Here is a 69,334-nt window from a genome sequence, read left to right as displayed (position 1 = left end):
TGGTGGTGGTGGCTATAGTGGTGGTGGTGGCTATAGTGGTGGTGGTGGCTATAGTGGTGGTGGTGGTGGCTATAGTGGTGGTGGTGGTGGCTGTAGTGGTGGTGGTGGCTGTAGTGGTGGTGGTGGCTATAGTGGTGGTGGTGGCTATAGTGGTGGTGGTGGTTGAGCGCGTGGGTGTACAGAGAGAGCAGCTAGCCCCGATCACATTTCTTGCCATTTTTCCACAAGAGGAAGTTGTATGTGTGTGTGTCTCGGGTGGGGGGTCAGCAGCAGCATTTTGAACAGGTTCCATGGATTGTTTTTCTTCTCTCTCCTTTAAAAAAAATTGGTTTGTTTAAAAAAAAGTACATTTACGGAGGAGTTGGTGGCTGGAGGGTAAAAATAAAAAAAGCTCCCCCTCCCAAACCGCTGCCGACATGATTCACTGCGAAGGAAGGCATTTTTTTTTGTTTGTTACAGAAAGTCCTTGTCGGGCATGCCGACAGATTGCGAAGTACAATCCACTGCTGGATGAGGGGTTTCCCCGCTCCGTGCGGGTCATGGAGGTGTCATGTGACCGTTATTTCAAGATGCCCATCGGTTATCGTGGGTTGCGAAACACATTGTTTTTTTTTATCAACAACAAAAATATTCCGCCGCAATATACAGTGATGTGTATGCCCATCAGGCTGCTGGTCTTATGGGCTAATGTTTTAAAGTAGTTTAAGTGGGAAAACCCGGGATGGTTTTCACTTTGTGAGTCTCATCATCTGGGTGCGGCAAAGTGAGAGTTGCCACTTGGACAGACTCAAAAAGTCCAGAGGCTGTTCTGTCACAACAGGAGAACGTGTTTGTTTTAAATAATCATACTGGAAGTGGTATGTGTCACCCTTTAATGTATGCTGTGAATATGACTGCATTCAAGGTAGAATAAAATAATAAAATTGCGGCCCTGCAATGTCTTGCTCATCCTCATCCATATATACTGCTGGGTGGACTGCCACGTGTATCATGTAAAAAAATAAAACTGAAAGTGAATTCCATTTCTTAAACGAAAAAGAGTTGAAAAATGACACAAATTGGCAAACACTGGTGCTGTTATACTTTCTCTATTGTTTTTACACATTTACACTGCTTTCATAAATCGTTGTGTGTGTGTGTGTGCACTGTATAAACAACAGGACAACCATTTTCACTTCGCTCACATCAGTTTATTTGCTTTTGGCGACAATGTGCGGCGGCAAGTTACATAACGACACGTGACTGCTGCTGCTGGTCGTGGTCATGGCACTGCCACAATGCTGCTTTTCCCTATACTGGGGAAAGGATCAGCAACCTTCAGACTACCCCCTCCCTGCATGTGCACGCGGAGGCTGGCGAGTGAGCCAACATGAGTAGCTCGGTGAATCCCTGAAATGATGCCAGCGAATGATCGAAGTGGCCAGTGGCGTTATTACTATGCGCTCGCATGGTTTCGAGTTATTATCGCACGTGGAGATTCGTAGCTTTGCACAGCGATTGACACGGTCGGCGACGTATGGTGCGAAAGAAGTTCAACATGCATACATCATAGAGAGTCGTCGACTCGCATAGAGACCCATTTTTGTTGTGGAAACTTTACTTTCTCTCTTTCATGTAAAGACAAATCAGACCAATACGCTCAATTGCCGTCACAGTAAAGTGTGTCCCGTCCCCGTATTGCAGTGGTTCTTAACATTTACTGCACAGCCTTGGTTCTCAAACGTAGAAAATGTACAATATTCATAAACACACAGGTTTGATGAAACAAAGTAGTTGTACTTACGTGACCGTGCTTAATTTGTGTTTCGATTATTTACCCGCTAACAAAAATCTGGCATTTCTCACACCCCCGCAAAAAGGGCATCTCGCAGGGGGTACATGCACCGCAGGCTAAGAACCACTGGCCTATTGTTTCGCGGTGAGGGTTACTCGAGATACGCATACTTTAAAAGACGCGCCACTGGTTTGGAAGGGAGTTCATCGGCCACGTTTATGTGTTCATTGTTTTAAGGTCGGCGAGGCTTTAGAAGTAGTCTGCCCTTAATCAGCAGCGGTTTTAAGGAACGTGCAACTCCGTGGCCTAAATAGGATTCTTCTTCGGTCTCCCCCAAGTGAAGGCTACCCCGCTTCCCACCCCGCAACCGGCCTCCCCCCCCCACTCCCTGCTCCTTTTCTGCCTCTCTCTCTCTCCCTACCTCCCTCTCTCTCTCTCCCTGCCTCCCTCCCACGCAGTGACTTTGCTAAAGATGAAAATTCAACAGGATGCACGTGTGGGTATTTCTGCAAGAAGCCAGCTGCAACCACATGGATGCCAAAAAAAATCCCCCGGCAAAAGTTGGGTGCAACATCGTGAGCCGCCCCGTGTGTCACGGCGCGGGCTCAGAGGCACCGGGAGGACCTGGAACGGCTGTGGCCTTTTTGTCCGATACCCGATTTCCCAAAAACTCCGTTTTATCTGCGGGAGCTTTAGTCGGCGTGGAAACTCCTATTGTACGCACCCCTTATTTTTCCTATGGGGTCGTCCATAAATGACGTCACGCACCTAGGATGATGGGGGGGGGTCAGACATTTGTGACGATGTGTGACGAGGGGGGGGGGGTGAGAAATGTGACGTCACATCAAAATGCGCAACTTTAAATAAATATAGACAACACGTTCTACTTAATTAAATAGACTTTTTAATAAATGTTTTTTCCTACAACATCAGAGTGCAGCGCCACATTAAATACGCACTACAATGACAATAGCTTAAAGCGATTTGAAGCATGTTTTATTTTTTTAGGGGGAGGGGCAGAGCTTTGTGACGTCATATTTGAGGGAGGGGGGTCTGACTTTTTGTGACGCCGTGTGACGAGGGGGGGGGGGCAAAAATCGTAAAAAATCGTCCAAAATCGCGTGACGTCATTTATGGACGGCCCCTATCGTCCACAGGCTTTCCCATCCCGCATCGTCGAATGGCTTCCTATTATCCGCATGTTTTTTTTCTCAAACAGATACGTCACGTGGCAAATTCATTCTATTATCTGCGATTATCCATGATAATCCCCCCCCCCCATTCCGACGTTTAAGTGGAGTAAATTTTGCAAAATATCTATTCAATATTAGGATCCGTGATGTTCGTATCCCAAGTAACCACAGATCGTGTAAGTTAAAGCAACACAAGTTATGCATCAGAAGAAAAGCACGTGATTCGATAGTAATCCTGCACACCTGGTCAGGGATCGGTGGTGAAAGTGTTTCTGAAAGGGTAACTAACACGTGATTTACAGCCGATCTGTCAATACACTGCTGGATGAGGGCCTAAGAGTTGTTCTGGGCATACGTCATCATACTCGTAAGTGAGAGTATGATGACGCACCGCTCATGTTCACCATCGTAAAAGAATTGAACTCGGGTCGCCATAATCATGGTATAGTGTGCTAAGCACTGTGCCACTGCTCCACTCCTCGTTAAAGTGCAGTGGCTACACTGTTGTGGGTTTAACGTGTCCTGCGAAAGACAAAGTGGGTATTCATGACCATATGTGTTGCTCAAAGTTGGTTGCTACATCGATTCACCCACAAATCATAATATTACACGGACCTCTGTACACATTAAAAAATAATTCTGCCACTTAACGCTTGGCCCATGGCAAGTCAAATGCCGCAGCTCCGGGAAATTCACTCGTGCCCAATCTGACCCCTCAAACCCATCCCCCATACCCTGGAGCCCCTGGTGCAGGCAAAGGGGATCCGTGTCCAATCCCCCCCCACCCCCTCTTTGTATCCCGATGTCTGGGCTCCCGGTGCAGTTGCACTCCCGGTACACTCGATAACTAAGGGCCGATTGTGCCACATGGTGACTTTGTACCGCCGTGCCGATTGAATGTCCACACGTGCCAATCAGTTGGCTCACTTCAGAAAATCCAACTGGACCGACTCTCTGAACGAGTCATCGATGATGAGACACGTTCACCGCTCCAACAACCACAATTTAATAACGCGTGGCACGGGCCCCTAAATCTCAGGAGTTTGTCGATGCTCCCTCTGGTGGTCTAGTGTCCACGTTGCACGCGTTTCATCAGGGTTCAGCTTCAATGGTCACAGTATTCTCCGGACTTTAAGAGGCACTACCCCCCCCCGCCACCCCCCTTTATTTTAAAGCAACATTTGGGAGTGCGTCTTATAACCCGGTAGATGTGTGTGCATAACCACATTTGTGTAACTTTATTCACACCGGCCCAGAGGTCTTACTTTACTTTTGAGCTTCTCGATTTATAGCCCTGTGTCATTAATGGAAATTCCAAATTGATTTTGGTTGCGGATGAGTCTCTCCATACGACAACCACTGTTGACTCCCCCCCAAAGTGGTAGATATTTTATCGACCCCCGAGGGATTATAGGCTGAGTCAATGCCCCCAACATGAATTTTAATTCGGAAACTTCAGATTGCGAGCCGCTCAGTCCACCGTTGAGCCACCTGGCCGAGGAACTGCATTGGCTGCAATAAATGAATTGACTGGTGTCAGGGCGTGTGTGTGTGTGTATGTATGTCGGTGAGTAAAGGCACCAAGCGTTCTTGCAAGCACGCAGGGTACTGCCAAGTCCTGGGCCATGGAGAGCGCAGGCAGTCTCCCAAGCCAGAGGCGATACGGGATGGGTGGAGAGATATGCTCTGCATCGTGTCGACTTTAATTTCGACTAATTGTGTTTGTTTACCCAGAAAAGCCTCGCAAGAGTCTCATGACTATTTTTCAGGAGGGCCTTGCCAAGTGTTGCAGTAGCGGATGATGTTGCTCGGTTTCATTCCAATGAAGCAATTTTCCGGGAATATGATTTTTTTGCAAATTTCGACTATGACGCCAGCACACAACGGTCTACTCTTGCCAATGACATCCCGGAATATTTAACGTCCACTGTAGAACAAACGTAGATTGAGTCAATGCACCCGCAGTATTAATCAGGGTGACCGTTGCATTCTTATCGCGAGCCTCTGCAATAAGTGGCAAATACGTTACCGCTATGCCATGCCTTTTGGAAAAAAAATAACAGCTCGTCCATTAATATCACAGTCCAGTGTGGCACATGCATCAATTCATTATGATACATGCAAAGCTCTTTGCCAATCCACTGCTGGATGGAGGCCTCCTCAAGCCATGTTAAGCACGTTTTTTTTTTTGGGACATTACTTCGTCACGCTGGTCAAACCGAGTTGGTGAAGGCAGGATCTAGGACCGGCTCAGATAGCACTCGCCCCTGATGTTTAGCCGTGGCAGGGCTCAGAGCACCACAGCGTGCTAACCAGTGCGACACTGCTCCACTCATGCTTCTGATATGCCTGTGGCGTATTTATTGTAATGATACTACTGTATACTCATCTGGATGGTTTTGACGAATAAACAATTAAATGTCATTTTTAAAAACCGATAGCTTGTATGAGCGTTGTACCACCGTGAAGTGGTGAAATGTGGGTCTAGTGGCTCGATCACCCTGAATGGGTTCGATCTCATCGAATCTCGCAAGCTAGGCGGGGTTGAGCCGGGTCAAACCTCTATATGTCATCTAGCAGTGGATCGAAAAAAGGGGCTCAAGTAATTAGTATTTATAATCATTGTCGTGGATGTCAGACACGACTGAGTTCAGGTTAAAGGTAATGTCTCACAGTTGCATGCCAGTCGTATGCGTGAGTGACAGATACGACAGGAACTGTGTCAACCACTGGAGCACTTCCTTTGCCAATGATTGCGGAAATTATCCCTGAAACAATTTTCCAATCCAGGAAAACAAAACCCGTTAAACAACAGCCAGGCAAAGGCAGGGCTTAGTTTGAATATCTTTCAGGAGGCTACTCGGCTTGCTTAGAGTGGGCATTATCAGCCACGCACTTCCACTTGAATAGAAAAGTGCTCCTTTCCATACTCATATATTGTGCCAGATATTCCTATGAACAATAACATTGAAGTCAAGGTGATTTACCCCCTCTCAAATGAGCATTAAGGTGATGCTCAGCCCCTTTTAACAGTCCATAGCCAGTGCCAGAAATTGCACATTACTCTGGCGGGGGTGAGTCTCTCCATCCCACAACTACTATTTACTTCCCTATCAAGTGGTACCTCTTTGATCGACCCGATATTTGAGTCAATCCGCAGACAAGATCTGAACCCCAGGTTCAATTCCCGTATCCTTAGAAGCTTCTCCCTGTTCCTGCCCAAAGCCCCCCTCCCACTCACCCAATGTGAGAACCAAACTCGGTTTCAATTCCTTCCGTGTGGTGGTGGTGGCCCTTCATTTTTGGAATAACTGAGCGAAAATGTTCGGGGATCTAAAAACTCACCATCATTGTCCCATTTTTAATCACTGTTGTATGTGTTTGCAATTGATCTCCCTGCTTTGTACATTTTAAATGTTTGTTGTGTATATGATGCGGTTCTGCTAGTCTTGTATTCGTAGTGCTGGTTGTATCACGTCGAAACACGACTTTGCCATTCCGAACTTGACTTTGGAACAAATGTTCGTGGATTGTTTTGTTCACTTTTTTTACTGTAACCAGGTTAATGTCACTAGGTTCCCATAAAAAATGAGCATGTATTGCCCAATGGACTATACCTGTGCCAGAATAAGCGTAAATGCGCAGGCTGTGCTAGTTTACAGTAAATAAAAACAATTATACAGACGAAATAAGACTTGGACGGATGTGGCGTGCCAAAAATAATTTCTGGAACAGCGTTCCGGACTGCTGAATTTAAGCACCGATTAGGAGGCTGCGATTTAAAAGGTTGCTCAAAACTAATGAGTTTTTTTCTTTTCTTCCCGTTTCGTTAATAAGCATTTGGCATCTTCTGACGCTCAACCTCCACCCTTCCGCCCACACCACACATTGACATTTTGACACCGCTCGTTAGGGTTATTAAGCGAGAGGGTCAATGCTCTGTCGATAGTCATGCTCTAATGAGGGGTATTGCACCTTATCTGGCCCTGCAATCAATAACCTCCCCCTTGTGGCTCCCCACGCGCGCCGTTTCCCAATCATGCTGCGCAGCGATCTCCATCAAACGGCACCTTAATTACACGCAACCCACAGCCCCTTACCCACAGCGCGCTCCCCCCCCCCCCTGGAATTGTCAATTGAACGGAGGAAAGGTCAGTCCTCTGCGACATCACCACGATGCTCCTTTCCGACGTGCCAAGCGTGCATTGTGCGCGTGGAGTCGTTTGGTTGTAAATCCACTGCAGGATGATGGCCACTTCACGCTCGGTGGGGTTGCCGGCCGGATCCGAATGAGAATGATTATCCACCAGATACCGACTCAGAAACGTTAGAACACAAAAAGAAATATTCGATAAAGTGTCGTACAAAACACCGATATACACAGAGGGGTTTACCAGGCAGGTAAGATGAGAGATCTGGTTTGGTGGAGAAGCAGGCGGAATAGCTGACCACTTTGCTCTTCAGCGCTCATTTTCTCTGAAGATGGCAACAAAAAATGACAATGGCTCCAAGCGTATCGCTGCTGCCCGTCAGTCCATCACGTGCCCAAGAATATTTTGATGATGACTTAAGACAACAGGACCACAATGCATTTATTCATAAAATGCTCGTGGGTTTTGCATCATGCACAGACCCGGTGCTTTTTTACACGTTTCTGTGTTGCCTGGAACTTTGTGGTTTTCCAGCCTGCACTGTTTTTTTTCTGTAATGATGATGGCGTTGTCTCGCCATTTACAGATATGACAATCGACGAATTGAAGTGAAAATATATAGGAGCTTTGGAAAGCACGTATTTTAAATAGCAAAACACGCCCGTGCATGTGGGTCCGGTTTTTTTTAGATTGTTGCCATCTTCTCCTGGTTTTCCGAGGGATGTCTTCTTTCTGAAGTAACTGCCCTGGGAAATCTGTAAGTCTTCACAGGACGTTAAAAGTCAAGGGTTTTGTCAGCTGCGCAATAAAACACCACTCAAAATCAATACATTCACGTGGCGTTCTACGCTCTTCTGATATTGTGAGATATTCGTCTTCTCGTGATATGTCTCGCTTTTTTTTGCACCTCAATGTTGGGAAACCCTTCCCCCACGCCATGCAATGTCTTTGTGGTTCACGTGGCCGTACATTAACGACGCTAGTTGTGGGTGAGCGAAGGCGGTGAGCGTCGATGTGGAAGCATCAAAGTCGAGTTACAACAGTCGATTGTTTCTTTCTGCACTGCCCTCTAATGGCCACCAGGAAGCCTCGCGGCAGCCTGGCTGATGTCGTTGCAGATCGTACAGAAATAATTGTCGTTTTACAATTGCGGTGGTTGCGCCAGATAATTGCGTGAGGAGTAGTGGAGCGTGTCGCTGTGATGCCTCCTTCGCATTCGTGAATCGGGCATTGAGTCGTCATATGTTCCACTCAGTGCCGGATGAAGCTAGTGCGAGGCCTGTAGCATATATTATAAAGTGGTCCTAAATTTTAATGAAAGTAAATATTTAAACATACATTTTAACTTGCATAGTGAAGTAATTGTATTTTTTCATTTGCTATACAGCCAGATAATACGACAAATCGCTAACCTTAAACACCCAGTCGTTCATAAAAAGTTGAAGGCAATATAGTACTATAGTAATAGAGCAAGTGCAGAATTACAGAACCGGAATTGATAGCTTGAAAGCGTTTAGCGCGGGGCCCTTGAAATTGCGGGGCCCGTAGCTACATACATATGTAGCTACGTTTGCTCCGAGGATAATCCGGCACAGGTTCTACGACCTGTGCTGGGTGACCACAGTCACAAATCTTTTTGTTTGCATTTTGACTGCTTGTGTTGTGGTTATTGCAAACATGTAGCTTGGATAAAGGTGTCAGTTTTTGTACCAGTTGAAAGGGTAAAAACCTATGACTATATTTTGCCACTGGTAAAGGAGATGTCTCATAGTGTAAATGCTTACCCCGAGCTCTCAATACTATGATAGTGCGCTGTCTTTGAGTTGTACGCCTTTTGGCGTAATCTGGTCCAACACCAATGGAGACTAGGCTCTAAGAAAAGCTGTCTCGGGTGTGGACCAATCAACTTCAAGGACAGTGCATATCATTATCATCATCAGAGTTGTTTCTTTTTGTTTGCATTTTGACTGCTTGTGTTGTGGTTATTGCAAACATGATGCCTTGTATAAAGGTGTCAGTGTTTTGTACCAGTTGAAAGGGTAAACCCCTATTACTAAACCGGGAGAGCTTTACCGGTAATTTGCCGCAGCGGCCCTTTGAAAACGTCTCCGTTGCGCGGTGGTCACCCATCAAAGCGCACTCCAGGCTCAACGCCTTGCTCAGCTTCCGAGCTTTTTTGTAAGACGCAATCGCTTGCAGTTGCCCTCTCTATACCGATTTTATCTTACGATAAACCAAACGTGTAATTTCCCCGGCGATGTATAACGGCACACAGAGCAGGGCGATGAGAAGATCGACAATGTTGTATTCAGCAAAGCAAAGATTGAAGTGGAGTACCACGTCCTATAGAGGGCATTGTCCACAAACAAGTCGTCGAGTCCGCCAGACGACTGCTGCTGGAATTGGGTGGTGGAGTACATCACTCGCGTTGTGAGAACATCACAAGAGCATGGCAGTATCAGATGTGCATACCTGATGATTATGCTACAATATAAATAAAACAAAAGCTCTGGCTATGTGCGACTCAGAGCCATCCAGAAGAGAACGCGACGTCAGATTCACGAATACACAAAGGTTCAACAACCATCTCAAGTCAGTTTAACACGTAGGCTTCCGCGACCAATGTTATTCATAATCAACGTTTTTGGGTTTAGATCTCGTTATTTATAAATGTGTCGTAACCCTCCACCACCCGACACGGCCAATCAGTAAAAAAGTGTCACGTTGACAAAAGACAATTAGTTCACTGCTTTAGCCCACCGGTGTGTTGAAGCGTGAAACCACAACATTTACAATTTGAGTACGACGTTTCGCTGGTAATTGCATCCAGCATCATCGGGCAATTCGCCAGAATGGTCTTTTGTCAACGTGACACTTTTTTACTGATTGGCCGTGACGGGTGGTGGAGGGTTACGACCATCTCAAGTGCTCGACATCAACATCATCCAGACGAAGATCACAAAACAGCAGAAGGGTTTTCATTTGTTTCAGCACTGGTAACGAGTGCAGTAGAGTTAGCTGCACTGGAGGTTAGCAATGATAAGATGTTCTTAATTTCAACGTCAACGCCGCCGGCTAAGTGTGCGCTGTCCCAGTGGCCAACAGCTTACACCAAGCTCAGCTCCACACAAGTGAGATATTTATAAAAGACCAGCTATTTTTGCCCGTCCAAGACGGGTGTATATTGCGGTAAATCTGAAAAATTCAAGAGAAAAATTGTTCAGCTCATGATTATTAATGAGGGGGGTGGGGGTTGCCCCATGTGGAGTGACGTCACCCGCTAATGGTTATTGGGGAGAGGTGCGGCATGTGGAGTGACGTCACCCGTTCATGATTATTAATGAGGGGAGGGGTGCGGCATGTGGAGTGACGTCACCCGCTCATGATTATTAATGAGGGGAGGGGTGCGGCATGTGGAGTGACGTCACCCGCTCATGAATATTAATGAGGGGAGGGGTGCGGCATGTGGAGTGACGTCACCCGTTCATGATTATTAATGAGGGGAGGGGTGTGGCATGTGGAGTGACGTCACCCGCTCATGATTATTAATGAGGGGAGGGGTGCGGCATGTGGAGTGACGTCACCCGTTCATGATTATTAATGAGGGGGGGGGTTGCCTTATGTAAAGTGACGTCACCCGCTAATAGTTATTGGGGAGGGGTGCGGCATGTGGAGTGCATTAGTGTAAATTTCCACGCGGGCATGAATATTAATGAAGGGGGAGGGGCCTCTTTTGCAGTGACGTCACGTACGGATGTAGCAGTGTGCTGCGTATAATTATTTTTAACCGTCACTTTTTGTAAAGAAACGTCATATTTGAAGGGACTTTGCGGAATAAATTATTTAATTCAGCTCGACCTTCCTCTGCGTTAGTGTAAAAATCCACTCACTCATGAATATTAATGAGGGGGGTGGGCCTCATGTGGAGTGACGTCACGCGGGGGTGGGGGCTCACGTGGATTGACGTCACACGCGGGACGGACAGACATTTCTGGGTGATTATAGTTATAGTAGGTAATAAATGTTGCGGCCCGACAGTAATGCCATGCCCACGCAATTGGAAAGGCCTCCACTACAGGGAATCGCTTCGGGAGCTTCTCTATCGAGAGGGTATTATTGGAGCCTACAACATCGTCATCATCACGATCCATGGGCAAATAGCTCGTTAGATGTCCACTGCACATTTCGTCAAATCCACCTGCCGCGCGTCTAACATTAGGACGACCACTGCGGTCCAAACAGCCACGCCAGCATTGCACGGCGGAGTGGCTGGCTGTTGGGAACGTGGGGAAAAATTAGCACCAAAACCAGTTCCTTATCACGGATCTTACAGTCTTTCCACCTGGCTCCAAGCTGCCACGCATTCAGTGGGCCTTACTGAACAGCTTCCCGACACAGGACAAGGTTGCATCTTCTTGGTTCTTTCGGTAAAGTCACGTAGAAGGGAAGTAACAAAATAATAAAAATAAAAAAACCAAGAAGATGAATCCCTGCAGTCACGAAAGCTTTAAATCGAAACAGGACAAGGTGTTTGCGCAGCCGGCCTTCACCGTCGGGGTCTACATGATGTCAAACACTGCAGCTCTTCTGTGCTATGTGGCCACCGAGGACGCTATCCCCGTAAGCTCGGCGATTACGCACTCAATGCATGACCAGACGTCTTGGATGAGGTGAGAATAGCCACGATTTACCCCATCACACGCGGTGGAGAGATGTTAACTACCTCGCTTGGTATACAGGAGGTTCGTGGGTTATATCCCGACCCTGATGCTTGTGTATTTGGAGTTTGCATGTTCTCCCCGTGGTCTCCGGTTCCTCCGGGTTTCCCCTCCACGTTTCGAAACATGCGCTTTGAGTATTTGGCTGCTATAAATATCCACATGATGATAAGCCACTTCGTTGAGCTATCATTTGTGGCCATGTCACTTCTGAAAGAGAGCTACATAATTCAGTGGGCCTTGCCTGTAAAAAAAAGTTTCATTTAGTAGACAAGAATGCTGCTGGGTGGACATAGTCGGGGTTGGGATTTAAGACAGAAGTGCTGGTGGCGGGGTGTAATAGAGGACATCTTTTCACTTGTCTCAACTGCTTCAGGCGAGCAATCTGAGCCATCACAATTAAAGGATGCAGCAGTGAATCAAACAGCACTGGCGGTGGGTGAGTCCACAGCAGTGGCATCACTAAGGTTGGTGTCACCCAGCGCGCTAACTCATGGTGTCACCCCTCATGGACCTCTGCCCGTACCAGACCATAGATAATTCTTAGTATTGTTTTTTTGCACTAATGTTACTCGTAAATCGTAATTTCCGTATATCACTGAATGTAATGGCAATAGTAGTGACGTAAACAACTAGCAAAATTAAAATGACACCTTTAAATTACAATATTTTCTTTAATTACTACTTCATTCTCAAAAAAGTTATTGATATAGGTTCACACATACTAATGAGTAATGACCACAATATTGTAGCTAAAACACCAGAAAATGTGACAAAATCAGCGACTATAAAAACACAAGCAGCGACGAACACAACAGCGCGTGCTTGTAGCGCGTGCAGGCGAGACCACGTGACTCGAAGCGTCTCTGTAGTTGGGTAACAATGACGGCTCTGACCGGAGCGCATTAGAAGGTTCAAAAAGTAAATTAGCATCGAGTTTTAGCCTTGTAGCCCGCAGAGGTGGGACAAAGTCATTGTTATGCAAGTCCAAGTCGAGTCTGAAGTCATCAAATTCATGACTCGAGTCTGACTCGAGTCCAAGTCACATGACTCGAGTCCACACCTCAGAGGTGGGACAAAGTCATTGTTATGCAAGTCCAAGTCGAGTCTGAAGTCATCAAATTCATGACTCGAGTCTGACTCGAGTCCAAGTCACATGACTCGAGTCCACACCTCAGCTTGTAGGTATATTGATACAGTACATGTAAGCTGGGCTTAGTTAGTTATAACAACAAAAAAGGTGTTATAATTAACTACAGGGATTTTTAAAATAAAAAAATGTATGCTGAAACACTGCACAAAAATTGTACAGACAGTCATTTTGGTGTCACCCTCTCTGATGGGGGGTCCGCACCCCCTAGTGACGCCACTAGTCCACAAATGCCGCCGTTCTTTGACAGAGACATGCACACTTAATGCAACTTTGGCTGTTCCTTCGACAACGGCAGTGCGATACGGGTTGACGATGGGACCCACTGGAAACTGAGCCTTCCTCCAAAAAAAAAAACTGAGCCCGGTGTCAACAAAGTTTCTAAATCCGGTTCCACACATCTCTCCGATGTTAAGGTGCATCTCTAATACATGGGGGGGGGGGGGGGGGGTGCGTCTTAATTTGGAGAACACGGCAATAATGATTTAAGGCCCTTTGGAAGTCAAGTGCTGATTTGAAGGCCTCCCCATACCGTGTTAGTCATGGGGTGTTGATTTCACCAAACTGGTCACGCAAACATTGCGGTGCATCCTGGTAACTTCTGGAGGGTTATTCCCCAGAAGGCTAAATCTATTAACCACTCCTAAACTAGCCATGCAACTCTCTCATGAAATCATGGGGCGGGGGGGGGGGGGTTCTATACAACCGACCAATGAGCTTGTCAGGAGAAGCAAACCATAGATCATCTCCTGAGATGCCCTGCAGCACCACAATGCACTCCTCAAGATTTGGAAATGCCAACGCCAGCAGCTATGGGCTGTGCGGAATATTGGGGAAAGACAATAAGCTTTAAGTCAAGATTTGAAGACCATAGAGGTGAGACAGGAGACACGACGAAGAGGATCATCATCTGTCCCTTCTGTCAGCTCATTAGTGACGTCGGGCCCAACGATTTCCACCGTAGTCCTCTCTCTTACAGCGGTCTGGTTCGACCGCTGCTCCTTGGCAAACTGGGTGATCGGTGTCCATCTCTATAGACAGTACAGCCAGAGGCTTACCACCAGCCTCGCCTGTTCACACCAGATTTGTCAATGTGTCACTTTGGCAGCGGCTATGGATGTATGTTGAACATTTTTCACACCTTATGTGGCCGCTGTCAGGTATTCGCGTAAGTAGGGCAAGATGTGCTCTCCCAACGGTTTAAGCCGTTGGTTCTGCTCGCTCGGTTTAGCCCACTCGTTGAGGGGCTTTACTCGGTTGGATATGAATTGATTCGCGACTGTAAATCGATGTCCAGGTTGTGAATCCACTTGTGCCATCAGAGAACGCTCGCAGTGGACACGAGTTCACATGCAAGAGACCCTTAGACTCAAGATGTGTTCTGCTGTTGTGGTTGCACCACTGTCCCATTTGGGTGACTTATTTTTTTTTTCCATTTGTGGACAAGGTGATTGCACCTGCCTGTGGCCAGTTCGGATACGATGTAACGTAGCCCACTGCATGCGGGATAGTGATGGGATGATGGTGAACACCATCACGTAAGTAGTCTGGCCACCTGTTCATCTAATGTAGCAAATTCAGTCTACTCCTGACGCTCCTGGCAGGAAATATAGCCGAATAAGGGACATCGATACGTTGATTTTCGTTACTAAGATCAGTTTTCATCTGCTCTTATCCGCCTCATTTCATCATTTTGATCTCGATTCAGACCCCGAAAACTGTCCTAGGTACTCATACTCGGATGTGCTTGGGGATGCCTTCATCCAGTAGTTGGTTTATCATTGCTACTGATGATGACCAGTTATAAATAAGTTATATAGTATGCTACGTGCATCCAAAAAACAGTAATTTGCAAAACATAACATTTATAATTTTCCATGCTTTGCCAATTCACTGCTGGACGATGGCCAACCCACGCCATGGCGGTTATGAGGATTGAAAAAAAACACAATTTAGTTTTAATTAGTTTGCCACATTTGCACAAAAACATGAACTAAAATGTCGACCCTGAAATCCACTTGACATAAAAAAAAATCAACTTCATGTAAAAATCCTCGTTTTTCTTGCCTCGCATTAGAACGCTAGTTGTGTCGTAAGCGCGCAATACCTAGAATTCAGGGCGGATCATTATTGGGCAGCCTCCCAGGTGATAATGCCATAACAGCCTAAACGAGTAAACACTGAAAGTCGGCAGATCAGCAAAGTGTGCTGATGGGTTCAGGAAACAAGAGTGGTAAGGTAAGGAAAAAAAAGGCCCTGAGCCTTAATCGCTTCCCACTTTTGACGGAAAGGCCACGTGGTATTTTGGCACCTTGAATAACCGGTGTGAATTAGCGCGATCGATAACAATAAATAATGCCGCCTCCTGCCTGTGCAAGCCATCTGCCTGCGGGGCACGGCCTCCGCAGGCCAGAGCTCCCTCTAATCCCCCACGTGCACACGCCACCGAACAATTTGAACGCTCTTCTGTGGGGAGGGGGGGACGGCGGAGTGCATTACAGCCCGGCTTGAGTGACAGCATCCCATGAAATGCCCTTCCCAGCGTGGACACAGCCGTGAAGTCAGGAAATGTGCCTTTGTTTTGTAAATGCAACCTCATCAGCGATAAATAACCTGAATTATTTACTCCCCCATTATTTAAGTCATTAGTCTTAAAAAGGCTGCGGGACTCAAGTTCGCTGTATCAGCAGGGCGAGGGTTAATGTAGGGCGCAAAGACCCTGCACGGCACACGATCTACGCCGAGTTCATTCCATTATTGAACTGCTGCGGGCAGTTTTGACAGCGTTATCACTGGGGCCCTGCACAAATACACAGAGTGATGAATTCACATGTTGGTATAATGTAATGTATATCAAAAATCGAATTCTTCCTGTAAGATATGTCTTAATACAGATGGGAAACTGAAGTTCTGGTGTAATAAATATCCTTAATTGCTAGGAAAATAAATATCACCACGAGAAATGTGTTGTGATGTTTGTGGCACAATGATTACAGACGGCACATGTTTAAGTACCGTGATGTCTACTGTAGTTATTGACACGTATTATTATTTGGTGCAATAAAAACACTTTTCTTACAAGACTGTCCAAAAGTGTAAAAGTAACATTAGTATGATATTCATTCATGGAAATATACTCAACTGCAAAAGTTGTAGGAAACATTTTTTTGAGACTGCGTTGGCATCGGTACATAAGCACCAAAAGACTTACACTCTCAGACAATATTCGTAAAAAACTGGCCTTAGATGCGAAAAAATGTGAACTATACATGTATATAATAGGTGAAGTTTTGTGAATGTGTCTTTTTTTATATAGCAGAGAAAACAAAGTTTCAAATTCATGGCAATTGTTTCTGAATATTTCATGAACATGTTCCGAAATTCAGCCTGGAGCAAGTTACCCCTAGAGATGTTATTATATTTATAAACACAACAGCGACACTGGTGACTCTGACGCAGGGTTCAGGCAACGTGAGCATTGGGCTCACTTCATCAGTGCCAAGAAGCTGCTCATGAGGACAATTTCACAGGGAGAGAATTGTGTTGCATGGGCTCACATGGAGATGGCTTAAGTGTGAGTGTCAAGATCCAGAAATGTCCTTTCTCTGTCTCTCTGGGTTCCACGCTATGTGAACTGTAGTGGATTGTTTAATATTATTTCTGCAATGTAATCAGCACCCAGGTCCTCAGTATAATTCCAGCGATTTGCATTATGCGTTGCTAATTATTTACCTGGGAAAGCATCAATCATTCTCGAGATTCGTTTGCAGGAGGGTCCTGCGACATCGGAAAGTTTGGCAAGGACCACTATTGGTTGTTTGCCTTCATTTTCGGAGGAAAGCGGAGTAAAGACAATCCCGGAAAGGTTAAGTTTCCCGAGAACGATTCGTAACCCAAATTTCCCCCCCGAATCAAAGATAAATTCCATTTGGTTTAACACGTAAGCTTTCGCGACCAATATCATCCATAATATAGGTAAAACATTTTTATTACATTTATTTTTATTTCTCAATTTCGATAGATTATCTAATTAGTCTTAGCCAGTAGTAACTAGTTTTGCACAGACCTTCAACATTATCCGTTCGAATAGCTACAGGCTAAGTGCTGCTTGCAAGCGAATAATCAAATAATACATTATTTAAATGCATGCCTATACAGCTCACCATACATCTAATAACAGGTACAGCTATTATATTGTACGGAAACGACAGGAGGTACAAAAACAATGTGCATAGATAATGTGAATGCAAAATGTACGTCGATTACCATATAAATAACCCAACTTGCAATGGATATCCATTTTAGTTTATGTGCATTCATTAATCCCCCCCCACCCTTCACACGCGAAGGGCTCACAAGTGACGTCATCACATCTATCCCTCTATTTAAGGAGCGTAACAGGAGGCTTTCTCCACAAATCTGGCTGCCGCCTGATGATGCCGGTTGTGATTACTGGCGAAACGTCATACTCAAATTGTAAATGTTGTGGATTTGCTCTCCAACACACCGGTATGCTGTACTAGTTACGAATTCGCATGTTCTGTTTACGTGACAAACCTTACTCACTAGCATTTTACCCGTCCAAGGACGGGTGTATTGCAGTAAATCTGAAACTTGCAAGTGAAAAGCAGAGCGCGACATGATATCCATTGCATCCATTCGTGTGCAATTTGTAAGGCGGCGGTGACACAGACTTATTTCATTGTAAGGTTATAATCCCTTGTTCATCGTGACGTCCTTTTTACTTCGATGTCTCAACAGCGTTACGGAGATCGCGTGAATTGAGTGCTCTGCCTTTGTAGTGAGGGTTGTAAGTTGACGCCGAGGAGGGGGAGGAGGCACCTGTTCATGATTATTAATGAGGGGGAGGGGCATGTGGAGGACGTAACTTGTTCATGATTATGAATGAGGGGGGCTGGTCGACGTGGAGTGACTTCACGCGCGTTACACACTGACATTCTAGGCTCATTTTAGTAGGTATGCTGGCTAACTGCTAGGTGTAACAGGCAAGGACCCTTTCTTTAAGACATGGGTCCCAGTTTTATGCCAAATTTATTATTATTATTATACATAAAAAAAACACCGGGTCCAAAGTTTGCTTGTATGAAGTCAATGCTGCTGAAATGTTGCGCTCCGTGCAAGGCTTGGTTGTGTAAATAATATTTATATGTTTTTAATATGGAGAGACAGATACGTCAAGATTTACAGTGTTGTCTTCTTTTTCAACGTATATGCTCCACAACAATGCTCGTGATTATTTCGTGTTTTTGTAATGCATTTTTTTCTCATTACAAAGCTATAAACTGAAGAGATGTACAGCACAGGTGCGTACGCGCAAGATACACTAGCCTTCTGGTTCGTGTTTAATAATCAAACAGCTGGTCATGTTTTATGGGCAGGCTGACCAATTTTGCAGCAATGCACAAGTCTCCCCTGACAAGACCGTCTTGGGGATATTATCAAATGAGTATACAGACCTCTCCTTCGGCGGAGACGTCACATCTGTTTGTAGTGATCGTAAGGCGCAAGGAAAGCTCTTTCGAGGTGTAAGTTATTATTACTTATGAGCGCTGTGGCTGAATTTGCTCCCCTTTGTTTACTTGCAGCGCTTCAAATTGCGCCTCAAAATTTGATTCTAAAAACGGCTACCGTTTTCTCGAAGATTATAAGATGTTTTTTTCCTCCCCTGTATAATAACGCAGAAGTTGCGTTTGATAATCCGCGAGGTGTGTGCGCGCGTGTGACCAGATTATCTGAAGAGAAGTCCTTCATACAGCAGCGGATTCACAAAACGCTCGACTCAATCATCTCATTATATATTTCGATGTTAAGCTTTCGTGACTGCGGGGATTCATCTTCTTGGTGCTTTCGGTAAAGTCACGTAGAAGGGAAATAATAAAATAATAAAATTAAAACAGCTTAAATATACGCTGCCAAGCTTGGTGGTGCTCATTCAGACGCTGTCTCCCCGACAGACCTGTTCTTCACCTGAGGACGGCTGCTTGCGTTGTGGCCGAAATGTCGTGAGAATTAATTTATAATGTTTTATTTGTATTATTTTATTATTTCCCTTCTACGTGACTTTACCGAAAGAACCAAGAAGATCATTATATATTGTCACGGTTGGTTACCGAAAGAACCAAGAATATGCATAGCGATGTTTAACGGTGTGGTGTAATTTAACAATATTATGGCGCTTGTGATACATTAGCAGAATCTCGCGTATTATTGATTATTTACAAAATGTGCACCTTGTACGTATGCCGAACTGATTTCGCACCTCATATGTTATGGACTCACATGGCCCCTACAGCAGCTACATTCATCACAACATTTGGAAAAATATTATTCACGTAAGTTCATTGTTTATTTGTTACACGGGAAATCCGGTTTATGTTGAACTTCTTTCGCACCGTACTTAGCCAACCGTGTTAATCGGAGGTGGTAGACAGTTACCCAACTACATGCACGTGCATTTTTACTTGCTATACAGCATAATAATTATCATAATCAGCCACGATCAATGCACTATTGGACGAAGTCCTCCCCAAGCTCTCACCATCTCTTACACCCCTGTGATGCAACAATCCATCTGTCACCTGTACATAAGCTATATATATTTCATATTTCAAGTCACTAGTAGTATTTATTGCGTGGGACAAAATAGACAGCATACATCTGTCCCTGCACCTAAAGAAGACGTATTTCTGACACCACCCATCGGCCATACGGCCTTCTGGAAGTGCTTAATATCAGCAGCATTGATGCAATACAAGCAAAATCTGGACGCGTTTCAACATACGGTGTCTCATTAACAATCAGGCTTGAATCAATGGTGCTGGTGAACTGCCAGATGTTATAGGAAAGGACCCTGTTTGTTTAGAAATGGGTGCTAGTTATTATTGCATGAGTTTGGCAGCTCCGATGGTCTTTCTCAATGAACTTATCTACCTCTTCTCTAGCTACAGCCTCGTATCCTTCCATCTCACCCTCGGTCTCTCACTGCCATCACCGGCATCTTCATAGTCATTATGTCACCTGCTCATGAGCTGTATATAGATATATATATCTATAAAGTGTCAGTGCGGTTGTGGTGTAATCTTGTAATAGCTTTATGACAGCACATTTTTTGCGGCATAATTGGACGCGGCACAAATGTGCCTGATGGTGCCTCACTCCCTGGGGAATCCCTGTGGAGGCCGTGACCTCATCACGACCCCCTGCCCACTCTCTCCGCTGGTCGTCGCCCACTCACCCACGACCCCCCCCCGCCACACACCTCGCCTTAAGCCCTCGCCCAATTCTGTTCAACCTCCATGGCCACCCCCTCCCCGCCACCTACCACCCATACCCGGTCCCTTGGCACCTCCCAGCAATTTACAGCAAAATGTTTTATCGATTCGCTTTGACACCCAGCCGAACGCACCTGTCACTCTGACATTCTCACTGATGACTGCGTTGGGAGGGTGTGGGCTGGATGGGCTGGCTGGGTGGGTGGTAGGGTGGGTTGGTGGGTGGCTGGGTGGGTTGGTGGGTTGGTGGTGTGGTTGCGAGGGGGCTGATGAGAGAAGCAGGGTTTGTGTAGCAGGATTGGTGGGGGGGGGTACAACATGAGCCGTGCCACCGAAAAACACTGGCTCTTATAACAGGTCTACTCTCACTCTCTCTCAATTTTCATCGATTTATTTTTGTTTACACTATTTAGATTAGTTTAATGGCATAAATGTCCAAATGATAAGCCACTTTGTTGAGATATAACTCAAAAAATAAGTTAATACCTCCGTGGGCTTTGTCTGGTAGGATGGGGATGCTAAAATTGTATTTGTATGTGATGGGCCGATTTGTTTACCTTTCTTGTACTTTGTACTCAGTGTTTTTGTACTGTTTGTTCTTGTAATGTTCTGACCCGCCCCGGCTGGATATCTGTGCAAAATAACTTTAGAGCTCATCGAATTCCTCCAGTGTAAATACATATTTTAATTCTGTAATAAGGACGTGTTCACAATTTTGAGACTACAGTACTCCTTAACAATCCCAAATTCAGGCCTACACACTCAATTGTGGATGATCCCCAAGTGGAGGTTCCGAATTGGATTCGAACGTTTGACGTCACTGGGAAGTCTTCCACTTGTTACGTCACTTCCGGGCGTTTCTCGGCAAAATGTGGTGTCGCACGTGGCATCGGGCTATTTGTCCTCATTATCACGACACGTAAGACTATCACATAACTGTCAACCCCGTATCAGTGCCAACCTTATTAGAAACCAATTCACACCTTATTGGCCCTTATTCATCTCTAAGTTCATCTTATAAAGTTCTATCACAAGGGGGAAACGCAAACAAATAGACAGATACAGTGGCGGCTCCTGCAAAATCTCTCAGGGGGGTCAAATGTCTAGATGATTGATAAGGATAAGGTCCACCCATGCAATGGATAAATTAACAGCTTAAGCATGTAAAGGCAACTTCATTTCTTTAATATTAATGAAAAATAAAGTGACTCTTACAATACATCTTGTTTGTTTCTATACTCACTATTAAAACAAACCACTCAAGTTTATTTTATTAAAGATTCCACTAGGTGGCAACAAGTTATATTGTTGGATGAAACGTGCTTACGTATGATGACGTAAGCACGTATGATGACGTAAGCACGTATGATGACGTAAGCACGTTAGGGCGAGCCCTCCCGGAAGCCATAGAGAATGCATTGCAGCGCCCCCGTTCGAAAAAAAACATCTTTGAATGTAAGTCTATGGGGCCACTCGGGGCGATTCTCAGCTGGAGGGAAATCACCCAAAAAGAGGCGGTACTCCACAGAACGTAGCATGACGCTGATTGGACTATATCCAGAGGCTGACAGTGACGGCTAGCGTGACTCTGTGGTTGAATGACATTGGTGGTGCGTCGCCCAATCGCCCTAATGAAGAAATTGCCCCTGGACAGATAATTTTAACCCGTATTGAAACGCCTGTACGCCGCATGGACCTGAAAACGAAATTTCTCTGTACAAAAATACGGGTAAACCGTACGGGTTGACAGGTGTGTTATCACGTCTTGTTAATGATCGCAACATCCAGACAAAATAACCAACATTGTCATAAAAACGTTTAAAGTACGAAATCCGATTTTTGTTTCATTCTTAACGCATCCCTCATGTATCCCTGCCTTTGATAAAATGGCCCATATGCCCCAGATCTCGTAAGCTGAGCAAATTCTATCCGGGAAAGTGCTTGGATGGGTGACCACACTGTTTAACAGGACTTATTGGTGGTGGGGGTGTGGCTACAATGTGGCAGTAAAAGGGGGCAGTGCGGCAAAATGTCGTGTTGTATTGTACTTCTAGGCCCCATGTGTGTGCTCCCCACCTTCAACATGCACCAGCTGTGTGGCGACACGCAGTGCAGAGCCACTCATTTGACCTGCGCGGCGTGGGGAGGCCCTCATCCAGCAGTGGATTGACAAAGGGCTGCATACATTGTAGAGTTTAAATTTCGATTTAAAGCTTTCGTGACTGCAGGGATTCATCTTCTTGGTTCTGTCGGTAAAGTCACGTAGAAGGGAAGTAATAAAATAATAAAAATAAAACAATAAAATAATTCTCACGACGTTTCGGCCACAACGCAAGACCTGAGGACGGCTGCTTGCGTTGTGGCCGAAACGTCGTGAGAATTATTTTATTATGTTTTAATTTTATTATTTTATTACTTCCCTTCTACGTGACTTTACCGAAAGAACCAAGAAGATTGTGGAGTTTCTCTACAAAGATTTTAGATGGCTCCTTTGAGTTTCTACATAATTGCTGCCAAAAGTGTCACCTGTCGCGCGGCAGCACCCTTTGTTGTTAAATAGTTTCGATTTAGTGGGGTTGGTATATATGCATATATTTTGAAACCCCGAGCATATATAGCTTCCTAAACGAGCTCTATCATCAGAGTCACGTTGGTTATTTTTTTAGCGCGGTGCTGATGACACGAAAACGAGCCGCCCACCTTATTAGGTCCGGCACGCGGGACACCACCCACCGCTGTCATTTCATTTTTTATGGTTTTAATAGAGAGCGGCGTAATGGCGCGATAATTTACTGCATTCGGACGAGTGTAATTACGTTGCTCCGAGGTTCGGGAAGGGACGTTGGTGTACGTTAACGTCTGAATTGGTTCATCCACGCCATCATTCTTAGCTGAATCACTAATTGCACTCTGTGCGGCCCCGTGTTAATCGCGGGTCACATTCCAAGCAGGCCAGTAAATGTCTGCGCAATCCGGCTCTTTAATTAACACAGAAATCACGGATGGACAGGTCGGTTAAGCAGATCTGGGCACCCCCCCCCACCTCCCCCCCGTAAGCTCCAATTCTGTAGTGGATTTGAGGAACTTAACGGCAGCTGTAAGCACATATCGGCGGGGATGAAGGGGTGGAAAAAAGGATGTTGTAGGATTTGACATCTTGCTCCCGAGTGATTATGCAGCTCTGACGCCATACATTTAAGACTCCTTGATGTGACCCCGTATCCGGAGATTTTTGCCCAGAATGTTTTGGCAAAGGTAACGAACGGCCTTTGACAAGGCAGCAGCTGCGGACTTAAAATAGTTTAAAGCAGGGGCGGTTTCTTCATTAGGGCGATTGGGCGACGCACCACCAATGTCATTCAACCACAGAGTCACGCTCGCCGTCACTGCAGCCTCTGGATATAGTCCAATCAGCGTCATGTCACGTTCTGTGGAGTACCGCCTCTTTTTGGGCGATTTCACTCCGGCTGAGAATCGCCCCGAGTGGCCCCATAGACTTACATTCAAAGATGTTTTTTTTTGAACGGCGGGCGCTCCAATGCATTCTCTATGGCTTCCGGGAGGGCATGCACTAACGTGCTTACGTCATCATACGTGCTAACGTCATCATACGTAAGCACGTTTCATCCAACAATATAATTTATCGCCACCTAGTGGAATCTTTAATAAAATAAATTTGAGTGGTTTGTTTTAATAGTGAGTATAGAAACAAACAAGATGTATTGTAAGAGTCACTTTATTTTTCATTAATATTATAGAAGTGAAGTTGCCTTTACATGCTTAAGCTGTTAATTTATCCATTGCATGGGTGGACCTTATCCTTATCAATCATCCAGACATTTGCCCCCCCTGAGAGATTTTGCAGGAGCCGCCACTGGTTTACACACGTGCTGGAAATGCCCGTTAGCGGCAGTGTCCGACAGTCTTAGCGTGCCTGGCGACAAGGAGGCTGAAAATAGCTATTTGGCTTACAAGGCCACTGCTGACATGGCGTAGACAAATAAAACAAAGCACTTGTCAAGAGCCGCTGTATAAAGATACTGTATTCATATATTTTTTACACGATTCAGGCTCTTAGTGCGTGTGTAATATAAAGTTTTCCTTTTTAATAGCACAGTGGCTAATGCACTGCGCTTAGAAACCAGCTACCTGAGTTCAATTCCCGCTCATGTTTAACATCGGTAAAGGACCTCCCCTAGGTCGACTCAGTCTTACGTGATTTCTTGGTGGGGTGTGTAAATGGGGAGGCAAAGGCGGCCAGGCGTGGTGCTGGCTACATCGACTCCTGTGCTGTAGGAAAAGGCTCCATCACTTCATTTGACGAAGACTCATCGCGTGTGCTCACAGGGGCCTCTTTGTTTGATGGACACAACTGATAAGGCAGATGCCCATCATGCTGTGTAATTAATTCACATGCTTTCGTCTGTGAAGTGGAAGGCAACGTTACACATTGTGATGAAAGGATGAACCGCATGGACGTTTAACTGGCGCGTAGAAATAATAGAAAACATGATCTCCACGCCTCCACCCCCCTCCAATGACAACCTCGTATAACGAAAAATATTTAGGAGCGGTGGTGCAGTGTTTAGCGGACTGCACTTAAACATTTAATCCGTGAAGCCCGATTTTATGGTAAATGCTGTTTCACCTAATAGAATTGAGGCCTCATTTTGTAAAACCTCGAAGCTCATCTGCTTTCACCATTAATAGACTTTCCTCTAAATTATCCAATGAATGTATCATTGCCTTCCTTTTTTGTTATTATTGTCGAAGTCGCTGTAGTTGTGTTTTTTTTGCTTCTGGGGGTTTGTGCGGGTTTATTTATTTTCACTTTAATTCAAATGTGCAAAAGAGGGCCAGCAGAGCAGGGTTCAGCCGTTCGCTGCTTGCAAATAAAAAAATAAAACATGTAAATGATGAGGAAAAACCCATCACGGCAGGAAAATAGTGCAGGCCGTAACGTTTCAAACAGCACGCAGAAATGTGTACAACAAGCACAGAGCCTTTGTACATTATGCAAAACCCATTACCAATTCCTGAAGAACTGTATTGTGGTCCTTCTGTCATCGGTCACATTTGATAAAAGTTTTTTTTTTTATGGTGGCCTTAGACAAGATAATCACTATGCAGTTATTCAAGAACTGTTGATGCTGTTTGCACAATGTACATGCAGGCCGAGTGCTTTTTATACACATTTCTGTGCGTGTTATTATAACATGTATGTTCATTGGCACCGTACGTAGCCAACCGTACTATCGGAGGTGCGGGGGAAGAACAACAAACTAAACGCAAAAAACATCAGTTCTAAAGAAATTAGTCTTCAATTTAGATTTAAAAGTGCATAGTTCAAGCGGCTTCCTAATATGTAAGGAAGAGCGTTCCAGACGGCCACAGAGGTGCATCTGAGAGCGTGCGAAACAGTGACTGTTTTTTGTTCGACGGTTAGCCAAAAGCTGCTGCGCGGATGACTGGAGGTTGCTTGATGGTTTATCCTCCTCGACGAGATCAAAAAGGTATTGTGGTTCATTTGTGGCAAGCACTTTGTCTGTAATGAGCACGACCTCATAAAAACGAGTGTTTATAGAGAGTACACATCGAACTATTGGCGAGACTTCCACATTGCGGTGAGCGATTGAGGCAATGGTGCTCATCTCCTGTTTACAGCCCTGAGCCAGTGCTGTAAATTCCACATTCCTATCGTGAGCGTGAGTCTCTCCACAGGACATCCACTGCCGACTTCCCCACAAAGTGGTTACTAAGTTACTAAAGTTTATCAACCATTATGATTTATGCCGAGCACAACTAGTGAGAGGTAATTATATATTCTTTGGTTCTTTCGTTAAATTCATGTAGATAAAAACTAAAAATAAGAATAATTAAAATTATAACATTAATCAAAACAAAAACTAACAAAGTTTCGATCGCAACACAAGCGGTCGTCATCAGGCGACCGCTTGTGTTGCAATTGAAACGTCGTGAGTGTTTATTTATTAATTTGATTTTAAAGTTATTTTATGTTATTATTTTCTATCTACGTGACTTTACCGAAAGAACCTATGAATATGAATTCCTGCAGTCACGAAAGTTTTAAGTCAAAGGTATATGTGTGCTGCTTTTCGTCTGGCTAACAATCCAACACGATTCGAGCTCAAACCCACGAAATACTGTGCATAAAATATTCGTCAGTTGTGCTGCTCCACCACACGCGGATAGACTTCACAGCGGTGGATCCATTTGCACCGCGGGGTAGATCGAGGCGACAGGGAGGATTTGGGAAACTTGCACCATCGTTCCAGCTGCCGCGGCAAGACGTAGAATCGAACCGGCGACCTCTGGGTTGCAAGTCGAGTGTGCTGACCATTGCAGCACGGCTGCACGTGCTGTCGATATAGTTGTGGTGCCGGCTTTCTAATTCGTAAGTAAAAGATTGAGTCCTAGAAAACCGTAGCATATACTAACGTGCGTGTGGAGCTATTGCGCGATGGTTAATGCACGACGCTATTAACACGTTGACCTGAGTTTTATTCCGGGTCAAGGCTAGCACGAGTGATATTCACAACTGGTTCTGGGTGCCCCCCTTCACCAACACGTACTGATCGTCGTGGTGAACTATGGTCAAACAACTCCCACGGCCGACACTGTGTGGAGAGGCTTTCATGCACCAGCATATTGACAGGGGGCTCTAAATGTTCAATCTTGAATGATACCAACTTATATCAAAGTCGCACAATAAAGGGAAAAGACTAGGTTGGTGAAAGCAAATGTATTTTATTTAAGTCACTGGAGTATGCAAGATGGGCTGGGATTCGGAGAAGGAGGTGGGAGGAGATTGAGGACGAAGTGGCGTGGAATGGGGGGGGGGGGGTCAGGGGGGATAGGCAGCGCAAATGTCCCTTATGTAGTTTCGCTCGCTGGCAGGGCACTGGCCTCAGCCGCCATCAGTGAGCAATTGAATAAATAAATAAACAGTTGGTAAGGGGGAGTAAATATCTCCACCCTGTTCACTACCCTAGGCGCAGCCTCCCGGGATGCTGATGAATTAATAATGCGCTGCCAGCGAGTGGCGGTAAAGGTTCTTTTAGCCCTGTAGGAAAGATCCAGATTCAGTGCCGGCGTATTGATCACAGCCGCTGACCGGGGCACGGGAGATTCGCGGAGCGACAGGCGGTTGGGGCGCAAGCGTCCACGGGGTTTGGCGGTCTGCGATCCTCCGATGGGGACGCGGTGCCGTTTCGTATCGCACCGGCCAGTTTGCGTGTTCCTTGAGAGTTGAGAGAAGTACAGCGTATATCGATACCACCACCGGGTAAGATAAAATAAGTGATCTCTGTATGCCTATTAAGCATCACAACGCTAATGTGACGAGAGCTCAATCGTGCACACTATTATTAACCTCAATGGAAATCTGTTTACGCAGCATTTCGTGGCCATGATAGCTTGCATGGGAAGTGCCTAAGGCATTAATGTTTTATGCATCTGGAACACAGGCCCCATGGTACACATTTGACATTTTATTGCACTTAACGTTTAACGTTTTTTAATGTAGTTTAAGCAGGAACCGTGGAGGAATTCCCCGCACGAGAGACAGCTGCGCGGGACAGGCTCGTGATGACACTTACACTTTGCCGGTGATACAGAGTGCACCCTGCACTCCTAATACGATGTGCGACAACAGCGGCAAACAACAATCATAAAAAGTAAAGACCCTCCGAATGGGCGTTAAGCTCTTGATGGCTTTCTAAGAAGATAATCCCTTTGGCGTTTTATTATCCAGTGGCATGTATGACACTATCCACCACCGCCCGATTGTTATTTTGCGCACTCTAATCCACGACCCGCTGTGGCCCAACCAACTGCTGCAGATGTGCGCGCGGCACGCGTGGGCCCACCACTTGTCTGCGACATGCATGACCCCACCGCAAATCCATGCACCAGATTATACTCGCCCTCTCCCGATATGAAAATGGCAGGTGCACGTGCCAGTTTGCCTTTAATCGAAGATGGCACACGCGGCCATTCGTTATGCGAGGCTGCCTCTACATTTGCATAGTCATCGTCGTCATCGTAAATCATCAACAGGGACAGCCGTGATTTATCCACTGTTGGATGAAAGCCTTGTCGAACTATCGCAACCTCTCAAGCTTGCGATGTAACGAACCATCGAGCACTTACGCACGAGCTGATTTCATCCGTGATGAAAGTCCACTCGGGTGTTTTCCCTCCTTTGACCGCCACCCATCGTTAGTCTCAAACACCGGCCACATTGCTCTTCTCGTGATGATCACTCTTCTCGGGATGTGCCCGATCGAAGCCCACTTTTTTTGAAAAGGCATTGTGATGGCTGTAACGTGTTTTTTTTCTCTAAACCATCTGTTCTTCATTTTGTCTCTCAGTTTAATGCCAAGCATTGTTTGTCAAGGTCTCTGTCTCCGATCCACGTGGCATAGCGCTGATTAAACAACTCTCTTCTTCAAGCACACTGGTAGTGTTGCTTTTAATTTTTAAGTTTTAAAAAAGCTGTAGAAACCTATTCTTCTTCTTACCGAAAGAACCAAGAAGATGAATCCCTGCAGTCAAGTAAGCTTTAAATCGAAATTTAAACCTATTCTTGTCCACCTCTTGGGTTTATCTTTTTGATTTCGGTCCACTCTCAGCAACTGTCCTGGGTCACGTGTCGCTGGAGCGAAATTGTTTTCCCAGATGAAGGTGGAGGGGGGGGGGAGTTTCAGATGTCATACTTTTAAAACGTACTCTTTGATCCTCACAGTCTGAATAAAAGGAAATGTTAATAATATGTACTTATTTACGCAGAAAATCCGAGGATTCGTTATTCCCGAGGGTCTTGCATTGTATTTTGTTTGAATGTTAAGATGTTTTCAGGCAATTTCTGAGTGTTCCTGAGCCAAATGGTGTAACTAGGGACACCATCAAAGTTGGGCTAGTTGTTGGAACAACATTAACGGATCTACATGTTAACTGTCTACACAATGTCATACCTAAATAGTAGAATGATGCCCGAGTTTGTGCTTTATTCAAACGGCTGATAGAACTGACTTGAACAATGACAACAGCAAAAAACTCAACACATTCATCAATAACCCTGCCTTCAAAGGATTTTTGTTAATATCATCGACGATATTTTGAGCATTGGCCCTTTGTGGGATATGGCAATTAATTTGCTGATTATATTACGTTCATTATAAGGCCACACAGTTATTGACGAATGTGCTGTTGTTGTTTGGTGCTTGTGGACCACTGCCAATGCAGCATCACCAAATAATTTGTTCGAATTTCACAAAATGACATATCCCCCTCCGTGTCTTATCCCGTGTCACTCGTTTCTAAAGATCATCGGAGCGATGGATGGATTGGAGAAACACGGGAATAAATATAAGCGGAGGAAATATCAACCATCTCGGATGTGCCGATGACCTCGCCGTCGTAACAACGAGATGGGAATGAACGACAGGAAGTGACGGAAGAGCGAAATAAAGAAGTCTACAGAGTGGGACTCAGGATCAATGTGAACCACACAAACATCACGTGCAATAAGTTTACTCAACAATTCATGTTTACATTCTAAACTCATAATTTTCACAATAAAGGAATGTGTTGGAAATATATTTCTTCTCTATGGGGACCTCATTTGCCAGTAAAAATATGATAATTGGTTCTTTACCCTTCTATCTGGCAACAAAACTGACACCTTTTTGCAAGGAGTCATGTTTGCATAGACCGCAATACCTGCAGTCATAAATACAAACAAAAGACATAACTCTGATAATGTGCACTGTCCTTGAAGTTGATTGGTCCACACCCGAGACAGCTTTCCTTCGAGCCTAGTCTCATATGGGTTGGACCAGATGACGCCAAAAGGCGCCTTTTGGCGTCATCTGGTCCAACCCATATGAGACTAGGCTCGAAGGAAAGCTGTCTCGGGTGTGGACCAATCAACTTCAAGGACAGTGCACATTATCAGAGTTATGTCTTTTGTTTGTATTTATGACTGCAGGTATTGCGGTCTATGCAAACATGACTCCTTGCAAAAAGGTGTCAGTTTTGTTGCCAGATAGAAGGGTAAAGAACCAATTACAATATATTTCTTATCAAATGCGTATTGCGCTGCACAAAAAAAACCTTTGATGCGAGGCAGGTGACGGCCTACCTGTAAATTCCGTGTTTCAACACAGGCGTGCAAAGGTTATGATAACTTGACAAAAGCGTTAAACGTATCCACACCGCTACTTCTCCCACGTCCACACTTTATTTTCCTGCCTAAATTATTCGAGTAATCAAGTCCATTTTTAATTCCCCTCCTTGTATATTACGAGGTCGTATATATAGCGCGCGGTGGGGAGGGGGGGGGGGCATCAACAGCACAGATGTCGAGACGCACATTTATACAGACAATATAACTAGGTATCGACAGATATCTTGTCGACGCAGCGTCGTCTTATCGTCGGTCCCAGCTGCGCGATCATGTTTAATGAAGCATCGCGGCAAATGAAACGCTTAACACGCGCGGTCGTGTTGTGCACGTTCACACGCTCGCACGCGGTCACAGTGGCTTTAAACCAGGGGTGGGGAACGTCCGGCCCGCGGGCCGTGTGAGGTCCGCGAAATCATTTGGTGTGGCCCTGCCAAGGCAACCGCAGGCGTGACTCGAAATTCAATCAATCTAGGGGCAAACCTGGAAAAGCAGTTGGGAGTAGCAACATCATCAATACCAGCTAACATCCAGCCATCGCATTAGGGGTGAGTTAATTAAATATTTGACCAAATATAACGGGCTAATTTTAAGTTGATAATTTTGTATGGCCCGCGAATGATGTTATATAAATATTCAAATGGCCCTTGGCAGAAAAAAGGTTCCCCACCCCTGCAAGTTTAAACGGTTTGCATCGAGGCACAATCCGTCGTTTTCGAGACTCCGGGACAATCTCTCATCATTCTTCACGCGCGTGCGGCGTGCGGCGCTAAACATCATCATAAACTGATGGGGATGCGGGGGGAGGGAGGGAATGTATACAAATATAGAAAATATATAAACAATAATAGTGAACTACGCAGCCCCCGTCGTATATGCGCGATCGTAAGCAGGGGAAAGGCCGCGTGTGAAGGGGCGCACGCTGAACGCCGGCTCCACGATACATCTGCTCTGCTTCACAGATGAACATTAAACGGGAGCAATTAGCCTCTGCGTATTTTCATTAGGTAAATGGTTCTAATTACGGCGAGCAAGCAGGCAGCTGTACGCCCCTTCGTGATTAGGCATCGACTCTGAAATGAGGGCTTAGGAAGGCACGAATGCTGCGCGGTATTATAGCCAGGAAAGAGCCACCCCACCCCCTCCCCGCCGCCGCCGCCCTGTATAAACACACACAAATTAAATTCATTATTATGATAAAGAAAAACATAATGGGTGCAATAAACAAACCGCGAGAACGCATCTGCATCGCGCGCGTAACGTTATCGGGAAGAGAGCGCCGTTTCTGCGCGGTTAACGATAAATTGCTCAGCTGTTTGGCACGCGCCGCCGCCAACGCAGATGGCACTTGCCAGGTTATGAATGTTTTTGATAACTTGTGCGAACCTGCCTTACCTTCCGCGAGTATGCTGACAGTTTTACACTTGCATTGCCTTTAATGCCCACGCGTGCTTATTGATGCCAGCTAGTTCTGACGGTCGTCATTTTTTCGTAAAGTTTTCTCGTATCCAAGACGGACCTCTTGTTATTAAATATAATGTGTGTATCGTTCAAAACACTACAGGGTAGTTGTCAAAAAGTTTTCATATCGGTATCTTACAAGTGACAACAGATAGTTGCTGTCGAACTGAATTTGGTTGGATAATGATAATTTCTTTAAAGTGGCGTGAAATGTAACTGTGGTTTAAAGAATGGCTTTTGCCCAAAACATCGCCAATTACATAAACACGCGTATTTGTTTTTCCTTTTAAGGCAGTGTTGTTAACGAGTGTGAGTTTGATAATTGGTTTTTTACCCTTCTATCTGGCAACAAAACTGATACCTTTTTTTACAAGGAGTCGTGTTTACATAGACCACAATACCTGCAGTCATAATACAAAAAAAACATCAACTTCAAGGACAGTGCACATTATCAGAGTTGTGTTTTTTGTTTGCATTATGGCTGCAGGTATTGTGGTCTATGTAAACATGACTCCTTGTAAAAAAGGTGTCAGTTTTGTTGCCAGATAGAAGGGTAAAAAAATAATTATCATATATTTTACTGGCAAATGAGGTTCCAATGGAGTGTGAGTTTATTATTATTATTTATAATTGTGGTTGTGCACGACTGCCAACTCAGCATCATCAAATCGTTTGTTTAATTTTGTTAATTTGTTTGTTTAAGAGTTAGCAGGAGCAACAGGGTTTTCATGTACGCAAGTGGATACGCGATGCCGCAGTGGTGAGTAACCGGCCCTAAAAAGCCGGCGACCTGAGTTCGATTTCCAGCCACAGCCAAGGTCAGTGGCAATTTGTACCTGTACCGGTCTCGAGCCGCCCCCCCCCCCAAACACTCTAACCCCCTTCACCGACCACACTGGACCGGCCGTGGTGAAATCTGGTCAAGCAACCTCCCTTGACCAACGCCTTCGTCCAGCAGCGGATTGACAAAGACACCGTGAGTAAATGTTTCCACGCTACGCGAAAGTGCTGTCAATATTTGAAAGCCGATTACAATTAACTTTCTTGGCTTCGTAAGCCTCTGCTTCACTTAAATCCACTTCTTGATCCAAACAAGACACAGCGTAATGAAATCATCCTCTGGCCACGTTAAGCTGCTCCGTGAACATGAGTGTTCTATTGCTCATCGCTGAACGTGCTCCATCTCTCAGGCTCGCTCTCCGCACGAATGTGCACGCTGGCCTTTAAGCGCTGTAACTAGCAAACACGCATATTGCCCGTTGCCTATGGCGAAAATGAAGTAATAAAACAAAGTGCATTCGATTAGCGGCTGGCATATGGCTTAGTAGTAAAGGGAAACGATCTTTGCAGATGGTGAAAGTAATACAGATCTATCTTCTTAAAGAGCATCACTCCCCTCGTAATGAAATATGTTTGCTCGCGAGCGGCGGGGGCATTGGCCCGAACATTTCGGCACATAGCGACCTCGTCTGCACAATCAAAAACGACTACGTTCAGGTGGATCTCATATCAAATAATCACCTTGTTGTTGTTTCCCCCCCCCCCCGCCCCGTATTACAGTTGGCCGAATGAGGGCATCCAGCTGTGATTTGAAATCACCTCTCTCTGCCGGCATATGGCAAGAAGAAGCCGCATCCTGGCTGGCAGCTTGCCAGCCGCCCCCCCCCCCCCCGAGGCTCATTCTCACAACTGCTCTGGGACACGCCAATCATTTGTGCAGATAAAATGTTAATTGGCTTTAATCACGCAAATGGGCGAGAGAAAAAGACTGCACGCCTTTTTTGTTTTGCTTCTGTCTGCTGAATTGTTGTTTGTCTGTTTGTTTGCGGACCGCCAGATGGGACCCCCAAATCAAGATTTGGTGTCTCTGCTATAGCACCTTGCAACGTGCTCGTGCAAGCCCAGCAAGCACCGCATGGAAAAGTGGAGCGGTGCTCCGACTATCACGCACCGTAAACGATCACTCTCCCGGTCATCGGTTCGAAGGGTCGGCGAATTGGATATCGCGAGAATAGTTGGGAGAGAAAGTACCTTCGTGTTGTCACTTGTCCCGTTTTAACAAGTGCCGCTGAACGGGAGGAGATTGTTAGGGGAGATTGGGGGGGGGGGGGGCGTTAATCAGCTCAATCGAATCATCGGCCCAGCTCTACACACGCAGTAAGTTGGGGGTTTTGTTCTTGAACCAGGTCGTGCCATGGTCTCATGATGCAGGCAGTGCACCCCAGCTCCAGTTGCTGTGGAGTAAGTACTTGGCTACCCTCCCCCCCATTCACTCACCGAACTGACCAGCGTGGTGAAGTATGGTTAAACTTTTTGTTTACCGAAACAAGAGTGGAATGGCATTCATTCAGCAGTGGAGTGACAAAGGGCTGTAAATGAATTGTCTGGCATTATGTTCGAAACTAAACGGTACCAGATTGGCTTAGGCTTTCACAGTGTCCACGTGTGATATCCAATTTAGCGGAACGTGTAACACTGGCACTTGATTGTGTTGTATACCCACGAGCGTCTCCAATACAGACACTTTCGGCGGAGAGGCGGGGTTCCGCACGTCTTAAATAGCTCTGTAACGACAGCGGGCTCTCTTCGCGTGCGAATTCAATACGGATAGGTTACCGTGATTTAGTATTTAGGCTCAAGTGCTCAAGGGAAATTTCTGTGAGGACAAGATCACCGATTCTAACGCTCCTGCCACGGCGCTGAGGATTAAGCAAAGCATGTCCGTGTCCCGCCCTTGCTCTCCAGGTCCGCATTCCTGGCCTCAGAGCTCGGTGCCACTTTCGTGAAAGTTTTGTTTCGATTGGCCTGCAGACTGTTGATGCGTACAGTAGTTTTGGTGTTTAAAGTATTGCGCTCAAGTTCTCTGCATGCTCCAGGGCAGTTAAATGGCAACCAGCTCCCTTCATATCTGTCTCTGTTCCACCCGATCCCACTCCGCCTAGTCACCTAGCAACACCACCTTCTTCACTGAGACTCTTGAGCTATGGCCAGGGAGGGGCGGTTGTGGTGGCTTTCCCGATGGTTTGCTCAACATTGTTTGGTTTAAGCGTCACCATCACCGGATGAATTGTAATGGCACAATCGGGACAAATGGGCGCGTTGTACGTTTATTTTTAAGCAATCTCCACTGATGCTCAATGTGTCATTAGAAAAATAAATTACTTGACCTGTAGCCATCTCGCTTCGATAAGCTTACGCAACAAAAAAAAACCTTCCAAATGAACACATTAGTGTGGACCAAGTGCGACTCCATTGAGGTCAAAATGGGCCACGCGTGTGTGGATCTAGTGGCCCGGAAAAAAGAGTGGACAAGGCAACAATTAATAGCCCTTAATGCACAGCGCCAACTAGAGAGAGCATTAATTATAGAGACTGGCATTGAGAGCGAAATAATAAATAAATAACGGCAATTACACAAAATGTAATTTTGAAGGTTCGCGAGCTCTGTGCCGAGATGGAATCCATTTCTCAGCGCGCGCATTTCTGCCGCGGCAGACTGGCCTGTTCGAACGTAACCTGATTGAAAAGGTCCATCAATTGATTTCCCTATACCACAACGTTCCCAAGTGAAAGCCATTTATTAAAAAATAAAAAGAGCAGTGCAATTGTTCCTTCTGATCTTCTCTGTCAGTGCTGACAAGGATTTATAGACACGACGTCGGGTTTCTTTATTGGTTCATCACCCACTGCACGGTCTTATATTAAGAGCGATCACAGCTACATCCTTTAAGTAACACAATACATCACAACTCGATATTGGAAATCTCCAGGACCCGCCCGGTGTTATTACAAGCGGTCCAAACTAATAGCTGTGGAAGGGGGATTTTATTTAAAGTCATGAATCTTATTTACACCCAGGGTCGGGGAGGAAAAAAAATCATCTCGCCAACACGTATAAATATTCCCCGGAGCACCGACGCGTCCGGATCCCGTGGAATAAATCGTGCGTAACGAAGGTGCGCGCGATGCGGGTCGCTGCGGAGCTGCGCGAGGCCCTTCTGGGTTTACCAACCTCCTTCGCGCTCGCTTCAATCAGGCTGCGATGAAGCATTCGCTGTGCTCAACTGCCCCCAAATTGATTGGTTCACTTGAAAGAGATTTAAATGTGGCTCGGTTTAACGTGTCGGCCGACGTTGCGCAGAGTTACGGCCGCTGCACGAGGCTGAGCGCTTTGTAAATGCCTCCCCTCTGTGTGCGTGTGACTGCCTAACAATTGCCTGTCAGGTGAATGGGAGACGTCTTTAAAATGTTTACATGAATTTTGGTGGTTATTGTCGTGTTGTTGTGGCTCGCCTTGTGAATTGCCCCTGAAGGCCATTTTTTTTATTTTGCGCAGCTCAATCACTTGCCAATGGACTGATCTCTTGACAACGCAACCACGAAGGAAAACAACAACAAAACAAACATTTATAAAAGTCCCGCAAGCAGGGTGTTTGTGTTGCGCGGAGTAACTGTGTTGAGTGCGGGAGGATAATACCTTATTATAGGGCCAGTCAATAGATTCGTGGAAAGTGGCAGGCCTCCGTTTATGCCGTGGCTTGAGACGCAGTGGCCAAACTCTCATTGAACCTGACACTAATGTCTCGTATTCATTCCGCGCCGTGCCAAATGGGCGCGTCTTCGCTGCAGCTCGGTCGATCGCGCGCGCACGGCTGTAGACTTTAGTGCACTGCCCGTCCAGCGCATCCCGAAGTGCTCTCCTTGTAAATAATGCACGGCCCGGGCAATACGGCCAACACGGCGATACGCGAGGGTTTCCGAAAAGAGCCCGGGCCGCGCCGGTCCGGGCCGTGTTTGTTGTTTAATCACACCCCGTTCGGTCGGAGGGAAAAGAAATCACCATTAGCGAAAGCCATTAACACGTCGCCGTGCCGACCGGGGGACTTGATGGGCACTAATTGCAGATAAGTGTCGTATCGATTGGCGTGTTCTCAGTCGTCAGCGGGTATATTAAGCACAATCCCCTTGGTGTTTTAAATAAGTCCCCTTAATGCGCAGTGGCAGGCTCGCGGGAGCGGCGATGGCGGTGCGAGGAAGCGGCGGGGATGAGGAAGAGGGGGAGTAGGGGGGGGGGTGGCCGTGGCCGCCTGAGCTTTCGTGGTGCCGGGGTGCACGGTCAAAAAGCGGCGCCTGCACGCGCGGAGGAAGGAACGTCGACCGCCGCCGATTGCGAAAAGAATCGCCGCGGACCAAGCTCGCACGTGCAGACGCGCGCGCAGATGATAATGGCGCGTATTTGGAAATCGACGGGAAGATACAAATTCTATAGCGCTGTCTTGCAAACGACGAGCAACTCATCAGGCACCTCCGACTAGCGCGGTTGGCTGCGTACGGTGCGAAAGAGGTTCGGCATACGTACGTTCGCACCAGACGTGTGTTTGTCGCAGTGTAAAATTTGCATGAAATCATTATCAGAAAAATGACCGATTGTACACCGTGTGGATAAATTAATAATGTACAATCTTGATCTGAAGCTTTCGTGACTGCGGGAATCCATACTCTTTGGTTATTTCGGTAAAGTCACGTGGGTTAAATAATAATGTACAGACATTTTTTTCACTGCTGGATGAAGGCAATTCTCTCACCACCCAACACCGTGTCGGGCATGGGAGTTGTGTGACCATACTTCACCAAGCTGGTCAGCGTGTGTTAGCGGTTTAGATATCACTCCCTAATGATGCCAGCCAGGGCCAGGTTTCAAACTCAGACTTACAGTGCTGTGCACCATCCACTGCACCGCATCTTCACGTATGTCATGGACGCATATCACATGCGTGCGCGTTTTATTTTGTCGTAGAGTCACGTCGCATTGTATTGTATGCACGTTGAACTTCTTTCGCACCGCACGTAGCCAACCGTGCTAATCGTTGCATACGTTCGCTCATTCGCACGCTCGTGGCTCGTGACTAAACGTTATGAAATGCGATGGCTTCACACTGGTGCAAAAAAAGGAGGGCGGATTGGAGTAGGCAGGGGTTCGTCATTTTGGTCTCCGATCGATAATCAAGCACTAGAACATCTCCCGCAGGTTAATGTGTTGACTGTCGGGTCAATTGAAAACAACCTTTTAAATGTTACTTGCATCGCCGTGATATTTTCTGGGCGAAGGGCGGTGGGGTACGTAATAGCGTAAGACCAGAGCACTTATTGATTGATACCAAAGAGAAATCAATCGCCATACAACTTTCTATTTATTGGGGTCGCCAGTTGGAATTACTCCGTGCAGTCCCCAAACTGCAAACGGGAGAGGCGCCCGCGTGCACGAGGAGAGCCCCCAGCCCCTCGCCCCTCCGCCGGCCTCCGCCACGATGGGGCCGAGTGAAGTCCCTACAAAACCTGCGTCTGTCCTACACGAGTTCTCTTGCGCTGTTCATGTCCAAAAGCTTTGTGCGCCACGCTTGGCGTCCGCTACGCAGCTCGAGAGCGTTGCGCGCGTCAACCGGCGGTGTGCAACGTCTGTATATGCGCATTTGGCTGCGGTGAGATGCTCATGCGTGCTGCTTTGACTCTCCTGTTCGTGGACCCCGTATGGATGAATTTGACATCCTTATAAAGCCTACTGTATAAGTTGTAGTTTTTGTAAGTGTTTGTATGTGGTGTGCCATTTACATGTTCGCTGTGTGCGTGTCATTGAACACCCTGGACAAACTTGTAAATAAGAGGTTTCATTTCCAAGGAACTTTCCAGGTATATATTTTTTAATCGGGCCCCACTTCCTTCTCCAGTGTGTGTCAGACACGCAGCACTTTTCCTTCATCTACCTCTCGTTCCTTCATCTCTGCTATGAATTGACCCGTCTGTGTCCAGTCTTGATACGCACCCAAACCATCGCAAAAGTCTTTCATGACATTTTCTCCACCATTGTTGTTTATTGCCCCAGTTACCTTCTAAACGACGCACCCCCTATTTTCTACAGCCTAGATCAGTGGCGGAGCCAATTTGGGGGAGGCGATGGGGTTGACCGGCCCACCCCCCCTATCCCTCCGCCCACCTCTTGAGACCACGGAAATATGTATTTTTTTGTTATTTACCAGATATAATACGTAGAATGTTTGTATTAATGTAGGGCCCTATGTGAAAAGTTTTACATTAAAAATTCTGGGAAGTTCCTAGATCCGCCTTTGTTCGAGACTCTCCCGGCATGCCTCCCTTCGCGAGCTCATCCCGTGCAACAGCCGAGACAGATTTGTGTCGTGCGTGCTGCCGCTTCGTGCTCGTGGTGAACCTGCCAGGGCAGTGTAACGATGGCTCTCTTTGGAAGCCCACAACTGCGTTCACGAGTTTGTTGACTCCTGTGGCACATCGGCATGATGCGACGGAGCGCTTTGGGTATGAAAGCGCTCACAATGCAAATTATAATACGATTCGGATTTACACGGCGATGTCTAAATGCGGGCCTCATCTCAAGACACTGCACATGAAGCGTGTTTGTTTCGAAGAAAGAAAGAAAGAGGAGGTCGATTCTAGGCAGAGGACACATTGGAAGGTTCTAAGTCTGGATTTTAACTGGGAAGTGAATTGTTAACTTATCTTAACCATATCTCATTAAAATAATGTAACGCTGAGAAACATTTTCATAAATGTGTGTGTGCATATCGTGAGAAGCGAAGGGTGGGTTGCAAGTCTACGTGTTGAGTGCCATCGATTTGAAGTTGTTACTTATTTGGTTGACTGCACATTCATTGTCAAACGCATACACGGAACACGGTATGACAAATTATACGCTAAACCTTAAGTTAGTCCTGTATTGATAAACATCATAATGACCTAATCCGTTTTTAAGTACGCTGCCAATATTGCCGAATGAAAAGATGAGCGTTATTGTATTAATGTATTGTATTTGATCCATATAATGTGTACTGTATTTATCACGATAATTAATGATCTTGCATTTTAAAGAATGCTCTACAGTTGTGGATTTACTTGACATTTACACATTTGACTTTTAAGAAACTATCATCCCATGGTTCATTTGGACAATCACCCTCAAAGGACCTGCCTTGGTCAAGGATACCCAAAAAAAGACAAAGATCCCCCGTGTAACTTGTTGTAGACAGTTGGGGCAAGGGCTGTTAGCGAGCACCTATGAAGGCGATCGTGACGCACAAAGGGAATGGTGTGGCTAGATCCACGCCCGGTCACTTTTGGCTTACCAGTGCTGACGTTTACACACCACAGCAGGCACTCATTTAAGGCTGAGTCGACCTAAGGGAGGTCTCAGACCGTTCCAGATATGCGTCACTGAATGTTGGTCGTGAGCGGGACTGGTTTTCGGGTCGCCGAGTTCGCAGCGCAGCGCGCAAACCACTGCGCCACCGGTCCCGCCAGGGATACCCATCCCACACGCACACAATCATTAACGTTGTGCAGTTGTTGTTTTTTTCGCTTTATTTTGTATACCCTAAAAAAGACCACCGTCGCATGGTGTGTAGGCTGCGCAAGAAAGACAGAGCCGCCTCATTGAAGCCTGTAGTTTCATACATCACAGGTGATCGCATGCACGCCTCTGGGCGGGTGGGGAGCGCAAGTGTAATTCGTCGCCGTGAGTCACACACTCTGCTTGTGCAAATCTACGTATATGAGCATCCCCGTGCAAGAGTGCCGAACGTATACAAAGGTCTCCCCCCACCCCCCGTATAGCCTGAACAGAACTTTTGTGGCAAGTGGTGATAGCGAGCAGCGCCTATGAGGGCCGGCACGGCACACGAACGGCGTAGGTGGCCAGCTCCACGCCCGGCCGCCTTTGTCTCCCAAGCAGCTATGTATACGCAACGCACCAGCTACTCATTTGAGACTGAGTCGATCTAAGGGAGGCCCATGACCGATTCCGGTGTTGGCCGTATTGGCCGTGATTGGGAATTAAACTCGGATTCGTACGGCGGAGCTACACACACACACAACTACTGGGATCCAGTGGCCAGCTGCTTGGGCGCCTTTGACTGACGTCTTGCTCGTCAGAGACTCGGAGCCAATGGACCTGGCTGTGGTCGGGAGACGTTGATCCTATTGCTGCAGTCATTTGGGTTCCCCCGTGACAGATTGCGTGGTGCGCGCGTGCGCACGTGTGTGTGTGTGCGCGCGTGTGTGTGCGCGCGCGTGTGTGTGTGCGTGCGCGCGCACGTGTTTGCGTGCGCGCGTGTGTGTGTGCGTGTGTGTGTGTGCGCGTGTGTGTGTGTATATATATGTGTGTGCTTGCGTTGACCACACGCTTGCCTTTTTGCAGCAGCGAGTGGTGGAGGAGGGTGACCGCTTGGGCTGGAGGGCGTGCAGGCCAATTAACCCGGAGCGCTCCGCGTGGCCACATGGAGTCCTCCTCGCTTGCGGTTGGCTCGCCGGCTCCGAATTCGGCTTCTCGTTTCATCCCAGGCTGATCATCGCCGCCACCACTGCTGTCCTCCCAGCTATCGTCTCTCAGTCTGGTTTCGTCCCATCACACGAAAGGTATGGGTTCATTTGCGTACGCGTGCGGCATGATTTCTTTGACGTTTTTTTTATTTATACGAAAGCACTCGTTTGTTAATTGATAATTGGCAAATGAGGTTCCAATGGTGCACTCGTTTGTTGTTTATCCAGTTTGCAGTAAGTTACGGAGTATGGACTGTAAGTTAAAATTCTTCGTCGCCGTACGTAGCCAACAGCGCTACTCGGAGGTGCGTGTGTTAGGGGTAAATGTTAGTTTTAGTTTTTTTTCCTCCTCGTTAGTTTGCACATTCCCACCGTGCAGTGCCCTGTAACTGCTGCCACCACTGCCGGCGAGTCTTGGGCTCTGGAAGAGCTACTGAGCTCAATGGGCTTTACCAACTGAGTTCAAGTCTCGAGTCTGAGTCCCGTTTCCCGCAAGGGAAGGATCTCCAGTTTGTCATGGTCACTCGATGGCGAGCATTGTACCTGTTACTAAGCTAGGGGTGTGTGTGTATGTGTGTGTGCTCGCGCGCGTTGACGTTTGTAATTAATTGGAGCTAAAATAATTCATAATTTAAGTTTACATGAAACAGGAGCGTGCATGCTTTGTCAGTCGACGCAAAGCTAAAATGATATTTGTCCTAATGCTTACTATGAGTGTCAATGACTGGGGAACTTGGGGAACAAATATCACGTAGCTTTGGAGATGTAGTCTGCAATGTTCTTTATAGGCTACAATACCTAGCAGACAGTTAGCTGTCACTGAGAATGGTGGTCCACATAACCCCCAAAAATACCTCTATTATAGATGATATTAGCATTTTAATGGTGCTCCACTGCGGTTGTTGCACAACAACAACAACCAACATTCGCCACTAAGTGGCGGTGACGTAATCACGGCGCTTGTGCCAGGCTATGTGCATACACATAGTAAAAACAAAGATTACCCGTATAGCCAGTAACAGACTGTTGGGGCAAGTGCTTTTACCGTCCACTTATGAAGGCCGGCACTGCTGCACACGAGGGGGTGGGTGGGCAACACCACCGCCTTTGTCTCCCGAGTGGTAATGTTTACACACCGCGCTAAGTACTCATTTGAGGCTGAGTCGATCTAGGGGAGGCCCATGACCGGTTCAGCCAATCGTCCCTGGTGTTGACCGTGAGCGGGAATCGAACTCGGGTGGCCGGGTTCGTAGCGCAGCGGGATAAATGCTACACTGCTGCTCCCCATACACATACACACATACATACAAGCACATACAAAGACAAAGATACACACATGCACACTCATAGTCGCCGGCAAATTCACTTGCTGTGACTTAAATTAATCAGGCAAAGGTAAAGTGAAAATAAATGAATACAAAAAATAGTGATTTTATTGATAAAGTCAAACTTTGGCGCTCGAGAAACAGAGGAACCCTATAAGAAAAGGGTGTAAAAAAATGTATCATAAATAAAAGATGAAAAAAAACCTTTATAAATCTGCGTATCCAAATATCAAACAGCGCGACAACTTCGTGCCTCTGTTCAAACGTGACATTTCCATTCGAGCCATCGTTTACGCAGAATGCTTTAAAGAAAGTGAGTGAGTGAAATAAGTATCGTTGTAAAATGCACTTGCACACAGCACTTCCCGAAGCTGAAATGATGCAGCGTTTGATTGGCCCGAGCACGGAAGGAACGCACGGGGTATAATTTGTCAAAGTGCAATATCGGGTAAAGCGAGTGAACTACTGTACCTTGAAACCGTGTTTGACGAATGTACTACTCATTAGTCCGCATATGCAGGTGTAGAATTTTTTTTTACTAAATGTGCGATCTAAATTGAGCTCTAAATTCCCGCTGCAGTCTTAGTCAAGCGATTAGCAAGGAATTACGGGAACACCTTATAGCAGTAACTGGTGCGTTATTAATGCGATTGTACCTCTTATGTTATTGTCTTTGTATATATTTTTTTTATCATATGTAAAGAAATGTCGCGTTTTATTCACACGAGCTGTTGTGTGTGTACGTTCATTAGGAAGCCACTCAACATGCACATTAAACAAACAAGTGAAGTCTTAGTTCGCTGGGATAACATCCTGTTCTCAATTCGTTACTTTTGGTGTCAAAGTCAACGGCTGAGAATCCGTTCACATTTACAGGTATCTCAGAATACCCTCCTCCAGGTGCCGGATGAGGCTAGTGCGGGGCCTGTAGCATTTGTTATAAAGGGGCCCAAAATAAATAAATAAATAAACACAAATATTCAAACACAAATTTTTAACTTGCATAGCAAAGTAATTGTATTTTTGCATTTTCTATACAGCCAGATAATAAGACAAATCGCTAACCTTAAACACCCAGTCGTTCATACAAGTTGAAGGTGGTATAGTACTATAGTAATAGAGCAAGTGCAGAATCACTGAACCTGAATTGATAGCTTGAAAGCATTTAGCGCGGGTGCCCTTGAAAGTGCGGGGCCCGTAGCTACTACATGTGTAGCTACTACATGTGTAGCTACTACATGTGTAGCTACTACATGTGTAGCTACTACATGTGTAGCTACTACATGTGTAGCTACTACATGTGTAGCTACTACATGTGTAGCTACTACATGTGTAGCTACTACATGTGTAGCTACTACATGTGTAGCTACTACATGTGTAGCTACTACATGTGTAGCTACTACATGTGTAGCTACTACATGTGTAGCTACTACATGTGTAGCTACTACATGTGTAGCTACTACATGTGTAGCTACTTGTGCTGCTCGGATAATCCGGCACTACTCTCCTCTCCTTTTCAGCATCTATGCCTCCACCTTGACTCTGCGTGTATCGACTGCCATGCATCCGTCGGCTGCGCTAAGCGACCAGTAAACATCGAGGCATTGTCTTAAAAAACTAGAAAGTACTTCAGTTAAACCGGCCAAAGAACAGAACCAGGACACGTGACCTTGAAAATATTAAACTTGGGTTTGTGAGTGGCACCCTACATGGCCTACATCTTATGTTTATGTACGAAATTATAACAAATAGTAGTCGTCGTCAGTAATGTTCTGCGTTTAACACATGGAATTATATTTTGTTAGCTTAAAATATAGTCGGTATTACTGATGTAGAACTGAGCTGCAAATTAATTCGTATCTGCTTACACACTTTGATTGATAGTTATTTTATCTGCAGGTTATTTTTTATTATTAAAGTTGCATTGCTATTTTTATATAAAATTTAAATGTTCTAAAACCGTGCTTTTACAATGTTTATTGTAAGTGCCAGGCTAAAGCACGAGTGTGTATATATGTACTTTGTGTGTATATATACATACACACACTCAAGTAAACTATCATGAGTTAACAGTAAATAAGAGTAATTTAAGATAGTTTTAAGAAAGATGATGTGATCATAAAAATGGGTTGTCATTCCTCGTGTTTTGTTATATTATTGTAAATTATATTTGATAAATTATTTAAACAAAATGTTTGAGGAATCTTTCATTTTCAAAATTTGCTGTCTAGTACATGAGCCCAGATCACATATTCCACCTGTCGGTACCCCCTGAGGTGGCATCACGTTGGTGATTCCAACTTCTCTCTGCGGCCAACAACAGTAACTCACGTTATAACCACTTGAAATGAGTGTGGTTTTTTCAGGTAAAGTTGAAAACGGAGACTTGTGTTGCCCCCGAAACGTCGTGATTTAATTTATTTGTTTTCCTTTTTAACCTACGTGACTTTACCGAAAAAACCAAAGAGTATGGATCCTTGCAGTCACCACAGCTTCAAATCTAGAATGTGTGTGGTTATCAAGTAATCCACTCTCATTGGCCATGAAAATAAATCTATGCGACTGAAGTTACCCGAGGTGGTACCGATTTCTGCTCTGGCCCAAGAATACTGATAGGCTCGTTCATATATTTTTTGTCATTAATTTCACCAAAAAAGAAAGGCATTGTGTCGCATTTATTAAACATATGTACAACCTTGTAAGCAAATGAAGATGATGAGTGAGGTTACTGTCATGCGTATATGTCATAAGGAAGACAAGCAAAACATTTATGTAGCAGAATTTAGTTGCATACACAAGTTTTGAACAGTGAAGAGACTCAATCTGTATTGATGTAAATCTTTAAACATTAATCTAAGCTTCTCCTTTAATCACACGCAACACTTTTCATCTTTCACAAACCGATCACAACAAACGGTAAACTATCAGTATTTAAACTTCCCTCGGTGTATTCCAGGATTATTGTCCTCTTTGCTACCCAGAAGATCGACATATTAACTCGGTCATGTGGCTCTCATTGTGCGTTCATTTGGCCAAAATAACATTACGACGAAACGTCTCCCCTCGGTGCATTCCAGGATTTCTTTTTCTCCCCGCGAACAATGGACATCCCAGCTCCCCCGAAGCCCGGTGCCCAAAGCAGCCCGGGCCCCGCTCCGCCGGCGCCCCCACCGCACGGCGCGACCCCGGACAACGTCGGCGGCGGCGGCGGCAGCGGCTCAAGCGTCGGCGTCGTCGAGGCGGTCAGCCCGACCCCGAAGCCCGGCCACGTGGGCGAGGTGCTGCTGTACGGCGCGCCCATCGTGTCCCTCGTCATCGACGGCCAGGAGCGCCTCTGCCTCGCCCAGATCTCCAACACGCTGCTCAAGAGCTACAGCTACAACGAGATCCACAACCGGCGCGTGGCGCTGGGCATCACCTGCGTGCAGTGCACGCCCGTGCAGCTCGAGCTGCTGCGGCGGGCGGGCGCCATGCCCGTGTCGTCGCGCCGCTGCGGCATGATCACGCGGCGCGAGGCCGAGCGCCTCTGCAAGTCCTTCCTGGGCGACCACGAGCCGCCGCGGCTGCCCGAGAACTTCGCGTTCGACGTGACGCACGAGTGCGCCTGGGGCTGCCGCGGCAGCTTCGTGCCGGCGCGCTACAACAGCTCGCGCGCCAAGTGCATCAAGTGCTCGCTCTGCGGCCTCTTCTTCTCGCCCAACAAGTTCATCTTCCACTCGCACCGCGCGCCCGACGCCAAGTACGTGCAGCCCGACGCCGCCAACTTCAACTCGTGGCGCCGCCACCTGCGGCTCACCGACAAGGATCCCTCGGAGGACATGGTGTGCGCCTGGGAGGACGTCAAGGCCATGTTCAATGGCGGCAGCAGGAAGAGAGGTCTCCCTCCGATGCAGGGCAATGTCAGGTCGCAGCTCGATGCGAGCCACCAGCCTGATGGCAGCGCACTACTGCAGCAGCAGCAGATACGGTCCATCGCCTCGACCTTCAAGCGCGCCCGATTCTCCGACGGCGACGCGCTTCCCTTCCCGCGGGAGCACCCGGCCGAGTACGTGGCCGCTTCCACTGCAGCGTCGTTTGGCAAGACCCGCGGGCAACTGCAGCTCCCGTCCGCGTCGCTGCCCGGCTTTCCCAACTTCCACCACAGCGTGTCCCCGCCCAGGCTTCTCACCGCCAAAAAGGACGATGGCCTTGCGCCGTACGGGGTCAACCCGAGCAAGCTGGGGTGTTCCCTGTGGCCGGCACCCAAGGAGGCTGTCTACTCGCCATTCTACATGCTCTGGCACCTGCAGAGCGCGCACGGCGGGGTGACCCTCCCCAAGTTCCCCTCTCCGCAGCCGCAGCCGCAGCTGCGTAAGTTTGCCGCCCACTGGATCCGTGGCACGACGGCCACGCCGGGGCCAGCGCCGGAAGCCGCGACGCTGTGCCACGACAGCGACCACGAGACTCCGCCGACGCCGGGCAGCAGCGTGGGCAGCGAGCGCTGCTCGAGTGTGCATTCCAGAAAGGAGGAGGACGACGAGATGAGGCCTCCGGGAACTGTGAGCGGGGGAGGCAATAACCCGCAGCAGCATCATCATCATCGTCATCATCAGGAGGGTGCCGCTTTTCGTGGCTGCCGGCCACCGCCGTACATCTCTGCTTTCCGTCCCGTGGTGGCAGCCGATGCATCGGAGATGAGCATCGCGAAGCTTCACGGCGCAGGGCTGCAGAGCGCGGCGGACGCACCCAGGGGTCGGCCGTGCGCCTCGCCGCCGCGCTCCCCACTCGGCGAGGGCGCTCGCCGGCTGCGTGCGGAGCGCGCAGCGAGGGACGCGGAGCGGAAGCTGTGCATGGACGGAGCCGGTGGCTCCTCCGAGGGCAGGTTCACCAGCCTCATGGAGGAGCAGCAGCCGCGATGGGCCTCCAAGGAGGACAAGGGTGCTGGTGCTGCTGCTGCTGCCGGCACCGCAAACCTCAACGAGAGAAGCGAGAGATCCAGAAACGGACACCTGTTGCTCTCTGATGAGGACGCTATAGGGCAAATGAAGGTACGGCATCGCTTTAGAAGGGTGTGTCTCATAAAATATATCGGTGTCTTGTGCGTTTTATAATATGATTAGTATAATTATACTTGTTTGCCCAGAGAAGCCTCACTGAGTTTCACGACTCTTTTTCAGGTCGACACTGACAAGTTTTTGCAGTAGGGGGCGATGATTGCCGTGCATTATTCCGATTGAGTTATGTTTGATAGCTAGTTGGAGCTACCTAGACTAATCTCATGTCTGGATATTAATAAGATTATGTGTTTTTTACAGTGTTGTCTTGTAATATTGTATATCAACTCAAGCATACAGCCTGAGTATATTATCTCGATGTGAATCTTACAGGACTGTCAAGAACGTTCAGCTGCTAATTCTTCATTGGAGACGGAGACTCCAAACCCCAATTACTGCAACTTCATTGGTGAGTGAAGGCACGGTTGAAACACGAGTATGGACGAGCTTAAGGAATGACAGCACCGGCTTGGTGATTGAAATGCCGTTTCAAGAACACTATCGATTAGCTCTGCTGGGATAATCCACGTCACATTGTTTACCCTTCCAATAATCCTCGAATCGGTTTATTTTTCCGCAGTCACGGGCAGAGTGGCAGACAATGAGCTCGCACTGGAAGGCTTGGGATCACCTAGGGACCTGAAACCTCTGGACGCTCCGCTGTATTTTCAAAACGGTAAAGATCGTCGCACAGCGTGTTTGTGTTAGATGTTTTGCCGAAGCATAATTCTTGCTGTTGTTGTGTCACTCATTTACAGTCCAAAAATGGCAAATTTCAGGCAACTCAAAAGCAAACTCCTTGCCACAGAATTCGTACTGTCCATATTTTGCCATAATCTACAGATGTTTACGACACATGTGCATGGCATTATTTTATTACTATTTAATATGATTATTCCTATCGTATGACTTACTTCACGTGAGAGGCATTATCCAACGTGGTCTCTCACATTGCAGTGCATCTCTTCAGGTTAAAGAGTGGCCCACAGAAGGGAATATCACAGAGCTACCTCTGAGACCCTTCAAGTAATCTGGTCAACACAATAAGTCAGTACCTCTCCCACTAATCTAGCATATGAGTTCAAGGTTTGTAGCATGACAGTCAAAGTGGACTGAAATTTTGCCAAATAAAATACAGAACCAAATGTAACGTGACAGTTTTTTTGTGAAATTATTCGTGACTCGGCTGAGCACTCACTCCACTCAAGAATGTTGTGAAATCAGAGGCAGCTGCCTGGATTTGAACCCAGCATCGTCTGCAGTGCCGACGCTGCACCCTGACCTCTGAGCCACCCGGCCACCGACTGTGTGAATGGTATTTAAGTCACAGGCAGTCACAGTGTCATGAAGTCAGTAACGGTGTTTAATAACACACCGTGTTCGATCCAGATCACTGTAAGCAGTCTGTCATAGTCTCAATGTCTATGTGATAAACTCAAGCCCTCCATATTATGACAGCAGGGATGTCGCTAAAATCAAACTGGATAAGAGCCCCTATAGGACATAGTAATAGCCATACTATCGTATAAACGCATGGTACTCTATCATGAAAACTCTGGGATTATTTTTGACCACTTCAAATAGGGCATAGAAAGGCCTAGATAACCCCTGTATACACAGAGTAAATGTATAGACAGAAAAAGAAACACATCAATTAGATAGCATATGCCAAGTAGGCAGTGAAAGGAGAGAGAACACGCCTGACCAGAATGTCCACCGTGGGGGGAGGTGCTTGACAGATTGCTGCATCGCAGTATCATGAGAGATGATGACGGGTTTAGGGAGGACTTCATCCAGCAGTGCACTGACCATGGCCGCTGTTAAATATAAATCTACGCCCCTCCCCCCCCCCCTAATTTTCCAAGTTTCCTCCCTCCCCCTTAACTACGTTGTTCCAGATCGTTACCCCTACCATGGTAGGGCGGCGAGCCCTAATTGCCTTGTTCCTTCCCTGATTATGAGGGTGCATTACGTCTGGCTTGTTATATGTTGCATGTTGTTCCTCCCTCCTTTTGATGTTCCCACTGTATTCTGGGTTCTTGAAAAACAATAACGAAAATGCTAACAAAAAATGTATCTACGGACACTGCTCAATACAGGTGGGGTGGCATTACCACCTTTATAATGTAACTAATTGCGGTTAGCGGCTTACCGATCTACCGTTTAACACGTAGGCTTTCGCGACCAGTATTATTCATAATAAAGGTTTTTGGGTTAGATCGCGATTCGAGAGCTGCCCCTGCTGCTCTCAAATCCTGATGGAGTTCTACAATGATGACGTCCTCCTGCACTATTTAAGACCAGAAGCAGGTGGATGGCTTCACTATTCTGGCAAATCGCTGAAAGATTCTGGATGTAATTTCCAGCGAAACGTCGTACTCAAATTGTAAATGTTATGGATCCACTCTTCAACACACCGGTGGGCTAAAGTAGTGAACTATTTGTCGTTTGTCAACGTGACACATTTTTTACTGATTGGCCGTGTCGGGTGGTGGAGGGTTGCGAGACATTTATAAATAACGCGATCTCACCCAAAAACCTTTATTAGGATCTGCCGTTCCGTATAGCGACGGCCTCCGCGTGTTTCTCTCCTTTGTGACGTGCACAGAAAACCTGCACACGTTTCTGCTGCACCAGATGGCGATGCGGCGGAAGCTTGAGCACGAACTCGTGTTCGTGAAAGGTGCACGCACGCGACACGCACGCGACACGCACGCGACACGCACGCGACACGCACGCGACACGCACGCGACACGCACGCGACACGCACGTGGTGACGACGCTGTGAGGATCGGCGCTGGCAGAACTCAGCAGAGTGATTTGTAGTCCACGTTGCCCTTTTTAATCCGTTAAATGTTTTCGTGAAATTATGTTGCGTAAGAGGTTTCTCTCTCGTTCCTAATCCTTCCCATAATCCTAGCGCTCAACCTAACCACGGCACCAAGCTAACCGCTAACAAGAAATGGCAGCTTTCCCACCGGTTACAGCTATTGCATATACAAGTTTACAATCAATTAAACTATTTAAGTTAATTCTTTATGGTTACTGCTATGATTTTCGGCTCACCATCGAACACAGATGGTCACTGCATCGCGTACTTTCAGATCCGCTGCTGCGGCCGTCTGGAATGCTCTTCCTTCCGATATTAGGAAGCCACTGGAGCGATGCACTTTTAAATATAGATTGAAAATTTACAACTGCTTTTTGTGTTTAGTTGTACTTCCCCCGCACCTCCAATTAGCACAGTTGGCTATGTACGGCCCGAAATAAGTTCAACATAAACACGTACATACACACTGCGCCACTGGTTGCAGAACCACTTCGAGTACAATCGCTTCGCAGAGCGACTGATGCGAATCTGGCGTCCCCCTCCCTTCCGCCGCTGTGCCGACGTAGACGGTTTTGAAGAGAAGCGCACGACTCCGTACAAAGAGGAGCTGGCAGACCACGAGGCGCTGCAGGCTGTTAAAGGTATCATGGCCTACAATGTGGCACGTGTATCGCCTTATTGTGTCTTTCAAAAATAATGTGTTTACCTAAATTTACGTGGAGAGGTACAGAATTCGGTTCGCACATCCACAGTAATGTTTTTAAAGCGCACTTCACAGCTGTTTGTGTCGGTGCTGGAGTTGACAGGGACACACTTTTGTAATTTTGCATTCAACTGAAAAGTGATCATGCGTACCGAGGATTCTGATCTCGTTATTCCAAACACCACACTTTGTTCTTATGGGAGACGGAGCTTTTTGCAGCCAGGCTCCGCGATTGTGGAATTACCTTCCTCGGTCTGTTAAGGGATTTGAGTCTTCCACTTTTGAAGACGTGTCTTAAAACTCACCTGTGTTTACAACAGGCTTACGTAAAACGCTTTGAGGACTTGTGCGTATTGCGATAGATATAACCGAGTTATTATTTTTATTATTAGAGAAATTGCTCAATTGTGGGGATTTCAAAATTTACATTAGAAATAATGGTTTTACTTTTAAGCACTGTCAGGAGAAAGATAGATTCATATAGATATATTCTGTCACATCATTAGTGCTATAACGTATACCTCATATGCTTGGCTGTGTTCATGTGGTTAAAACTGGCTTTTGTGTTATCAATCCTGTGTCATTATATTGTTTCTCTTTGAACTTACAAAGGGACCAATCATCTAAGAATTGTTACGTTTTCTTCTCTTTCAGACGTCCCAAGCTCACTACATCCCTACCCCTACAAGATGCTATTCAAGCACTTCTAGTAAATACAGTATTTATGAACTCCTGCTATTTATATGTTTATTGTCCCAGAAATTCCCTGTACATTTGTGTACAAAACATTCGTTTATTCGCTGCGTTTTGACTTTCCCCGTGTATATAGCGGGCGATGGAGTTGTTCTGCCATTCCCCGTGTGGCGCTAGTCGACTCTGATATCGTATTGCTTTTAGAATGGCTTATTTTCACGTTGCTTGTGATCCGCTGCCCACGAAGGCTACCACTGTTTGCAAGTGCTTGTGGGGAGCTGATTTAAAACATATGCAGTGCATTTTGCGCGACAAAAACAAACGCTTCTCCCAAAAATGCAACCTTAACGGTCGGTCGCACTTGCATTAACGGTCCGTATGCACAGGTGCGATTTTTGGAAAATGTTCAATTCAAACGCTGAATGTGAATACCCTCTGTTTAGATAGGAAATACAGAGGGCCCCAATAGGCCTTCTTCAGCTCATCATGCAGAGGCTCGCCGCGAGGGCTCACGGGGATATTCACGAGGTCACGCATGGGGACGTGATTGCTTCAGACCGCCGTGGGCCCGTGCCAATGTCCAGCCCCACGTGGGCGACGGTCACCGAAGGCTGTGAGTGGATGCCTCTAAGCGCCTCCAGATCCACAGCCTTAGAGCAACGCTTTAATTCTAACCCAGTAAGGTAAAGGGGCTTGCCTTGCCATATGCTGCCGTGGTGTGATGGTCAGCAGACACAGATCTACAGTTTGTTTCCCGGCACGGACATTGACAAAATCGGCAAGTTTATTCAATACCATTGCATCTGTCCACTCAGCGGTATTACAGTTAGTCGATCTGTAGGTCACGTGTGGTGGGGTAAAGAATGGGTAACTCCCACCTCTTTCAAGACATCTAGTCAGTGTGGAAGAGGAGGATAAATATCCTTTAGAGGTCCTCTCTAGAGCTCCCTCGAGTTGACGCCCTTCCATCTTAGCCCATATGGGGACATAACCAGGAATTATTTTCGTACGATGAGCAGAGCACGCATATAGAATCCAATTCACATGTTAGGAAATGTTCACGTTCAAATGTTATAGATATGCGCATGTCTCCTTTACGAATAATAGGGCCAATCCCCACCACAGCAATATCGACCTGAGATGGATGATGGGCTGAATTGACCCCTAATCAGGATTTGAGGTCGCAGCCTTTCTATTACGGGGCCCTAGCTCTACCGCTGAGCAACCTGGCCAGTTTTGGCTGAAGGAGTAACGGGAGATGGGGCTCGGATTCCCACTACCTGTTTGACACATACCTGTAGGCTTTCGCGGCCAATATTATATATAATAGAGGTTTTGTGGGTTCGATCGCGTAAATAGAAATGTTTAAACCCGCCACCATCTGACACACCCAATTATTAATGTTCGTCACGTAAACAGTGACAGACCTTACCACCTTACAGGTGCCTTTGCACCTGGGGGGCTCACAAGTGATGACATCACATCTACCCCTCAATTTAAGAACGAAACAGGATGATTTCTCCACAAATTTGGCTGTCGCTTGATGATGCGAGTTGTAATTACTGGTAAAACGTACTCAAATTGTAAATGTTGTGGATTTACTCTTCAACACACCGGTGTGCTGTACTAACAACGAATTGGCATGTTCTGTTTACTTGAAGCACCTAATATGCTGTCGGGTGTTGGCGGGTTTAACGACACATTTATATTTACGCGATCCAAGGCCGTAGCCATGGGGGACCAAATCTTCCAGGGGGTCTGGGGTCCCCCCCCCCCCCCCCAGAAAAACATCTACATTTTCAAACGAATTTCCTGCCTAAAATATAAAAACATTCACTAACACGTAAGATGGACTTTTAATTTATTTTTTACAATAATGTCTAATAGTGTATTGTATTACATTGCTGTTTTTTTCTTTTTTATCTCTTCTTGTTTCATTGCATGTAATGGCAGAGATTAGGGATTTATAAAGTACAACCATAACCACAATCATATAAACAGAAATGTATTTAATAGCAATATATTGGGGGGGACATTTTGAGCATATTTGAATATTGGGGGGGGGGGATGTGTCCCCCGCCCCCCCCCCCCCAATATATTATAATTATGGCCTTGACGCGATCTAACCCCAAAAAAAAACTCTATTATGAATTCTCACGACTGTTGGCTATTCACGTGGTGCAAGCACTTTGCTTGGGCTCGCTGTCTATAATGCTGCCTAAATAGAGATTGGACTGCTTTTAATATATTTCTGCCGTACTTGTGAATCTGTGCTATGAACCCAGCGACCTGACTGCCTCCTGGCCATGGCTAACCTCGGCAGCGAGAGAGAATGTCTGAACCGGCTCTGGACATACACCCTCCCTTGTCACCAACACGCCCTGATCAGCATAGCGAAGTATGCCAAACAACTCCCATGACTGGCACGGTGTGGGGGAGGCCATCATCTGATCGATTAAGGCTTATACATGTATGAATGTGCAGTGAGATGTTGATCATATTGTGATGAGATGCATACCGGCTGGGTTTGCTCTGTGATCCAAAAACTGTGACAGTTAACAGGGCCACGTTGTATATAATGAGGCTTCATGATAGTATTCTATCAAAATATTTAGCCTAGAAAACCCCATACAGTGCAACATCCCAATGATAAAGAGTATCCAGGGTGTAAAACAAACAAGGTTCAGAAATAATCTACAATTATGACAACTTTCGTAATCATGCTTCATAAAAAAAAATCACTGCATACGAGTTCGCGTTGAATGTGAAATTTGGTCTTTGGAGATTAACTGAAATACTGGACTGTGAATAAAAAAAATGCACACCATGTATATTGTAACGTTAGTATATACTGTATACTGTAATGGTACTGGGACACTCAAATCTGGCCATCTATTTCTAAGCACATGACCAGACTTGAATCTAGATTGAAAGCGATTTTCTTTAGAACTGTTTTTCGAGTTTAGTTTGTTGTCCTTCCCCGCACCTACGATTAGCACGGTTGGCTACGCACGGTGCGAAAGAAGTTCAACATACTTTATGTAGCACAGTTTCGCCGCAATAAAGGAATATCAACATTAGAGAGAGCAGTAATATGCACGGGTATATGAAGAAGACATGGAGAAACACCTCTGTGTACACGCACACGTGTTAATCGGCAACACTTATTGTGAACACGTATATGCATGTACTTCGTTGTATACAATAAAGGGATGTTCACGAATTGGAAAATGTCTTAATGTTGTGGATTTCCTTCCTTTAACACCAGGCACTACCTTACAAGTCAATACATTGTTTGGTGATACTGCGATGGCAGTGGTGAAGTATGGTCAAACTTCCTGCATGACCAGCAAAGGCGTTCTTCCAACAGGGGATTGGCAAGAGGGTTGTACATGTACGTTGATTTTTTTTCAAGACAACGTGCAACTGATTAAGGGAACAGATTTTATTGTTATTACAATAGACACTCACACTGAACAAATCTACACTTTATCACTCGTCTGCATGTTCTCCGATGCGGAGTTAAATTTATATCGTTTACAAGATGGTGTAAATTATATTGCGGTAAAAACACACCTAAGGTTGATCCGCAGAACATAACCTGAACTTGCGATAAGACACTTGTTGCCTAGACTACATCCAAAGGTGAATCTGCCATATACAATGTGAGGCCAATTATTAACTGATTTTAACAAACAAAATGTATGCATGATGTTCTACTTTTGCACCTGGTTCAACTTTGCTTATAGCTCCAACCGATGACTAAATCACGCGGAATGCTCCCGGTCTCACCAGACAGCAGAATCTAAGCATGCTTGAGCCTGGAAAGGTAGTTGGATGAACGAGCCACCATGCGTTAAACAGGTGTCATAGGCCTCGGGGCTACGTTGTGGGCAGCAGTGGTCTTGTGCAGCAGAAATCCATTGTTGTCCAGTGCTTCTATGCTCCCCACGTCTGCGCTGTCCGCCTTCACAAACCCGCACTGATCGTTTTGGTGATGTGCGGTTAAATAACCCCCCCACCTCCACCAATACTCGTACGGTGTGGGGAGGCCCTCATCCAGCAGTGGAATGACAAAGAGCTGTACGTGTATATTCATGAAGTACAAATTAAGCTCGCAGTGGCCCATACACCACAGACAAGGTGTGTGGTGTATGCTTAGGCATGCTAATAGCGTCTACGAAAGGGTCTCCGTCTCGCGTGAGTGTATTGTGAATTGTGCCTCGCCTGATAAGCATTGCCTTGCAGGAAAGTGGCGAAGGGCGGCTGATAGAACTGGTGCTGTGGGGGTAATTTTAACTTCTCAATGACACGTATCAATGTACCGTGACCTTGAATGGGAAAGACGACGACTAACCGTCTCAATGATACGATTAACACTTTAAAAAAGTGTGATATTTGTGTTAGCGAGCACCTAATGAAGGCCATCATCACGGCCAGTGCCGGATTAAGCTAGTGCGGGGCCTGTCGCATATGTTATAAAGGGGTCCTAAATTTAAAAAAGCACTTAAATATTAAAACACAAATTTTTAACTTGCATAGTAACGTAATTGTATTTTTTAAATTGCTATACAGCCAGATAATACGACAAATCGTTAACCTAAAACACCCAATCGTCGTTCATGAAAGTTGAAGGCAGTATAGTGCTATAGCAATAGAGCAAGTGCAGAATCACTGAACCGGAATTGATAGCTTTAAAGCCCTTGAAAGTGCGGGGCCCGTAGCTACATACATATGTACATACATATGTAGCTGCTCCTGCTACTGAGATAAATCGGGCACTGCACACGGCGCAAGAGGCGTTAGTGTGGACGGCACCACGCCCGGTGGCCGTCGTTTCCCCCGGTGCTGATGATGACTAACAACATCGCGACGAGGTGACTCGTTTTCGACTGGGCCGACCAAACAAGGAGGCTCAAACATCGGATTGCTACTCGACAAATGCCGTGACTTGTGGCCTGGAATCGAACTCGGCGTTACAGAGTGATGCGATAAAACCACTCTCACCAGCACGGCTCCATCCACTCCCGGGCACTAACGTACGCACCTGGACAACACTCGGGTCGCCGGTATATTTCATATTACGACCCTTGGCATCGTTGTGCAAATCGCGTAACTTGTGTACGTGGCCAAGCCGCTGCCTATCCGTTGCTGGATGAAGTCCTTCTCACGTCGTGTGCCGTGAGAAGGAGAGTTTGTTGAAGGCGGGGGGTGGGGAGGAGCGCCTTGTTCGCTTTTGGGGCAATGTATCCGTGCGACAAACGCGCATTCCGCATGACGCTACCAAACGCAAAGACACAGATCAAGATCATGCCGTTGACGAGCACCTATGAAGGCCGGCATGGCACACAAGGGGGGTGGGTGGCCAACACCACGCCCGGCCGCCTTTGTATCCCCAGTGGCGCTATTGTGCAAACACCACACCAGGTACCTATTTGAGGCTGAGTCGACCTAGGGGAGGCCCAGATAATCGTCACTTGATGTTGGCCGTGAGCGGGAATAGGGATGTTAACTCTCTCGCCTGGTGTGCAGGAGGTCGTGGGTTCGATTCCGACCCTGACGCCTGCTGCTGTATATTTGGAGTTTGTGTGTCTCTCTCATCATCATCACGGTGGCTAGGAGATGTTCACCAACTCGCCTGGTGTGCAGGAGGTCGTGGGTTCGATTCTGACCCTGACGCCTGCTGCTGCTGTATTATTGGAGTTTGCGTGTCTCTCTCTCTCACCCCGTGGTGGTCGCGTGCATTTTTTCTCCTCCACGTTAAGAAACGTGCGTTTAAGAGCGTTTCGCTGCTTTAAATTCCCACGTAATAAGCCACTTTGTTGAGCTATCACTTGTGGTCATGACGCTTCTGAAAAAGAGCTGTATAGCTCAATGGGCATTGCCCAGTAAATACATAAAGTTTATAGTTTTGTTTTTATAGTTGTAATTCGGGTGGCCGGGTTCGTAACGCTTCCTTTCATACGCTGTCACGACAAGTGATGTTAGCGAGCACCTACGAAGGCTGGCACTGTTGCACATGAGGGAGTGGGTGGCCAACACCACACTCGGCCGCCTTTGCTTCCCTAGTGGCGATGTCAACACATCGCACCGGGTACTCATTTGAGGCTGAGTCGACCTAGAGGAGGCCCAGGATCGGTTCAGATAATCGTCACTTGGTGTTGGCCGTGAGCGGGAATCGAATCCTGGTGGCCGGGTTCGTAGCGCAACGTAGCGCTAACCGCAGCACCACCGCAAGATGCAACAACAACAACAGCCATTCGCCACTAAGTGGCGGTGACGTCACAACGACGCTTGTGTCAGGCTAGGTGCACGTTGAGGCCACGTGCAGTGTCGAACGCCCGCTGGCAGGAGGTCCCGGGGCAGACCCAGCAGGTGCCACGGGTCGACTGACTGAGATGAGCGGCTAATGCACCACCTGTGCCCCCCTGCTGTGCCAACAAGACGCACACCCCCACACACGCGCATGGCAATCTCATCGCAGGGCGACCCCATTCATTCATTCATCCACCAGGGTACACGCCACACAGACTCACGGGAGGGCATCCGTAGAGTGTGTGTGTGTGTGTACCACCTTGCGTAATGCGTTCCGCCTGTTGAAAAGCGAGGCGTTCGTGTCGACGCGGGATTATTGTTACATAACGGCGATGGATTATCTACAAAGAGGTAACACGATCGCGATGTGTATGATGGTGGCGGTGCAGCGGTGCGCGCAATGCTTGTCTATGAACTCCATAACCTGAGTTCGTATTCACGGCCTTGGATATAAATTTCGATTTAAAGCTTTCGTGACTGCAGGGATTCATCTTCTTTGTTCTTTCGGTAAAGTCACGTAGAAGGGAAATAATAAAATAATAAAAATAAAACAAAATAAAATAATTCTCACGACGTTTCGGCCACAACGCAAGCAGCCGTCTTCAGGTGAAGACCAGGTCTGTCGGGGAGACAGCGTCTTCAGGTGAAGACCAGGTCTGTCGGGGAGACAGCGTCTGACGCAGACCTGGTCTTCACCTGAGGACGGCTGCTTGCGTTGTGGCCGCAACGTCGTGAGAATTATTTTATTATGTTTTATTTTTATTCTTTTATTATTTCCCTTCTACGTGACTTTACCGAAAGAACCAAGAAGATGAAGGCCTTGGATATATTCATTGTGTGAATATATCACACAAAAATGCAGGACTCGTAAGGGGCCTTGGATATATTAATTCGCCATGTGGCGAATGTATATAATTTCAGTTTTCATTTATTTGGTATAGCCCTGTGAGCCATTCGGCTCTTGAATCGGGTGCAACCGCATCAAACAAAAAACTTGAACAAGAAAACATCTTAAAGTGACTATGTGACTATGTCCAAGACGCCGATCAATGCGGTGATTGCAAACTAATTTCGTTGCAGATCTTTAGAACTGCATCTTGCTGTGTTTAGTCTGTTGTCCTTCTCCCGCACCTCCGATTAGCACGGTTAGCTACGCACCGTGCGAAAGAAGTTCAACATACACACATACAAACAACCCGCACAATCGACACGGTATGCGGAGGTCTTCATCCAGCAATGCACTGATAAATGGCTGAAGTAATCGTTTTAAATGATAATTCAATATATTGTAAAATGTTTTGTAACATGTTTTAACAACTGATTAGACGACTGTATTGTGGTTAGAGTAGGTGTATGTCACTGTACTGTAATGTTAAGCAGCAATTGGGTGCTAGATAAGTGTATCTGTACTTTCCAAATACGACTTTAAACATTAATACATATACACGATAACAGTTCATATTATTAGAGATATAACAACGGCACGCACCTATATTATAATCGATTATCTATTTGTATAATGTGTATGCAGTCATGGGTTCACGTGAACACCGCCGCTACATTCGCCCCATGTGTGCATGTACAGACATTTGTCCACTGCTGGATGAGGATATTCCCACATCGTGCGCTGCTCAGTCAGGGTTGGTGTAGATGGGCAGCACAGAGAGCGACTGAGTCGCTACACAACACGCTGCATTGTGGCTATGATGAGCATACGTGGCTATTGTTATTGTGATATGTTTGTACAAATACCAGCCCACTTTTCTGTTTCAGACAAAAATTCCACCAGCCAATCAGTGGGAGAAATTCAAGAATATTTAAGGAACAATGCAGGTAACACGTGGGTGTGAATGAGTGTATTTTAAATTTTGATTTAAAGTTTCGTGACTGCAGGGATTCATATTATTGGTTCTTTCGGTAAAGTCACGTAGAAGGGAAACAATTAAATAATATTATGAGTGTATCTTGTTCTTTGGGTCTTTCGGTAAAGTCACGTGGAACAAAAATAAGTGACTACCGAAAGACACAAAGAATAAGAACTCCTGCAGTCACGTAAGCTTTAAGTCGAGTATATCTTGATTTACTACTTGCTGCATCTCGATGAGGACTCGTAAGGAGCCATCCATTTAGTACGTACGCAAACCCCCCCCCCCCTCCCTGTACGCACGCGTACTTTTTACACGATCAACCAGATAGTCCACCGATAGTCCACCGCCGGCTGCATTAAATAATTAAGTTGCGTTACAAAGTTTGTCTTGTGTCCGCTAGGTTCAAACGCCGACTGAACCCAATCGAACAGGTGACGTATTATAGGGGTTTCGTCAAAACGCGCAATGTCAGGCTAAATAATAGCTGCGTGATAGCTGCAGTCAGGGGCACGGTGGCATACAAGTGACACCTCTCCCACAGTCCCACTTCTCCCGGCAGGACTTGTCTGACAGCTGAAGAAACTGAACTGTGGCTCATTTGAAGGCCAATGCAGACACATTTTTATCGAGGCTTCACCCCCCCCCCCCCCCCCCGTTTCCTATGCGTACATTGTCAGTAGACCCCCCATACGCAAGCGTACGCGTTTGGGTTAACCTCCCTCCATGCGTACGTACTAAATGGATGGCCCCTAAAGTAGGGTCGGGACTAGAGCGGCGTTTGCTTCTCCTTGCAGAGGTTAAAGGTTTGTTTCCAGCGCCCGCACTAATTAACACTATGGGTGTATTAAGTATTAGAAATATGCACCGTCTGCAAAGTGAACAATCAAGATCCCATGAATTAATTCGCAAGAGTAGGCCATTCTGTGCGCGCATCATGTTCAACGTTTGAAAATATAATTAATTTGGATTCCACAGAGCAATGATTTACCCGACTGCGAAAACTCGGCAAGAGTCTCTTGAAAAAGAGTCAGGGAACTCGTTGAGGCGTCCCTGGCTTTAACAAGCGTACTAATAATAAAATACCAAATGTGCATACGTTCTGTCGTCTTTAGCGTCACTCCCCATGGGAGGTGGAAGAGTTAAAACAGTTGAAAAGTTTAGGCTAAACTTGCTCGATTAAAACGGACATCTGGGACGTTATTTTGCGGAGTCCAATAAAACACAATTTAGGATGTTTCTATTTATCAGCTCAACGTTTGCGCCAACTATCAGCTTCATAGCCCTCCCAGGATATACATGACTCGTTCACGGTCGTCTCTACGTTATACACTTAGTGACTGAACATTAATCGCATTACGAACCCGTTTATACAATATTAGTCACTAAATATCCATATTAAATTGAATAACATTGAAAATACGAATGTTGAAATTCTACAGCAAACAATACGTGTTACTCGCATCTTGACATTTTGGAGTTAAACTGCATTGTTTAATATACGTTTTTAATAATCATACGGTATTCTTCATCTGAAACATAAACACGTATACAGCTTTGAGAATATGAAATCAACGTTTCGATTATCAGGCCTTATACAAATAACATAAAAACACATCTTTGAACAGAAGTGAACACCTTGAATCATCATCATGTATGGTCAATCCACTGCTGGATGAAGGTCTTCCCAAGCCGCCACCAGCTCTCAACGATCCTCCTCGTTGAGAGCTGGTGGCGGATGCAACGGACCCGTTGCATCCGAGCTGATTCCATTGCTCCGTCTCTTTGGCGGAAGTGAGAAAAAAGGGCTGTTATGACTTTTTGTTCACGTGAAATTCATGGTGCTGTTTGGTTATATATTTTTGTACGTGATTGTTGGCCAGCGGCGATTCGAGGCGCGCGGATTTACAATGAAGCCATGCTGAGCATCAGCGTTATGGTGATGATCATCAGCTTCGTGGTGTTCACGGTGCTGCAGTACAACAAGTGAGTGGTGTGCGGGGGGGGGGGGCACAGCCCACGTGAGCCAACGCATTGCGCGCTCACGTTGAACTCAGCAAATATTCACGGGTGAAAGAAGGAATGACGCTCCAACCGAAAATGTATTCACAAACGATGCTGCCGTGGTTGTACTGGTGAGACGCCAGATTCTCCCATGCAGTTACTGGAAACATTCAATCATGAATGAACAAATTTGCTTTTAATCATCTAATTGACAATAGCTTACAGCGCAATTCAAATATTGCATAACATTCTACTGCAGCGGTTTTATGGTTAGCATACTGGACTTGCAATACAGAGGTCATATGTTCGATTTCCCGGCGTGGCAATTGAAACGATTAACTAAGTTTCCTAAATTACCCACCTCTGTCCACTCATCTTTAGAAATGGGTTTTGTAAATACACTTTTTTGCTGCTGCTATTATTATCAGTGAGCAATTGTGCGATGTGTTTCAAAATGTAACCAGCTGACAGCCAGCACACTCAATAATTGTGCCACTGCCCACTGCTTTTGTGTCGCCAGGCGGAAAGTGAAGGCTGCTCGTAGACAAAAGAGCGCGAGTTTCTCGACAACGAGATCTCCCGGTGGGTCTGTCCACCATGGTGAGCACAAGGTTTTCACCTGGTCAACAGACTCTACCCTCGAGGGTGGTATCCCTGGCGGAGACAACGCCAACCTCAACATCACCAACCTCAACAATAACAACACCAAAACCACCACCATCGCCAACACCACCAACAGTAGTTCACACTGGGCCAGTCTGGGGAGTGTAGTGTAGCATGGGTTCATTTAAAGTCATTCGTACTAATCTCTTTCGTATAAACGTAATTGTGATATAGGAAAAGAAACTGGAATCTGCTGCCAGTGGCTTAGTTGTTAGCGCTTTCTCCACTAGATGGGGGCACGCATCACACGCAGCTCCCCCAGGGCAATTGTTGTGGTGGGAGCCCATCACTGGTGGAGCAGCATGATCACCACGCGTTGCATTTGTGTTCACGTAATTATCAATTAGCCCACCTGCAGGCGTTGTCTATCACCCGAGGCTGGAAAGCCCATAGTGGATTTTGTTGCCTCCTCAACATAGAGCCATAATCCTCCACATAGTAATGTTATAGCTATGAAGAAGGGTCATTGCCCGAAACGTCATCTCATCATTTTTCATTTCAGGGCATTCTTATTGACGAATGCGTTGATTTTATTTTCCTTTGAACTGTTGTGGCTGCGGGTCATGGGCGGTGAGCTTAAACCTCATAAAGTGATAAGGCTGCAATGAGTTTTACACGGACAAATACATGATTCAGTTGTGCCGCATGGACCTAGGTTCAGCTTTTTCCGTAATGTGTTCACTTTCACTGGGAGAGGGTGTTAATGGTGCATGCACGGTGAAGAAGCAGGGTTTGTATTTTACTTACTTCCCCCCAGAGTTAAGAATTTGATGCCAGAATGAGAATCGAGCACAAAGTTATATCTTTAATAAAAAGTGGACTCACTCCCCCGCGTAATTTGGCACTAAGATATCCAACAGGGATTTGGTAAAGTTGGTAGGATGCGCATGACACATTTATGAGCAGAGAATAGTGAATACCTGAAAGAAATGTAAAGAAAATCACATTTTAGTGACATACTACTGCAATACAATAGAAGTTTTTTTTGTTACATACAAACTTAAATTTGGAAGTAAATACGAAAAACAACAAAAAAGCATTTGCCTGCATCAGTAATAGAACGAATTATTGAATCCATGCCGATGTTGTGTTAAACATTAAAACACTCGTGTTAAAACACGGGATCAATGCACGTTTATAACCTACACGTATTTAAAAGTACGGCAGACAATTCAGATTTTTAAACACCCAAAATATTTGAAATGTTATGACAATTGGTACTAACTGCACGTGTGAGTTGTTGGGCAATTAGAAGATTGACGTAGTTATATAATTACTACGATCATCTCACTCATTCAGTCGTCAAACAATGAGGAACTCTTGGTTTGGTGGAAAGAGGAAGCGTGAATATTATATATTAAGAAGCATAACTTTCTGTGATTATAATAGCGGTAATAAACATGTTTTTAAAGGCGGTCTAGAGAACGCCGCGTGTGTTTGTAATTGTGTGTACACGGGAGACATTGAATAAAAATGGAAAATTTCAATTTTAGATTAAAGGTTTATATTTTTGGTTGTGAGAGCTACGGTAATCAAATGGATATTTAAGGTATGGCATTTCTTCGGAGTGATTATGTCAAAACCATTTCCGAAATTGCCGAAAGTGTCTCAATGCTGCTGAAAATATGCACTTCCAGAAAGCCGTGAGGCTGATGAGTTGTGTAGAAACAAGTTGTTGCTGCTGCTATTATTATTATAAGTGATCAATTGTGTGATGTGTTTTAAAATGTAACAAGCTGACGTCTATGTCATTGGTTCTTTCGGTAAAGTCACGTAGAAGGGAAATAATCACTGCAGTCACGAAAGCTTTAAATCGAAAGCTGACGTCTATTCAGTTCATGGAAATTCCCACCATGCAGTTTCGGACACTCGGTAAAAAAAACTGTTCAGGATTTCATTGTTTTCCGATTGTGTTTTTTAATGGCGTGTCAAGTGTTTTATTGCAATGTCATATATTTTTTTTACTCTGATTTACAACGCTTTGAGATTTCTAATGTAAAAGGCGCGCTTTATAAAATTGAGTGGAGATGTTTGGCTTGAAGGTGTCACAGCGTCCACACAGTAACACTCCGTATGCCCTCTGTAGGTATATGTGTGCATAGCATATTGAGTTTCTGCGGCAAGCCTTGTGGACAGCCTTCGAATGCATTTCCCCATACGCGTATCCACTGGATTTGTCTCGTCTCAATGATGGACTTGCTCACCTGCATCATTTATGAGAAGAGATACCGATATCCACACCTGCCAATCTGCCCATCATGCGATACGTTAGGCTCAATGGACCAGTGACAAGCGACGTCTGGACTGTTATCATTGAGTTTGGTGAATAAAAGCATTGCCACGATTCAAATGGCAACTTAACATTTTACACGAGAGCGTAATTCAATTAACAATTAAACAAAATAGCTCAATACCACGGTGGCCTAAAAAGTAACAATGACCCTTCATAGCAAAGAAATACAATACATAAAAGAATGGCCTTTGCCGGAAATGTCATCCAATGACCGCATGTACAGTATATGTATTTCATATTCAGGGAGCGTTGACATACGTGATTAGTTTTGTTATTCTGTGCACCACTGCGAACACAGCGGCATCATCATTATGAACTTATTAAATGTGTACTTCTCTACGTTATATGTATTCGGTCACTTGCTAACATTACCACTCCTATCGGTTTGTTTCCGTATTGTTCGTTGTTTGTAACTTGCTGACACGGCGCCATACTGGACCCATCTGTGAAAAAAAGAGCTTCATAGCTCATCGGATTCCTCCTGGAGCCCTCCAAAGATTCTGACCACCACGTGATTTTTAAAAAAATATCTTATCTCATTTTTATCTTACGTGATAAGATTTTTTTTTAAATCGCCGCGTTTTATTTGTACGTATAATTTTAAAGTGATTCGTTTACCCTTCCTATACTTTGCACTCCTATCGTCGTTAATTGATCGTTCGTTGTGAAATATCTTCACAGCTTTTCGGATCACTCCTCCAATCCCAGACGAACTCATCCGACCACACTCTTAGGTTTTTTCAGTAAAGTCGCGTAGGTAAAAATAAAAATAGATAATAAAAATAATAACAGAAATAAAATAATAAATCACGACGTTTCGGAGGCAACACAAGTCTCCGTCATCAGGTGGGACCGTCACAGCTAGATTTACTGCATCAAGTGAGGACAAATCCAAGAGACAAGCTCTTAAATACAATTTCGATTTAAAGCTTTCGTGACTGCAGGGATTCATCTTCTTGATTCTTTCGGTAAAGTCACGTAGAAGGGAAATAATAAAATAATAAAAATACAACATAATAAAATAATTCTCACGACGTTTCGGCCACAACGCAAGCAGCCGTCCTCAGGTGAAAACCAGGTCTGTCGAGGCGACAGCGTCTTAAAGTGATTCAGACTCTGTCGCCTCGACAGACCTAGTTTTCACCTGAGGACGGCTGCTTGCGTTGTGGCCGAAACGTCGTGAGAATTGTTTTATTTTTATTTTATTACTTCCCTTCTACGTAACTTTACCGAAAGAACCAAGAAGATCTTAAATACAAGTTAAGGGGGAGGGGGGGGCTTATCTGAATGTGGTAGCTTGGGAATGCAACGGTCGGGGGGGCGGGGCTAGAAGAGAACAATGGTGCACATCGACTCGGGGTTGTGGCCGGTGTCAGCTGATAATCACCACGTGCTGTCAGGGGGGTCCTCGCTCCACTTCCGGCAGCCCGAGCAGCTGGCGGAAGTGACGCTTTCGGCGCGCCATCGTCCCCGCCCCCTCGCGTGACGTCACCGGCGTGCCAACATGGCCTTCACGCTGTACGCGCTCATCCAGGCGGCGCTGCTCTGCGTCAACGCCGTGGCGGTGCTCAACGAGGAGCGCTTCCTCGCCAAGGGTGAGGAGTGAGCGAGTGAGTAGCGAGTGAGCGAAGGAGTGAGGAGCAGTGAGAGAGTGAGTGTGGCCCACGCCGATCAACCTCGAGCCTGCAGCGGCTGGAATCGCGCGGCCTCTGGTAACGTCTTTGGGTGTCGTGGCAAGAAGTCGTCACGATCCGTGGTGGGGCAGATTTGCCTCTCGTGGTTCTGTGTGTGACTGCAAACTTTGTCATTTGTTTCCACTTTCCTCTGTCGTGCGTCGCTATTGTAAACTTGTAATGGCATTTGTTGGGAAAACTGTTACGTTGGTTATATCGCATTGTTTTAGTAAGTTTTAGAGGGGCTTGGTTTGGCCCGGTTTTTTTTATTTAGTATAGATTTCTATTTAAACAAATTCTAGATTTGAAGCTTTCGTGACTGCAAGGATTCATACTCTTAGGTTTTTTCGGTAAAGTCATGTAGGTAAAAATAATAAAAATAATAATAGAAATAAAATAATAAATCACGACGTTTCGGACTGTATCAAAACTTAATTTTATCTGTATTGTATTGACTGTTATTGGGATCAAACATCGAAATGGAATTTTTTGCAATTTCTGTACGCAGCATGGACGGGTTGTGCTTTTTTTGTAGGATTCTATTGTTTACGTACGTGATGTTCAGATTTGTGTGCACTGAATTTTAGGTGAATCTTGTAATTGTATTGTTTGTTGCGGTTGAACCCAAATCAAGAGCCGAATGGCTCACAGGGTAAATCCTAATGAGATTGTTGCCAAACAAACTTTAGATTTCCCGCCTGTTGTCACTCTCACACGTGTTCAAATAGTGTCAAATTCCTTCTCGACACTGCCTGCAGAAGTACGGTAACCAGAGAGAGTCCAGTGTTCTTCACTAATTTTCAGAGGGGTTGGAGGGGGGGTACTTTACCCGTTAAAGGGCCGACACATTTGACACCATTGGGGTTTGAGAGCACGAATGGAGTGTGTTCACATGTTGTCTATAGTCGGGGGCCGCACGAAAAGCCACCAGGGGCCGCCAGTGGCCCGCGAGCCTTGCAATGAAGAACACCGATGTAGTCATTCCGTCTAAAGACAGCCCCCCCCCTCCATAATCTAGTACTGTAGCCTAAACAAGACGAGTTGAGTGCTGTTCGAGAGCGCCTATGAAGGGCGGTACGGCAGGTGAGGGGGCTGGGTGGCCAGCACCGTTCAGAAATTCGCTAGCGGTGTGATGTTGGTGGCCTGCGAGTGAGAATCGGACTCGGAACTCCGAGGTTCGTAGCATCAGTGCGCTAACCTCCTCCCACCGCCTTCCTCCCTATGCCCCGTTTTGCACTAAATCTTTAAATATACATGCGCATAATGTACGGCTCTTTTGTAAATCCACTGCTGGATGACGCCCCTCCCCGCACAGTGGACGATGGCTGCACTGCCCCCTGCTGCCCACCGCGTTGTGCACGGTGGTGGTTGCCCTTAAAGTACAATATTCAGGCTCAAACATGTTTGAGATTTAGAGATCTGTCTGACGTTTGTTTTTTTCACAACAAGCTGTTGAGGTGGTTCAATTTATGTTCCATGGCTTGTCAGAAACTGACGTGGCCAAGTCATGCAGTTTCTTCCAATACGGGTATTTTTTTGTAACAATTGGAAGGTGCTGTGTCCATCCAAATAATTTTGTTCTGCCATGCTTTGTGTGACATGCCATTTCCATGCTCTCAAATGTATTGAGGTTACCGTGCCTTAGCTCCATAAGCCTTAGCCATGTCCGTTAATCCTAAAACTCACTGAATTAGCTCATCACAACCTTAATCTGAACAGGAGCAGCTGCTTGTAGATTTACATGGCCAATCTGTTTTCTGAAGCTTCTATACGCGCGGTGGTTTTGATGCAAAGCTCACTTTCTGCCCGTGGATCGAAACGTCGGACATGCCGAAATCAATTGGCGTGTTTGATGTGTGTATGCTTTGCCGTGTGGTAACAGTCGGCTGGGCGACTGAGCAGAGTGTGGGTGGCTTTGGAGACGAACCTGGTATAAAGTCGCAACTGATTAACCTCATCAAGTCGGTCCGGACGCTCATGCGAAGTAAGTCAGTGCGAGATTTGTAGCAGACACTCATTACCACGCTTGATCAACACAGCAGATGTTTTTTTATGTGCTTTCCAGTAGAATTTGATGAAGACTTGTAATTCCAAAGTCCATTGTTAACACTGCTAAAAAGAGAAATTGTGTAATCCTATCATGCCACACCTTGATTATTTTCACTGTGTTTTAAAAATACAGCTACTGCGACAATTTTCGATGCTTATTTTGTAAACAATATTAGCTTTTGTTTTGTACTGCATCTCTAAAGTGCTTGTGTTAACGTCATCGCTTATTTTGTCTGAAACCTGGTTGCTTCTTTGGATAGCACACATGAATTAACTTCCTAATTTAATCATGGGACCTCCTTTGCCAGTGCCAAAATATGAGAATAGGTTTCCCCCTTTTTTTTCTGGCAACAAAACAGGTGTTAAGATGTTAAAACACCAAACTGAAACATTTTACAAGGAATCATGTCTGCATTAACCACAATACTTGTGGTCAAAATGCAAACAAAAAACACCGTTTGAGGAGACTAGGTTCAAAAGAAAGCTGTCTCTGGTGTGCATATATTATCAGAGTATGTGGTTAATGCAGACATGATTCCTTGTAAAATGTTTCAGTTTGGTTTTAAAAATCTTAACACCTGTTTTAGTTGCCGGAAA

At 46.0% G+C, this 69,334-nt stretch overlaps 2 protein-coding genes across 2 annotated transcripts in view; both read left to right on the top strand.

Annotated features, from left to right (window-relative positions):
* The first annotated feature begins 33,627 nt into the window (after positions 1 to 33,627).
* On the top strand, positions 33,628 to 53,935 carry LOC133343777 (SKI family transcriptional corepressor 1 homolog-B-like). The gene is made up of 8 exons (XM_061553600.1): positions 33,628 to 33,898; positions 41,170 to 41,387; positions 45,694 to 47,643; positions 47,983 to 48,058; positions 48,230 to 48,325; positions 50,258 to 50,332; positions 51,046 to 51,120; positions 51,837 to 53,935. The coding sequence occupies exons 3-8, from the start codon at positions 45,718 to 45,720 to the stop codon at positions 51,890 to 51,892; spliced, it is 2,304 nt and encodes a 767-aa protein (XP_061409584.1). The 5' UTR covers positions 33,628 to 33,898; positions 41,170 to 41,387; positions 45,694 to 45,717; the 3' UTR covers positions 51,893 to 53,935.
* Positions 53,936 to 66,478: 12,543 nt separating this feature from the next.
* The window catches only part of IER3IP1 (immediate early response 3 interacting protein 1), a 3,951-nt gene continuing 1,095 nt past the window's right edge, over positions 66,479 to 69,334 (top strand). Inside the window, exons 1-2 of the mRNA XM_061553599.1 lie at positions 66,479 to 66,610; positions 68,571 to 68,672. Coding sequence (XP_061409583.1) covers positions 66,520 to 66,610; positions 68,571 to 68,672 — 193 coding nt within the window. The 5' untranslated portion in view covers positions 66,479 to 66,519. The remainder of the gene's footprint in view (positions 66,611 to 68,570; positions 68,673 to 69,334) is intronic.

The sequence above is a fragment of the Lethenteron reissneri genome, chromosome 18 (assembly GCF_015708825.2).
Source record: "Lethenteron reissneri isolate LAM-NWPU_2019-01 chromosome 18, ASM1570882v1, whole genome shotgun sequence".
Lineage (NCBI taxonomy): Eukaryota > Metazoa > Chordata > Hyperoartia > Petromyzontiformes > Petromyzontidae > Lethenteron > Lethenteron reissneri.
The sequence above is the reverse complement of the archived record's forward strand: the minus strand, read 5'-3'. Positions and strand labels throughout refer to the sequence as shown.

Coding starts and splice junctions, on each gene's coding strand:
- LOC133343777 (XM_061553600.1), top strand. CDS start 45,718: ATGGACATCCCAGCTCCCCCGAAGCCCGGTGCCCAAAGCAGCCCGGGC. Junction 47,644..47,982: donor ACGCTATAGGGCAAATGAAG/GTACGGCATCGC, acceptor TGAATCTTACAG/GACTGTCAAGAACGTTCAGC. Junction 48,059..48,229: donor CAATTACTGCAACTTCATTG/GTGAGTGAAGGC, acceptor ATTTTTCCGCAG/TCACGGGCAGAGTGGCAGAC.